At 35.0% G+C, this 72089-nt stretch overlaps 1 protein-coding gene and 1 pseudogene across 1 annotated transcript; one reads left to right on the forward strand and one right to left on the reverse strand.

Annotated features, from left to right (window-relative positions):
* Positions 1–18657: 18657 nt before the first annotated feature.
* LOC143533816 (fructose-bisphosphate aldolase 1, cytoplasmic) lies at positions 18658–22266 on the forward strand. The gene is made up of 3 exons (XM_077028474.1): positions 18658–18731; positions 20593–20820; positions 21339–22266. The coding sequence occupies exons 1-3, from the start codon at positions 18704–18706 to the stop codon at positions 22157–22159; spliced, it is 1077 nt and encodes a 358-aa protein (XP_076884589.1). The 5' UTR covers positions 18658–18703; the 3' UTR covers positions 22160–22266.
* A 664-nt stretch (positions 22267–22930) lies between these two features.
* On the reverse strand, positions 22931–23999 carry LOC143533789 (flavonol 4'-sulfotransferase pseudogene; annotated as a pseudogene).
* Positions 24000–72089: the final 48090 nt, after the last annotated feature.

Raw genomic sequence — 72089 nt, forward strand, 5'->3', positions numbered from 1 at the left:
ACCTTGATCGTATTTTACAAACATTCATTCACAATCAAGTTTTCGTGAACGTTACTTCATGATTAAGTAATGTTAAACAAAAGATATATTTTGACGGGCATGTAGTAACTGGAAGGGGGATATCATTAGTAGTAAGTTTCTTGCCTGAGGAAAAGTAATTCGTATAAATCCCAGTCAACCGAGGGACCCGTTTACTTACCTGGAGAAACTTACCAACATGATAGAACCTATTAGGCCAAAGCATGCTATATCAAATGTCACATAAAACTAAGTGTTTTCATTCACAATAAAAAATAAACGATTTCAAGGTTAAGCTTACAATCATAGCTTAACATCATTCAAAACATTCATACAAACCTATTTATGTATAGGTTAAGTATCATTCACAATCAATCAATCAGTCAAGGTTTTCAAGCACCGACGGTACAGGTGAATACGTTAACCTTTTCAATCAGTCAAAACATATTTATACTCAATGAGACGAACGGGTGTTTGTCTTAACGAGTCAATCAATGTCTACATGAGGTCATGTGTAACACCCCGACCAAAGGCGGATTATACATCGGGGCGCCACATATTGTTTCATTACTCGTGACACTATTTGGGTGTCAATATTTAATAAATACATTCATTCGCGCACGCGCAAAGTAAACACAAGATAACATAAAGCAACATAATTCAATATATTATAAGGCAAAATATTCGAACAACAATAACTTGTCTTGATACATTTTAATCTAGGTCCAAAAGTAAAAACGTCCTACGTGTCCACAAGCTCCAAATGTAGCTACAGCAAACCTGAACATGTGTTAAAATAAAACGTCAAACACTTGCGTGTTGGTGAGAAATCAAGTTTAATACAATACATAGATAACAATAAATCTGCGCGCAACACGTGTATGTCTGGTGTTTAACAAGGGTGCAATCAGATTGTGATCAAGCCTAAATAGATCATAGCTCATAGTTCAATCCATGCTCCCAATTGAGCACAAAAACGAGAAAACATCTGTGCAAGTGTAAAACAAAGAAAACCGTAAACGATAGGTCTCCCGTGTTCATCTAATGGATCCATGAAAACTTCGGAATAGGCCGAACAAAGCGGTTAATGATACACACATACAAATAAACAGCCAAGTAAACATCCTCAACACATGGGATACTGCGCGTCTAAAGTTCATAAACAAGTTTAAGACTCTAAGTTTGTATGAACACATGAACATCCCAAAACAGTAAAATAAAAAGGGATTAGGTACGAGATTACTCACTTGATAAACGGTGCGGTGTAAGATAAAGCAAGAACCAACTTTAAACAAGCACAAGTTAACCTATAATTAAAGATTATTGTTTTAATGATTTGATTTAAGTCTTGATTATAAGTTAGCATAATTAATAAGTAAATTATTATATATAATATATATTACCGGAAAAGCAGGGCAGAACAGGGAGGAAGACGGAGGCAGAGAGGGAGGCGGCAGAGAGATCAAGGAGGAGGTTAAAATAAGTGTTTGTGTGTGAAGTGTTAGGAAAATAACATTATTATTTATAGGGAAACCCTAGGGAACACAATCCCTAGAAAAGGGGAAAAGATCTCCAAGGCAAACAGAACAAGACAAACCAAAAGATAACAAAAGATATGACGGCTGCAGGAAAAGAGAAAAAGCAAAAAGGGAAGACTGACAGGGAACAGTAAACAGGCATGGGAGGTGTCAGAAAAGGTACTGGTCAAGCATGGAAAAGCAGATCTCCAAAGATAATGTCAGTCACTTTTTCTGTCAACCAATGGGGTTGGCGCGCATGCTACGCCGAAAGTAACTTTTCAGACATAAGACAGGTCAGGTCAACAGCACAGAAGAATAGACAACACAAAAGCAAACGGCTAGATTAAACAGAAGGAAACTCAAAGGGTTTAGCGCGAGAAGGCTCGAGCGCACGCGCGAGGGCGAAGGCAGACAGAGAACAGTCCACAGCGCGCCGTGGGAAGAACTAAAATCCTTAGCGCGTCGCGGGAAGAACTACCATTCTTAGCGCGCTGCGAGAAGAACCACAATTCTTAGCGCGTCGCGGGAAGAACTTCTGTTCTTAGCGCGCTGCGAGAAGAACTACAGTTCTTAGCGCGTCGCGGGAAGAACTACCGTTCTTAGCGCGCTGCGAGAAGAACTACAATTCTTAGCGCGCTGCGAGAACAGTTTGCCTCGCGTATCGTAGAACTGGTCTATGCGCAGGCTTCCTTGTAAGGAGTCTGGCGCGTGGAGCTGCTCAGACAACCTTAGGCGGGAAGAAACAAAGGACACAAAAATAAGAGAAGGGGTTCAAGGCTTAAGGGCGGGACGGCGACAAGAGAGAAAAGAAGGCGGAGAGAAGAAGAGGGACGGGACGGCGGGAAGGAAAAGAGAGGAAGAGGCGGGAAGGAAAATATATTATTATTATTAAAAATAAAGTATAAGTACAAATAAATATTAAATCATAAAAGAAAGAGATCGGATCAGAGAAACGGGTACCTGGGTCGGGTCGGATCTGGGCAGATATCACAGTCTCCCTTACTTTAAGAAATTTCGTCCTGAAATTTATCTCGAAGTAGGTTGCGCAGAGAACAGGTGCGGGTACTTGATCTTCATTTGATCTTCCCTTTCCCATGTAAACTCGGCTCCGCGCTTGGACTCCCAGCGAACTTTCACGATAGGGATGCGACTGCGCTTGGTTTGCTTAACCTCGCGATCCATAATCTCAACAGGCTTCTCAATGAAATGCATAGATTCATCAACTTGAACTTCATCAAGTGGAATGTGAAGGTCCTCGTCAGCTAAACACTTCTTGAGATTGGATACATGGAACGTTGGATGCACATTACTGAGCGCGGGCGGCAGGTCAAGTCTGTAGGCAACTTTCCCTACACGCGCGAGAATCTTAAATGGTCCAACATATCGAGGAGCAAGCTTACCTTTCTTCCCAAAGCGGACAACACCTTTCCAAGGCGATACTTTGAGGAGAACAAGATCACCAACTTGAAATTCGAGAGGCTTTCGCCTGCGATCTGCGTAACTCTTCTGTCGGCTTCTGGCAGTCAGCAGATGATCGCGGATCTTGGCGATTTTATCGGTTGTCTCTTGAACAAGTTCGGGTCCTGTGATTTGAGTTTCACCCACTTCGCTCCAACAAATCGGGGAGCGGCACTTACGACCGTAAAGTGCTTCAAATGGGGCCATACCAATACTGGAATGATAGCTGTTATTATAAGAGAACTCGATCAAGGGCAGGTGTGAATCCCAATTACCTCCAAAATCAAGAACACAAGATCGGAGCATATCCTCAAGAGTTTGAATAGTTCGCTCAGACTGACCGTCAGTCTGAGGATGATATGCCGTACTCATGTCCAAGCGAGTTCCTAGCGCAGATTGGAGAGATTTCCAAAAGCGAGATATAAAACGGCCATCGCGATCGGATATGATGCTCAAAGGAGTACCATGACGGCAGACAATTTCCTTGACATAAAGCTGCGCGAGTTGCTCAACACGGTAGTTTTCACGAATGGGCAGAAAGTGAGCAGACTTAGTCAAACGATCCACTATTACCCAAATGCTATCATGTTTGCTTGCTGTCAAAGGTAACTTGGTAATAAAGTCCATCGCTATACCTTCCCATTTCCACGTAGGAATTTCTGGTTGTTCGAGCAAACCAGATGGGCGTTGGTGTTCAGCTTTTACTTTAGAACAAGTCAGGCATCTAGCTACGAACACAGCAATATCCTTCTTCATACCGGGCCACCAATAAGTAATGCGCAAATCCTTGTACATCTTATCAGCGCCGGGATGAATAGAATACCGAGATTTATGCGCTTCACTCAGGATATCAGCGCGAAGATTCTCATCAAAGGGGATCCAGATGCGATTGAGATAGCAGAGAATTCCACTCAGATTAGGGACAAAGTAAGCTTCCGCGCCACACGCTAACTCGGCGCGAAGGTTACCATTACTGATGGATGCGCGCTGCGCGTCGCGAATGCGCGATTCAAGGTTGCTTTGGATCGGCGCAAAGTGAAGCTGCGTGCGCGGCAAGATACAGTTAAGCTGGCTGGGTTTACGGCTGAGCGCGTCAGCTACCACATTAGCCTTACCAGGATGATACCGGATCTCACAATCGTAATCGCTGACGAGTTCGTTCCATCGGCGTTGCCTCATGTTGAGTTCCTTTTGATCAAAGATATGCTGAAGGCTTTTATGGTCAGTGTAGAGGATGCACTTAGTACCATAAAGGTAGTGTCTCCAGATCTTCAAGGCAAAAACAACTGCGCCTAGTTCGAGGTCGTGAGTTGTATAATTCTTCTCGTGAACCTTGAGTTGCCTTGATGCGTAAGCGATAACCTTGCCTCGTTGCATAAGAACACAACCGAGACCTTGGTTGGATGCATCGCAATACACGACAAAATCATCATTACCCTCAGGTAGCGCAAGGACAGGAGCTTCACACAACAAACGCTTGAGTGTCAGAAAGGCTTCTTCTTGCTTCGAGCCCCAAATATACGGTTTACCTTTGTGCATTAGAGCTGTTAAAGGCAAAGCGATCTTCGAGAAGTTCGAAATGAAGCGCCGGTAATAACCAGCTAAGCCCAGAAAGGAACGGATTTCGGTAGGAGTGGATGGCGTAATCCAGTTCTTGATTGCTTCAATTTTGGATGGGTCGACATGGATACCCATCTTGTTAACAACATGGCCAAGAAACTGTACTTCATCCGACCAAAATTCACACTTGGAGAGCTTAGCATAAAGCTGCTCGGTTCGAAGCTTTTGCAACACCAACCGAAGATGTTGCTCATGCTCGGCCTTGGTCTTAGAATAAATCAGAACGTCATCGATAAACACAATCACGAATTTATCCAAGAAAGGCCTACACACCCGATTCATTAGATCCATGAAAAAGGCGGGTGCGTTGGTTAAACCGAAGGACATGACCAAGAATTCAAAATGGCCATAACGAGTTCGAAAAGCAGTCTTCGGAACATCTTCATCGCGGATGCGCAACTGGTGATAGCCAGAACGGGAATCGATCTTGGAGAAACAAGAGGCACCTTGGAGTTGATCAAAGAGGTCGTCAATACGCGGTAAGGGATACCGGTTCTTAATGGTGAGTTTGTTCAACTCGCGGTAATCAATACACATGCGAAACGAACCATCTTTCTTTTTAACGAACAACACCGGAGCACCCCAGGGCGAAGAGCTAGGGCGAATGAATCCTTTAGCGGTCAACTCTTGAAGTTGGCTTGCCAATTCTTGCATCTCAGCGGGCGCAAGACGGTAAGGAGATTTAGCTACGGGGGAAGCACTAGGGACAAGATCAATACGGAACTCGACTTCACGAGCGGGAGGGATACCAGGAAGATCATCAGGAAAAACTTCAGGGAAATCACGCACAACAGGGATATCGCGAAGCTTCTTTTTTCCTTCATCGGGTTTAACCACATGGGCTAAAAATGCAATACACTTCTTCCGCATGAGTCTTTGGGCTTCGGCGCAAGACATAAGCTTAAGACCACTGGAGGGTTTCTCGCCATAGATATGAAGATCACCATTTTCTCGAGGAATGCGAATCAACTTCTTGGCGCAAATAACTTCGGCGCGATTCTTCGAGAGCCAGTCCATAATCTACTTATAATAATTTACTTATTAATTATGCTAACTTATAATCAAGACTTAAATCAAATCATTAAAACAATAATCTTTAATTATAGGTTAACTTGTGCTTGTTTAAAGTTGGTTCTTGCTTTATCTTACACCGCACCGTTTATCAAGTGAGTAATCTCGTACCTAATCCCTTTTTATTTTACTGTTTTGGGATGTTCATGTGTTCATACAAACTTAGAGTCTTAAACTTGTTTATGAACTTTAGACGCGCAGTATCCCATGTGTTGAGGATGTTTACTTGGCTGTTTATTTGTATGTGTGTATCATTAACCGCTTTGTTCGGCCTATTCCGAAGTTTTCATGGATCCATTAGATGAACACGGGAGACCTATCGTTTACGGTTTTCTTTGTTTTACACTTGCACAGATGTTTTCTCGTTTTTGTGCTCAATTGGGAGCATGGATTGAACTATGAGCTATGATCTATTTAGGCTTGATCACAATCTGATTGCACCCTTGTTAAACACCAGACATACACGTGTTGCGCGCAGATTTATTGTTATCTATGTATTGTATTAAACTTGATTTCTCACCAACACGCAAGTGTTTGACGTTTTATTTTAACACATGTTCAGGTTTGCTGTAGCTACATTTGGAGCTTGTGGACACGTAGGACGTTTTTACTTTTGGACCTAGATTAAAATGTATCAAGACAAGTTATTGTTGTTCGAATATTTTGCCTTAAAATATATTGAATTATGTTGCTTTATGTTATCTTGTGTTTACTTTGCGCGTGCGCGAATGAATGTATTTATTAAATATTGACACCCAAATAGTGTCACGAGTAATGAAACAATATGTGGCGCCCCGATGTATAATCCGCCTTTGGTCGGGGTGTTACATCATGTGATCTCTAAAACATTATAATACAAATTAGAGAATAAAATCAACTCAGACCGAATACGCATGTGTATGGATCCAAACATAACTGTTAAAAACCCAATCAATCAATCAAAGGCAAGGAAGCCGCGGGCTGCAACGGTCATGACCAGTTCTCTGTTCAGGGTCGTTTGGCTCGGATAATACCGTTGTGTGTGTAGGGCAGTGGTACATATACCGGAAGTAGAAATGCTTCCGCTGAGCTTGTCAAGAAAACTATATTTGTATTGTAATCGTCATTCAAAATGTTTTATTGATTCATATGTGTTCACCAGCATATAGCTGACGTATTTTTCCAACCCATTGCAGGTAATTAAGCATAAGTAGCATTAGCAAGGATTTGAGTCTATATGAAGATAGAAGCGCGTACAAGATGGCTCCGTTTTTGATAAACTAATCCTTGTAATATGAAAACATATATTTTGTAAACTAATACTCGGGTATTTAATTCCCGAGTAAATTTTCAATGTAAATTAATATTATATTCAAACTTAAAAGTCTTCCGCTAAAAATTAACCCATAAACTCTGATACATTTACAAAACAGGTACCAACTGGTGGTCACACGCCTAGGCCCTAAGTCAGGGTGTGACACTTTTGGATAGTGGAACTATAAATCCTAGACCATTTGGCAACCCCTCATGGCAAGGTGTCGTTAACGTAATGCAATTGACGATAACTATAAAATCCTAGACTATTTGGCATCCCCTTATAGCTAGGTGTCGCTAACGTAAAACTATTAGCGATATCTATGTTATCCAAGTTGTTGCTTTTATCTATTGTTTTGTATACAAGTTTTGTGGTTTTTTATTACTATATACTTATACGCTCAAACTTATGAATTGCTCACCAACCTTTGTGTTGACAAACTTTATTTTATGAAATGTTACAGGTTTGACTTTTGTTGACTCGAGGACTTGATGAAAAACGTTACCAAGACTATTAGGATATTAGTAAAATGAACAATATAATTGTTACTTGTATTCAATTGGTTTGTGTGAATGAGATGTGTTGATTACTGATTTATGAAATAAAATGAGTTGAATAAATATTGTCACTTTAAGTAGTGTCTTGTGTTTTGGGCAATCGGTTGAACCCCGGCATGTTCCGCCTCCTTTGGTCGGGGTGTGACAAATAACAAAATAGATGTTACAAGAAACTGTAAAAGTAAAGCATTTAAAAACTAACTAACCAACATTCAAAACAATAAACTAAAAAATGTATCAATACAACTATTTAAACATGAAAATAAACCATACAAATAGTTCCCAAAGTCACCAAATCACAAATGTTTCAAAAGTCACCAAACACAACGCGCATTCTTGCACTAATAAACTTTTGAAACTAACAAAGTACCTTCATTGAAGTCATATTCAAATATGCACTTATCAGCAATCTGTAATTCATTTGCCTCCTTGAAATCATTCCATTTTGGTAAATAATATCTGAAGGTCAGATTCAACACTTCACCATGAAGTATCATTTTTTTACGACTTTCGGGATTTACCAAAGTGATTAGCATTCCATCATAGGCATCAATCTTGGTAGCAATGTGACACGGAAGACGCTATGAAAAGCAAATTTCAAATATATTATAAAGTTAAGATGATATTGTTAAAATTCAAACAAATTTACTTGTAAATAAAAAAAATAAAAAGCAATTTACCAATTTCTTGATGAGGTTCATGTGGAATAAGATTTTAGAGTCATCATTTTGCTCATCAAGTTGAATTGAATTTTGGGAACTACTTTGATTGCTTAATTGATAGTTGAGAAACAACTGACCAAAGAGTTGGTGACCTGTTTAAGATTAATTTCCTTGTGTTGTTCAACACCTATATAGGATTTATGACAAAATCAACAATAGTCAATCAACGATTCATCGCCGCAATTGATACAACCTCAGATATTCCAAATATGGACTGGTGCAGCTATGTTATTGAAAACTTGACAAAGGAAGACTGGAGAGATATCAACATTTAATACAACGGTTCGATCACCTTCCTTGTGATTCTTTACACGCATGAATACCAGATAAAATATGGTCCATTTGGGACTCCCGTCACAATGCCTGCAGTCAACTACATAACAACAACTACTCTTAATAAGATGGAAAAATACTTGTATAATAATGGTCCTCCCTTGGAAGAAGATGATGGAAATGATGAAGATGAGGTATATGCTACCGTTGGTGTTGCAGATGCTAATGAGGTTGCTGCTGTGACATTTAGTGTTGACGGGAAGGTGATTGATGAGGTTGCTGCTGCAATTGCTGCTGTGACAGTTAGTGCTGTCGGGAAGGGACTTGATGAGACTGCTGCTATGGCTGTTGCTGCTACTGCTCCTGTGACAATTAGTGATGCCGGGAAGGTGCTTGATGATACTGCATGTGATGGTACATTTGGTGATGTATCTGCCGGTATGCCTGGAGTTGAAGAAAACACTGCAGCTGCGGAGAAACAAGAACATGGTGAGATACTTGTTATTTTCTTCTAAAAAACTCTCATCTCTTATCTCTATATGTATTTCATCTAATGCAACGTTTATATAACAACGTTTATATAATGCAACATTATTCACGTAGTGCTCTAAAATCTGTAAGTTATTTTAACAACTTTTTAATTTCTAATACAGATCCATAAATTCTTCCTACACAACATCAAGTTCTTCCTACATCTCTGCAATTACTTTCTACTCATTTATAAATTGTTCCTACACGACTTCAAGTTTTTCCTGCACCTCTTCAAATTCTTCATACACATTTGTACATTTTTCCTATATACTGTAATTTATTCCCACACAACTTCTATTTCTTCATATACAGCTACAATATTAAGATACTATGATTTCATATAATAATAGAATATTCAGCGTGTGGATTGAATTGCAAGACAGCGATATTATGATACTATGATTTCACCTTAATGTAGGGATAATGGGATCTGTTATTTAAATTTCATATAATAATAGAATATAAATTATTTAAATAAACAAATATAAATTTCCAGCAACAAATAAAAAACTTTTCACATAAAAAACTTATTGGATTTTACCATCCTACCCCTCCATTTAAATAAAAAGAAAAAAGAATAGAAAATTTCTTATCGGCTGGATCCACTTCTCGTATTTCTCGCAATAAATCGATTTCTTTCCTGAAATTAAACCTACATATATATATGTATATATATATATGTGATTGATTTCTTTTGAGAACCACTTTGAGTTTTAAGAACTCAAAAGAACTCAACATAACAATTTTTTTTTCGAATTTTTTGTACACATGTGTAATACGTAAGTGTAACTGATGTACAAAAAATTACGGTATTTTTTTACACACCGAATCGACTTTTTACACATGTGTAACGTTTAAACTTGTGTAATTATCAAAAATACTTATTCTCTCTCCTACTTTATTTTTTAATTAAATTTAATCTCAGGCACATATTTCATATCATCTAATTAAATGTGTGATTCAAAATTGAGTTCTTAAAACTCACCATGGTTTTCAAAATAACCCTCCCTATATATATACACCCCCCAAAACGTAAACTCATACCAAGATGGCATAAACATAAACTTCCTTTTGTTTACTTATATAAAATTATAATTTATACTTGTCCAAAAACTTTACAAGTATTAAAGGGACATGCCTACAATAAAATAAACATGAACTCAAATCTCTAATTTATTGTCACTGTTCAATAACATTATTATATATACAAGTATTAAAGAAACATGACTTTATTTTTAGGAGAAGAAGTTGAATATTTTAGTTCTGAATATAGATTAGTATGATAGTGTTGGGTCTGGTTTCGATCCAACATTACACTCACCAGATTTTCTAAATGGTTTAAAATTGTCTGGTATGCCTAATCATAGATTGGTTCTAATAGTTAGTGTGCTAATAATGTCACTAAGGAATATTGATAAGAAGAACGGTTTATGCAACGGAACTAGATTACAAATTAATTAAATTGGGGAAGCGTTTTATCGAAGTAACTGTTATTTGAGGTACTAACATTGGTTATTGCACTTACATAACTCGTAGTGGTATAACCCCTTCAGATAAGAAACTGCCATTCAAATTGAAACGAAGACAATTTCCCGTTGCGGTTTGTTTTGTAATGACCATTAACAAAAGTCAAGGCCAATCACCAGCAAGAGTTGGCATATACCTGCGAGAACCGGTGTTTACACATGGTTGACTATGTAGCTTTATCACAAGTGAAGAGTAGAGACGGTGTTAAAATGCCTATATTAGATAAGGAAGGTAAAGTTACAAATAAAACTACAAACGTGGTTTATTAGGAATTATTTAGTAATTTATGAAATTCTCATATTGAAGTTTTAATTATCTATCTAAAAATTGTAAAATGGATGTTATTTTCGTTGAAACTTATGTGTAATAATCTTTTATTTTGTTGTCGGTATTATTAACAACTATATATCATGTTGCCGTCTCCCCAAGTATATATGACATTCTATTTTCCATTTTTATATTACGTGTGGTTGTTACATAATTTATATATTTCCACCCGTGTCGTATACAGGTTAATAGCCTAGTATATATACACGCCGAAACGTAAAATCATACCAAGAAGGCATAAACATAAACTTCCTTTTGTTTACTTATATAAAATTATAATTTCGACCTTTCCAAAAACTTTAGAAGTACTAAAGGGACGTGGCTTCGATAAAATAAACATGAACTCAAATCCTTAATTTATTGTCACCGTCCAATAACATAACATTACTCATGTTGAACGTTTGCTTCCTCAAATCCGATTGGGACCCATAGCTTTTAACAATATTAAGACTAACTAATGAATTTATTTAATTATGTTTGGGTCAATTAACCAATAAAAACTTAAAAGCCACTAAAACTTTTGCAGTAAAAATTGAGAAAAACTTTTGGCTCCAAGAACAGCCACTAAAAACTTAAAAGCATTTGCTTAAAACCAGTGGCGGAGCCACATGTTGACCACTGGGTTCGACTGAACCCGGGTTATTTTGGGTTTTATATATAACCTATAGTATCGAATTAACGAGCGAACCCATTATATTTCAGCGAGCGAACCCGATTTCATTTCAAAATAAAAGGTTCGAACCCATGGATTATGAAAAATTAAGTTAATTTTTTTGGAAATGAATAACTTCTTTATAAAATATAATAAGCTTAAAAAAACTATAAAAATTAATAACAAACATCATAAATGGACAAATAGTAACTCGTATATAGATTATAAAAATATGCTCAAAGTTATTCATAGAATCGGTCAGTAAGCCAAATCAATTAACATTCTTAAACATAATCGGATGAGTGATGATTTAAGTAATCGAATGGGTGACGATTGTATGGATGATGCTTGCATTTGTTATATTGAAAATGAATTCTTTTTTAAAGTCACAATTGAATATGTTATGAATCGTTTTCAAAACATGAAAACGCGTATGAAACATATAATATGTTATATCTTTTTTATTTAATATGACTTTGTATTTTATTAAATGTTGTCGATTTACTTTTGTTATATTAATAGTATTGCATTTTATTTATCTAGACCGAACAATCAACTTGACCCGACCCGATATATCTTGGTCCAAAAACTTTGACGTCTGAAAAAAAAATCGAGCACTCAAAAATCCCGAACTTGTAGGATAAAATTCCTGGCTCCGCCACTCCTTAAAACATAACTTATAATTTGTATATAAAACAAACTTCTGTGACAAAGAATAATATAATATTTGGTTTGTTTAACTTATATTAAAAAATATATATATAAAGAGACGTGTAAAAGAAAATACGATTTAAACAATGAAACATGGTTAAATCCCAATCCGCCAATTAAACCAGAAACTGCATACATGACCCCTCCCCTTTTACTAAAAACTAGCGGGGTGCCCGCACGATACAGCGGGGGCGCGCAACTCCACAGAGAACGCATAGTCCGTGTCGGTACATACATCACCTAGTGACAGTGCACACGTAGCCTAAAATTGGACCGTGTAACTCGTGCAAAGCCAATTGCGTGTTATCAAATATTGAACACGCGTAACCCGGCGGGAATGCACGTTACCGACATTGGAACATGCTTAACCAACACCACACGTGTAATTCATGGCGATTAACAGTGTAGGGTGCTACGTGGGACTGGACACGTATTTATCGGCCCCGGTATATTAACTTGTAACGAAAATCAAAAGGCATACATTAATTTGAAATACATCTTTTTTTAAACCAATCCTTTTTGGCCCCAAACCTGTTCTGACTCGATATCGTTCTGACCTGGCCCCTTTCTACTCGAACCCGAACCAAATTAAACATTTTTTTGTATTGACTCATTTCGACCCTATTGTACTTTTACAAATGACCTGAGTTCGCCCGACTCGACCTGTTACTCGGTTCTAAATCGTAAGCGCGTAACATGTTAACGTTTTAAAACTTAAAAAACTATAGCAATATCATACTCAAATTAAAGAGAATAAAATGCTAGTTTTTATGATGTATTTTTTTTATAAAACATTAACGTGTGAAAAAGTTATGATCGTTAAAAAGTCGTGGGGTAGTTGGTTTTGATTTAGGGGCATATGTGTAACTATTATTAAACTTTACAAAAAAGGTAATGAAGTTGAGGGACTAAAGTTGTAAGTATATGTTAAAAGAAAGTTGTAAAGACTTAATTACCCGTATTTTCTATTTTTATGCATTATGTGTTGTATATAAAGCATTGAGTTTGTTACCTCTTAAAATTTAAGAGTTCCCTAACTCATGCTTTATATATAGTATAGATAATAGCTTAAACTTAATTGCCCAAAATTCACAAAACACCATTTTATTTGTGTGTGCGTGGTAGCAGAGTTTGGTTGTTTACCTGATTAATAGTCTATCCTCGGCTATTTATACACGAACTGAAGTCGATACTTGAGGCGGTTACACAGTAGCATGGCTGCGTGGCTCCGGACGTGCGACTAATTGACTTGATTTATTTAAACATTGCCACCACTATGCAACGTAGTTCTAGAGGGATGGAGATGCAACAAGTTCAAAGGGTGATTGTAAGGCTAGAGGGATGGAGATGCAACAAGTTCAAAGGGTGATTGTAAGGCTAGATAGAGAAGCAGATTTGTGAACATATGAGATTTAGGAACGACTAATGTTGGTGACGGCAAAAAAAAATATAGAGTTTAGGGTGAGCACTTTCATGCTGATAACGTGTTGTAAAACTAGCCTAATAGCAAAACAATAAGAGATGAACATGTATGGAGAAATAAAGATTTCATTAATTAGGTGTGTATTACAAAGAGATACAATGAGATGTATATATAAGATAGAAAAACTTAGAAGAAAACTAATCAATATTAGGTGTTGATAACCATATCAATAATTATTCATAACAAATACACATTATATTGATTGATCTGTATTGTAAACCCAAAGATGTACATGCTTACATTTAACTTAAGAATTTGAGTTCAACTTTTGTAATTTGTATAGAAATAGCACAACCTATCCATGATTAAACCGTCCACCGATAGTGGTCTATGTTGCTTGGTTTTTCAAAATTTGATCCATCCATCGACAAAGGTATAGTTGATCCACACTTGAGTCGTGCATTGAACAAAATCCTTTTGTATCAATTTGTGTTGCCCTCTTTAATGTTTTTAAAATCTTGATGATGATTAAAGAATGAATAATATGATCATATATATATATAATCATATACTCGCAATCGTTATTATTAATTAATCTTATGTTGTGCTACATATTTGTGGATCATATGTACTAAAACTAGATGCCAATAACAACCAACAAGGCTCAAAAGTGCCAATTTATGTTGGTTTATTTGCAGGGCCGGCTCTATATCTTCGGAGGCCTAAAACTAACTAAAATGTTGAGGCCTTTTTATTTTCTTTTCTTTATGCGTATAGCGCTAGAGAATATACAAGAATTATAGAAAATAGATGACATGTTGTGATGATGGATATGAAACAATCATCCTTAGCATGTGACTCATCATTGAGTTATTAATTCTAAAAGAACTATACTTTCAAAGTATCATAATACATAACTCTTTTTTAAGATGGAGGCCCTATAAATCTTGAGGCATAAAGCCATTGCCTCATTTAACTTACCCACGAAACGGCGCTGTATATTTGTTTATAACATAAGGACTTACAAACAAGCTCACTAGTCTTAAAATTTAAGACATTCTTTATGCTTAACCTTAGCAAAAAGCACATAAAACCTCGTGATGCCGCTTAGAGACATTATAAATATACAAATACGTAATATCTTCTTTTCAAAAAAGAAAAAGAAAATAAAATCTATCTATTTATTTTAATAAAAGCTTACCATTTTTGCCACTTGTCAACACCATAGCCCTCCTTACCTTTTTTTCAACCAATTTTCATATATGGTTCTTATGTTTTAAGTTATTTCAATATATGACATTAAATTTATAGGTTTATTCTAACTAAATCCATTATTACATATAATAAGTATTCTCCATATGGATTGACAATAGACGATTAGTGAATTTTGAAGTGTTAATTAAAGTGCTTATTATGGTTTATATTCAAAATAATAAACAATAAACATTCTATTCATAATATGTGGAATGAAAACAATCGACTTGGACTAAATTTTGATAATGTCAGCGGCTATGGCTTAGCCTTTAATACATAAAAATACATATGATTTTAAAACTAAAAGTTTTCGGGTTGACCGAAACCTAGAATTCGGACCCAGAACCAACCCGAATTACTTCGTTTCAGGTTTGGGTTAGTATTTTCTTGTGTTCGAGTTTCTCGGGTCAAGTTAGTTTGGGTTCAGTTACGGGCTTTCTTGGGTTGGGTTTCATGTTACGGGTAAAAGTGGCAGCCCTACTTTCAACGATTATAAATAGAATCACTACTTTCATTTTATGCAACTTTAAATCTTCTAATATTCTTTTAACTCAGAATAATCACTATTATTTGATATTTTTTAACGTTAGTATGTATTTTTCATTTTCCTGGCAATTACATTCATATGAATAAACAAATCATTTTGTTATATTTAAATTTTCGGTTTTTATGTTGCTTGATTATACAATTTTTAATTAAAAATATAAAGTCAATTAAAAATTTATCATACACAGAATATTAATGACAACAAATTTATAATGATCAATCAATATCAAATTGTAAAGATTTTAAGGATAATTATATCATCAAAGTTAAGATATATGGTTTTTGGGATAAATATGTTTTTTCATGAGGAGATGTTCTCAAATGACATCATATTAATTGATTAAAAGTTATGATATTTTATGTGTATGAATATTTTTTTATTAGTATCATGAATATTTATTATCATTTATCTAGAGTTGGTATGTACTTGGAGAACTTTTTTTGTCACACGGACAACTATATATGGCTATATCAAGAGTTATAAGCAGGCATATATGTTATTTTATTAAGAGTTGCAAGCAGACATTGACTAAAACTTTTGATTTTTGATAAAAGGAAGTTTTTACATATTTGTGTAATCTTAGTTATGTAATTTCTGTAATTTTTAATTTAATTGTAATTGTATTAACTATATATAATCAATTTGTTGACTGTATTTCACTTAATGATCAAAGTTTAAAATTTCTAACAATTATTCGTGTAATACACGGGCCTCAAATTAGTTTATAGAATAAATACATAAAACCTGCAATATGTAACACTTGACCACAACATGATCATATGCCTTTTTCTTGAAGAAATAAAAAATAATAGTATAGTTAGCATACTCCTTTGAAGACAAAAAAAGTTAAAATCAAGCTGTATGATAATTAAATTTTAGTTCAACATTAATTTAGTTTCCGTTTTTACAAGATTACATTATTATCATCAAATAAATTATTTTTTAAAAAATATTTAGCCCTAAAAATAAGTAGCATATTCCTTCGAGGACATAAAAGCAACTTGTATGATAATTAGTTTTTAATTCATCATTGATTTACTTTCCATTTTTATCATACACATTATTATCATCTAATAATGCATTATTTTAAAAATATTTAGCCCAGGGGCAAAATGGTAACAAACACCGAAAACTGCCTCTTAACCTGTTTTGTACTTTTGTATGAGGCCCCAGATTTGACTATTTGTGGCAGTGATACCAATGTCTCCTCTCTTTCCCTTCAACTGGTCGATAAAAAATCAAGGTTAAGCCACAATAACTACACTAGAGATTGTGTACATAGCTTAGTTAAGCCAAAATAGGGAAAATTATGCACATACTCATTTTTAAGAGATAGAATTTGAAAATAGTCTAAAAAGTTTTGGATTCCTAAAATAGTCCTACGAAATCTATCTCCCACGTGAGATTGAGATTCGTGACGTGAGTTTTGGTTGACGAATCACAAAAGGACACGTGTAAAGTTGAAGATAAACTTTAAGCGAGATCTGTCCCGGCTGATAGTTTTGTAGTCAAAATAGTCTTCTGGAAAACCATAGGTTTGGAATGAAAGTTGTCCGTCACGTGAGGTTTCAAAAAAGATGATTTTCACGTTTTTTTGAAATGCATCTCCTCGGACGCATTTCAAATGCATTTCGTCTGTTTTTGCATAAAAAGACGTGTTGTCAGAAAAGATAGATTTTGTTACAAAGTATTTTAATTCGATGGTTTTTTGATGAAACTTATCTGTTTTTGCATAAAAAGAAAAGATATTATAAAAAGTAAATTTATCCACCCACTGCCATCATAACCACCACCACCCACTGTCATCATCCACCACCATCACCCATCACCCACCGCCATCATCAACCACCACCGCCATCATCCACCACCACCACCACCCACCACCATCATCAACCACCACTGCCCACCGCCATCATCCACCACCATCACCACCCACCGCCATCATCAACCACCACCACTCACCGCCATCATCAATCACCACTGCCCACCGCCATCATCCACCACCATCCACCATATTCTTAACACTTGCCATATTTTTAAAATTTTTTATAAAAATCTTCTAAGGAGATTAAATTCGTTGGAAAATTATCGTTTTTTAAAATATTTTTGAAAATCATCTAACAAAACTAAATTCACTGAAAAAGTATTGTATTTTTTCCATATTTTTTGAAATTTCACGCAGTAGACGAAATTCATTTGGAATGCGTCCGAAGAGATGAATTTAAAAAAAACGCGAAAATCATCTTTTTTGAAACCTCACGTAACGGACAAATTTCATTCTAAAACAATGGTTTTTCAGAAACTATTTTGACTTGAAAACTATCGGCCGAGACAAATTTTTCTGAAACATTATCTTTGAAGTGACATGTGTCAGTGTGTGATAGGACAACCAAAACTCACGTCACGAATCCCAATCTCACGTAGTAGATAGATTTCGGAGGACTATTTTGGGAATCCAAAACTTTTTGAACTATTTTCAAATTCTCTCTCTTAAAAAGGACTATGTACAAAATTTTCCCGAAAATAAATTTGTTAATTCCTAAATGCAAAGTAACATATTAAAAAAAGGAAAAAAACCTGTGGTGAAGCAAAAAAAAAAAAGTGTGCATTACGGTGGCAAACAACACCATTTCTATTGGTATATACGGTATAAGCGTTAAGTCATAAAAATAATTGTAAGATTAAAAACAAATAACATAGAAAAAAAGTAACCGTGCTAACTGAATTTATAGCGGCTCGTTGCAGTAATGCTTAGGTTTACTAACACCCTGATTTTACCATCTGCATAAGCATCATTTTAAATATATATTAATTTTTTTATATATTGATTTAACAAATTTATTTTTAAGTTAAATCTGGTACAATAACTAACATAATCGAACCCGACCGAATTTCCGTCAAATCGCAAAAAGATGAATTATTCACGTAAAGGAAATGAAAATCAGTAATTGTTAAGAAATATTTAGGTGAGGGGCAAAATGGTAAAAGGAGCCGAAAACCGGCTTAAACCTGTTTCCCGTGTGAGACGCCAGATTTAATCTGGGGGCGGTGAAACCAATGTCTCCTCTGTTTCTCTTTGTTTTTTTCCTTTAAATATTAAACCCTCGCTCACATTGTTTTTCACCAACCTTCAACTTCAACTTCAACTTCAACTCTCTTCGATTCAAGTTTTATCATCTCTCTAAATTCTTCTTAACCATGTCTGCCTACAGAGGAAAGTACGCTGGTATAATAATCATCTCCATCCTTCATATCTCTCTGTTTTTGATTCTCTATACGCATCAGTTTTTGCTTAGATCTACTTTTCTGATTGACTTTGATTAGTTTGTTGATTTAGACCTAATTTTTTATGTATAATCTTTATTTATTTAAGCTTACGCTATCGATTCTGTATATGCACCTGATTTTACGTTCATTTCTGTTTAGATCTACTGTTCCGGTTGACTTTGATTACGTTTTTATGTTTTATTATGGATCTGATATTGTGATGTGTGTTTTTAACTTGTTTTTATTTATAATCGCTAGGTCGAGTAATTTCTGTTACTAGTTTTATCGATCTGTTTTGTTATTTGTTTATATTTTTTATTTTACTGCTTTCGATTCTGCTTATGCATTTGTTTTTTCGTCAATAGTTGTTTAAATACACTGTTTTGATTGACTTCGATTAGGTTTATTAATTCTAAGCTTCTGTTATGGATTTGATTTGTCATTTGAAGTTGTTTGATTCAAATAGTCGATCTAGACCTTGTTTTTGCAATCTCTTTGTTGAATAATAGCTGTTACTGGTTTTATTGATATAGATTCTAACTATGCATCTGTTTGTTCGCTAATTTTTGGTTAGATGTCTTAGATATACTGTTTTTATTGATTTCGGTTTTGCTGTGTGATTATGGATCTGATTTGTAGTTTTAACTTGTTTATTTGTCGTTAGGTTCAAGAACTTATCTAGACCTAATTTTTATCTGTTTCTGTAATTGCTGTTTAGTAGCATATTTGTCAATAGCAGTTATAGCGTTAGCTACGTAGCGATGCTGCTATAGGCCGCTATATACTAAATATCGGCCAGCGCGATTATAGCGGTATTTAAGGGTTCTTTTATTACTTTTTTTAATATAATTTTTTTTAACGTACATTTTTAGGCTTGGGTACTGGCCAAACAGCTGCATCTTCGACAATTTTCACCGTAAAAGTTTATTTTGTGAATATAAACCCTAATTATTTGCTTAAAAGATTTCTACTCCTTTATCGCTAAATATGAAATAGCAGTTCTATTTACCGCTCGCTATTTACTGCTGTTCGCTTCGTAGCATATAGGTGACCCGTCACTATCTACTTTTCGCTATTGACAACGATGGTTAGTAGTATAATCTCAATCTGTTCAGTCTTCTGCTATCGATCTTGTATATGTTCATTCGTTTTTGTCATTTTCTGTATAAATCTACTGTTCTGATTGACTTTGTTTAGGTTTTTAGGTTTTGTTATGGATCTGATTCAGTGATTTGTGTTCTCAACTTGTTTTTGGTTCATTAGTTTTAAATAGTCGATTTAGACCTTGTTTTTACCAGTTTTTGATCCGTTTTTGTAATCTATTGTAGAGTATTTGCCGTTGTTAGTTTTTATTGATCTGTTTTTTAGTTACGAAGTGGAGATATGTTGATATTGAAGAACTGCCTATTTGGTTATCTGATAATTGTTGATATGATTTGTTGCTGTTGTATGAAAATTTCAGTTGATTTGACATTTATTTGTTTATTTTTTAATTTTTTAATTTTGATTTCGTGTATTAGAACTGCGGTGTTTTTAAGATTTAGAACCTGAGTTTTACCAGCTCAAATTTGCTTTTGCAATTGCTGTGTCGAATAGTTGCTGTTACTGGTTTCATAGATATTTGGTTTTTGAATTAATTTAGTAGATCTGTTTGGCTTTGTTTAGGTTTATAAGTTTTTCTCTGTTATTATGGATCTGATTTGTATTTTCAGCCTGTCTATTTGTTATCAGATTCTAATAGTTGATTTAAAATAAATGTTGATTTGTTTTTGTTAATGTTAGAAACATATAATGAACCCTTTCTCTCTTTTTTTAATCAGATGAGTTGATTGCCAATGCTACTTACATTGGTACACCTGGCAAGGGTATTCTTGCTGCTGATGAGTCAACTGGCACTATTGGAAAGCGTCTATCAAGCATCAATGTTGAGAATGTCGAATCAAACAGGAGAGCTCTTCGTGAACTTCTTTTCTGCACTCCCGGTGCCCTCCAGTACCTCAGTGGAGTTATTCTTTTTGAGGAAACTCTGTACCAGAAGACTGCTGCAGGTATTATTGCATATTAAATTTGTGGAAACCACAATTTCATAGTTACTTTTTATTAGTTTAAAATTGGTTTTAAAAGCTTTATTTATTTGAGATGTTGCTCTAGGTACAATCAAATAAGTTTTAGTTAAATAAAAAGCTGCTTTTGTCTCGGCTTTTTTACTCGTCTTTTGTTAATAATGACTTCTTCCCATTGATTGTTTACGTACCCTAATTTGACAATGTTTGACCCGGTCATGGGTTTGTTTTTACTTGAGTTTAGGAAACCGTTCGGTTTCTGTTTTTGGTTTGGTATGGTTTGGATTTTGTTTCTTTTGTTTTATTTTTTGGCTTGAAAATTTTGTAATAAAAAGAAATTTAAATCAGCTGTTATTACTAACAAAACTATGTAATTTGTAACAATATAAAACCACCATTTGAATGCTATTTATTTATTTATTGATTTGCATCTTAGTTGCTCTGAGTTAGTAAATTGTTTTCTGTTATTTGTTTTGAGATCTAATATAAACAAATGTTTGCAGGTAAGCCATTTGTTGATGTCATGAAGGAAGCTGGAGTCCTCCCTGGTATTAAGGTTGACAAGGGTACCGTTGAGCTAGCTGGAACAAACGGTGAGACCACAACCCAAGGTCTAGACGGTCTAGGCCAAAGGTGTGCCCAGTACTATGCTGCTGGCGCACGGTTTGCCAAGTGGCGTGCAGTTCTGAAGATCGGCCCAAATGAGCCATCACAGCTAGCCATCAACGAGAACGCCAACGGGCTAGCTAGGTATGCCATTATCTGCCAAGAGAATGGTTTGGTCCCGATTGTCGAGCCTGAGATTCTCGTGGACGGACCCCATGACATCAACAAGTGTGCTGATGTAACCGAGCGTGTTCTAGCTGCCTGCTACAAAGCTCTTAATGACCACCATGTTCTTCTTGAGGGTACCCTTTTGAAACCCAACATGGTCACCCCTGGGTCTGATGCCAAGAAGGTTGCACCTGAGGTTGTTGCTGAGTACACCGTTCGTGCGCTGCAACGAACCATGCCTGCTGCAGTCCCAGCCGTTGTGTTCTTGTCAGGTGGTCAGAGTGAGGAAGAGGCTACTGTCAACCTTAATGCCATGAACCAGTACGCGGGTAAGAAGCCATGGTCATTGTCCTTTTCGTTCGGGCGGGCCCTACAGCAAAGCACACTCAAGGCGTGGGCCGGGAAAGAAGAGAATGTGCAGAAAGCTCAGGCTGCGTTTCTTGCACGGTGCAAGGCTAACTCAGAGGCAACCCTTGGAAAGTATCAGGGTGGTTCGGGTTTGAGTGAAGGTGCGTCTGAGAGCCTCCATGTTAAGGACTACAAGTACTAAGCTTCGGTTTGGTAATTCTTCAGTACTATGTTTGTTTTGGGTCAATTTTGTCGGATGAGGCGGATTTGATGTTCTGGAACTATTTTTATGTTTGATTTTGGTATTAATTCTAGTGTGGTGAGTATGGTTTAGTTAATAAGCATTGAAACATTTGCTTCTCTTGAAGTTTAATATATGCAGTGTTTCACTTTTTTTTGTTAACTATTTGGGTCCAAACGTTAAAGCTTGAATGCAGATGAATGACGTAGAACTAGAACATGACCTCATGTTATCTATGCTATGCAAACTAATTTTCATGATATAAGAAAGCGGTATGTTTAACCTGAAAGTCAAGCTAGTTTTGTGGTTTAACAAGTTTTGGTTAAAAGAAAGCTGTTCGACTTTTTGCCTTTTCGATTATGTCTCAATTTGCCTATGTACTTTATTAAGACTTGAATGGTAGTACTTTTAGTCAGTTTTTGGGTGCTTTACTAGGACTCGACTGGTAATACTTTAGTCGGTTTTTGGGTCCGGGTATGCTGGAGATATTAATCGGTTCTCGGGACTGACCAGGTCTAAATACGTCTGAAGAAGAAAACCCGTTTGCACACCAATATTTGCTCTATAAAAAACATAGAAATTGCAACATTTTATTATGAGTTTATTATGAGCAACGTAGTAGCACATACTTCAACATGACAACACATACTTTTACATGATGCGAGAAGGAAAAAACTTTACTCACACAGAAATTGAACGAATTCATTACACACAGTATGTGTCAATGCTAAATCACAAATGGGGATCGAAATTCTTACTCTTTACCCAATTAACCATACTAGGAAAATTAAACTTTTCTTTAGTAATTTCATCCAAAGTACGACTCATCTCATCGGTTAGATGGTTGATCCAATCTCCGACTTTACCTTCCCTGAAGAATGCTGCATTAGGTGTATTCTTGCAAAAATTCCCATGCTTATTAACCTCACTTAAATTTTCAAAACTACACAAGTTAATAATTTCTTGCACCAAACCTTCGGTTTCTTCTTCCTTAGTGAAGGGGAAATCCAGGAACTTTGCAAGTCGCTTCACATTATTCGTGGTATCTATTATCATGTCCTCGTACATTAAGAATAAAATATTTTCCGGGTGTTCTAAGCTAACCTTATGGTATCCTTTCACATGATCCCAATAAGGTCCACTTGGCATGATGCCTTTACTAAATAACTCAAAAGCCTCTACGAATGTCATTGGACCACATCCTTATCTTATTTGCAAAATGAAACATAGAGACCAAAACATCTTTGGGGTTTCTACATAAGTAAACTATGCGACACCTACAATCAAGAATGGATTGAGGCAATGAAGTGTAGGATATATGGGTAGCAAAGAGACGTGGCGAATGCTCATCCTCATAAGTTGGAGTGTTTCTATATACTTCGACATCGAGGAAGGGTAAACAAACATGGGGGTTGGAGACAAGTAGAGGGTGAGTTTAACGACCGTTAATTTTATGTTTGTTTCTATTTACCAAAGCAAACACAAGTGCCTTGAGCCATGTTGTGCCAGTTTTAGGCAGTGTGGCCAGATATATATCGGTTGGATGAGCTTTGAAAGTGTCTTGTAAGGCCATGGCGAGTTCAACCGACAAGAATCTAAGCTTCGATTGATGCCAAAAACCTTGATACATGTAAAGGTTTTCGGAAATCCAACCTTTCTCCTTTGGTAGTGTTGCTAGCTTGTCTTTATATCTATCTAAGAGAAGGTCCATATTTGCCTTTTCTTCCACCTCTTCTTCTTCATTACTACATTTAGCTATAGAAGGAAGAGCGGAATTACGAGAAGCTATAGGCATCGACATTTAAAGTTTTTTTTTTGTATGAAACTAAACGATATTTTCTTATTTATATACCAAATGATTTTCTTCTAGTTTACTGGTGAGAAATACGTCTAAATCGACTATTTGAATGTAACAACACATAAGCAAGTTAAATGTACAAATTACTGAATCATATCCGTAAAACATATAGGCCTAAAAAAAGTCAACATACACAAATTATCGTTAACACGATTAATATACAAAATTATAAGCAAAATATATTGATTAAACTAGTATCATTATTATTCAATACAATCTGGTAAGAATTAGGTCTAAATAAACTATTTAAATCTAATAGCAAAGTGATCAAACATGAGAAAACGTGCATTGACAACCAACATGTGTTTATTAACGAGTTATGCATAATAATGCTATGACTCCAAGATAATCAATGCAATTTATAAAAGACTTGGTTTTGCAATTCAAAAGGGCTAGCGCCGCAACCTGTTTTCTGCTTGCCTCTATTTTGATGTAGATTTATAATCGAACAAAATTATAACCAGTTTTGAATAAGATCACAAACTACATAGCATATAAAGAAGTTTATAAATACAGATCAAATCCATAACAGCAGCTTAAAACCCATAAACCAACTCGAACTCAAAACAGAACAATGGATTCAACAAAAATTTGACGAAAATATAGATGCATGTATATAATCCCAAGCAGATAAAGATTAAGATGGAGATTATACCAGCATTCTTTCCATTGTTGCATGACATGGTTGCGAAATCGGAGACTTGAAAGAAAATTTGGAGAGAGTTGCTGAAAGAGAAGGTGAAAGTTGGCATGCCAAAGAAATTGAGTGAGGGTTTATATTTAAAGGAAAAAGAGGGAGGCATCAGTATCACCTGGATACAAATAAATTTATATTAATAGATAAACTAATTTATTACTCCCTCCGTTCCTCTATAAGTGTCATGACTTGAAAAACACAAAGTTTAAGAAAATTTAATGATTACACTTTTTTCTTAACAAATAACTATAATGCCCTTGACATATATAAAAAGACAAAATTTTAAAAAGTTTTAATGCTTGCATTTTTAAGGGTAAATTTGGAAATTAATTAATAAAGTTTGAAAATGGACATTTGTAATGGGACAAACTAAAAATGAAATGTGGACACTTTCAAAGGGACGGAGAGAGTATAAAATAACATGTTAAATTTCCAAAGAGAGAGCAAAAAGCCACTAACGAGCCATCAGCTATTAAATCATTTAAAAAAAAACTAATTATAGATCATTAATTAGCTAATAATATACATATTGCTCGAGTCGAGTCCGCCCCCTATGAGTTTTCTTTTCAAGTTTCGTCACTGAACTTAGACACTTAGGCCGAGTGTACTGGGCGACACTTTGGGCGAAAATGGGGCGATAAGTTGGAGGAATACCGCCCCCCCAGGCGATATTGGGGCGCAAAGGGGCGGGGGCGGGATCTATTTCTCGCCCAGCATGTCTGTTGTTTTGTTTGTTTATATTATTATTATATATATGTGTGTGTAAGAGATATATATATATATATGTATATATATATATTATTATTATTATATTACTATTGTAGCCCCTACACCATTACACCCCAAAAACAAATTCTCACCCCTTGCTGACTGGGCGCCACACGACGCAAAACGCCCCAATTTGTAGCCCCTCCACTACGCATAGCCTTAGTGAACCTAAATGATATCTAAATACAGAAAACATGTTATGTATCAACTATCACCAAAAAAACAAATATATGTCAAATTACAATGGAAGTATTCGATACAACAAATTCAAACAATATCAACACCTATAATCAAAAAATCGAATAGGCAGTTCTTTTATAGCAACAAACATATCTACAAAAAAAAAAAATAAAATAAAATTCAAAATCCAAATTTTGACTTTGTAGAATTACAAAATTTATCGATAAAACTAGTAACAATGTATGCTTGTGGGATCTTACTAGTTTTTATGTCTTCAAAGGAATATACTCGCGGTTAAGTGGTATAATATGCAGGTTGTTGTGTATTTATTCTAGAAAATTTAAGAATTTTATAAACAAATGACTACTTATTTCAGTTATTTGTATATTTATAATGTCTCTAAGCGGCTTAAATCATGAGCTTTTAATTTATGGACTTTTTGCTAAAGTTTGCTAGAGCTTATGCTAAAAAAATGGACATGGAATATGTTACAAGTGAACTTGTTTTTAAGTCTTTTTGTTATAAACAAATAAACAGACTTGAATCGTCTCATCTAGGGATGAGCAAAATCGGGACTGGTACCGATTGGTACCGCTACCGAAATCGGTACCGATTTGGTACCGTCGAATCGGTACCAAAGTTTTAAGTTTCGGGATCGGTACGGTACGGTACCGGTATTTCCCGATTTTTTACCTCCGGTACCGGTATAATCCCGGTACCGTCCCGGTACCGGTACCGTACCGGTACCGAACCGAATATTTCGGTACCGGGACCGGTATCAAGAATTAGAGATTTTCGAGATCGGGACCGGTCGATACTGGTCCGGTACATGCTCATCCCTAGTCTCATCTAGTGCCTTATCGGGTTGTTATAGGCATGTATATTATGACTGTTCCCCAGACATGTATATGTTTTTTTTAAACGGTCAAATTTCATTAATAAAAAAAGTGTAGCAAGCAACTATCTTTTCAGAATACAATATAATTAACCCAGAATATAGAGTTTTTTTTACCAAAATAGGTGATGGGGAAAAATTATTTACTAAAATGGGGAATTCTAAAACTATTTACCAAAATAGGTTTTCCTTTATTTTCTTTATTTTGATTAATATTTTATAATTCATTTCTCTTTGTTTTTCATTCAACACCTATTATTTAAAGTGTACAGTTTAATTAAAATAAATAACCCATTATCTTTATTTTATATATATCGAAATAAATATTCAATTTACTAGTATAAATATGTTATTCATATCCTTATAAGCTTCAATTTCTTTTTCAGTTCAAAAGTGACGATTTCATTTATTTAAGTTAACAAAACAAATTACGTTTTTTTATTATTATGTCGCTTTGTTAACAAAATATTTTCCTTCTCTCAACTCAGCATAGTTTTTTTTATTAACTTACTATACTTTTTTTTTATCAAACTATATTATATAAGTAAAAAAAACATTTAAATAAACTTTAAAATTGAGATAAGAAGCATAGAGCAAAGGCAAACAAAATTAAAATTGATGGCCTCAATATCATGTACAAACAAAAATAAAAAAGAGTCGGTTCGTTAGATCTCGATATGAAATACAATTTTTTTCTAAGTCAAAATATCTCGACTCGTTTAACAATTCATTCTTCTACCACATTATCTATGGCATCTTCATCTCCAGTCACGTCTTGTTCTAACATGTTTTGTTTCATTTTAAAGTTTGTTTTTAGATGGTTTCTTTAGTTCTATTTAATATGGTTTAGTAAAAACTAAAAAATAAAAGAATTATTATAAGCTAGTAAAATAAACTATATATGATGAGTTGGTTGAAAAATAAATAAATAATAAGTGGTTGGAATGAAAAATTAAGAGAACTGAGTTATTAAATATTGTTTAAAGTAAAGAAAATTATAAAAAACCTATTTTGTTAAATAGTTTTAAAATTCTTTATTTTAATAAATAATTTTTCTCCCTCCTCTATTTTGATAAAAAAACTCCAGATATATGATTATATACCGTAAGATATACTCTTTCTTTTGATGATGTTAATAAATAATAAATAATAATAATAGAATATTAACATGTGATACACAGCGATAAGTATAAATATTAATATGCTCATATCATTCTATATTCAATAATCATCATACCCCATCTAATGGTTTGGTATGATATTCATCGTTTCATCATCATAGGGATGAGTTAAATGAACTTATTGTTCAAAAGAATAATAAACAAATAAAAAATATCATCACGACTTTTAGAAACATTAAACGCCAATGCAATTACGAAAGGTTTAACAGTTAAATGGTGACATCGTGGCAATGGTTCTGCTATTGGTGGTGGGGGAGCCATTTTTTATTGCTTCGGGACTTTTGATGCTCGAAACTTCTTCTACGTTAAAGTTTTCGCGTCCGGGTAGGTGGGGTCATATCAAATAATAAACTGCAATATTATTATCATAACAAAAAGTACATCGTCTACATTCGATAAACTACTAAGTTATTATAAATTAAAAAATATTACATATTATAATTGTTCCTTAAGCGTTTTATGTTTTGAAATGATTCAAACATCTTCAATCGCGATTTTCAAAAAAGAACTATTTTTAAATATAACAAATGCAAGCATCATTATTATAATCGCCACTCATTTGTCGCTATGGGTTGATTGTTGAAGTCCTATCATGTAATTGATCGATTTCTTTGTTTTCTTTTATTTATTATTTAGATTTTCATTTAGGTATTTTGTGTAAATTTTACCTAAATTTACCTAAATTTTACCTAAATTTTACCTAAATTTTCATTTATAATTGTTCCGGAAGCATGCCTTAAATTTTATCATGTAATGAAAATTTTACCTAAATTTTCATTTATAATTGTTCCGGAAGCAGCCTCTCTATCCCTATGGAATAGAGGTAAGGCTGTCTACATCTTACCCTCCTCAGACCCTACCATAGCATTGCTATTGGTGGGATATACTGAGTACGATGATGATGATGATATTTTGTGTAAATTTTTAATTGGGTTAGGCTTATTGGGTCGTTCTATAAATAACTTTGGACTTCTTTTATATATGGGTTCTTGTTTTATTGGCCAATTTATAATGTTTGTTTAGTATTTTTTTAGCTTTTTATGTCATAAATAATAAGTTTGAATATTTTTTTATAATGAAGAGGGACTTGTTCGTCAAAAAAATGAGTTCGCTCAATAATTTGATACTATAGACTGTATATAAACCAAAAAATTTTCAGGTTTAGACAAACCCTGTGCATATACCATACCTCTTCCACTCATGCTAGCAAGTTAGCTATAGCAAATTATATTAAAACTAGTTTTTATCTCCCGTATTATGGGGGTTGTTTTATATTATTTGTTTATAATATTTATTTATTTTTTGAATTTTTATTTTTTTATTGTATGAAAGTTAATTATATACTTATGGTTTGATAATAAATTGTTTTACAAATAAATGAGATGTTATCACCCGGTTTAAAAGCTATACGGGTTTGATGAGACCCAAGACCCGTTTATTTTTTTTACAATAAAATTGGTTTTTTAATTATAAATAATATATATCTTTTATTAAATAAATCAGATATTAATTTTTAGTATAACCCTACTTTATAGGATTATGGTTTTTTCATATATATAATTGATGAAATTATATTATAAGGAGGAGACCCAAAATTTATCTCGCACGAGGCCTAAATTTTTTTTATCATTCTCAGGGACGAGCTTGCATAAAAATTATACACTACACATTAAACAAGTGTAGGAATACTTTTTTGTGTTTGGAAAATATGTTTTTATATGTGAAAACATAAGTGTGTAGGCCATGTGAAAACACAAGTGTAATTTATATGTAATTTGTGTAGCTTAATGTACATATGTGTAGGTTGTATGTTTTGTGTATGTTAATGTACACGTGTAGAATGTGAAGGTTATATGTACATGTGCAGAAAATATGCTTTTATATGTGAAAATATGCTTTTATATGTCTATGCATATTTGACAATTCTATCCTTTTTATCTTAAAACTTGTTATAACAATGTCATAGTAATTACAAATATGCCATTTATGATCTCCACTATTGATTACACATAATCAATGGTTAAAATTGACTTCTCGCACTTCGCGCTGTAAAATCACTTCTCGCATGAACCGTGCCATATATATATATATATATATATATATAGGATGTGGTTAAAATAAGAAGTGGAGTGTGTTGATCTGGGGGTAGAAATATGTGTATTAAGTGTGTAAAGTCGTGTGTTTTGATTAGTTATATATTGGGAATACGATTACTTTGAGTGCGTTTGTGGTTACATGTGTGCGGAGCTTAACGGAGCTTAAAGAAGCTAATTTAGAGCATTCATGATGGAGTGGAAATGAAAGTGATGATCCATGAGAAGATAGAGAATTGAAATATGAAGACGTGGCCGCAAACGGGGAGGAAAACGGAGTTGAAACGAAGATTCTATGAAGGAAACAGTGTTTTGGCCTAGCAGACCGTAAAGCAGATTGACCAGACTGTAGCTTAAGGTCTGACCGTATCTTACGGTCTGACCGTATCTTACGGTCTGGTCTGACGGAAATTGTGATTTTGGTGATTTTTCTTCCATATTTAAGCCCCAAAAACCCTAATATCGAAATTATTCAACAACCATCAGTTTGTGGACTTCTTGGAGGCGATATTCTACCATCATAACACACTTTAATCATCCAATTGATCCATGAAATCATTCCTCCACACAACCATCAAGAGCATAAAGATCAAGATGCAAGGCTAAAGGCTTCATAACCATCTCCGGGTGTAGGGTTGAGTTGCATGATTAGGTTTTGATATTCTAAACTTTAACTTTGGATTTGGATTTGGTTAATCATTCGGTTGATCAATTCTTTGTGTTTGCTTTTGTGCTTAAACGGTTTTTATATATTGATTGCTTAAGCATTTGTCAGTTATTGATTTGTGGTAATCAACAATTAGGATTAAGTTCTTTTGTCATTGACCCGTTTATCATTAACCATATTATTGATTTTGTGTTTCAATAAGTAAAATCGATTATCAATTAGATTTTCATTAAGCTGTGTCAATTGTTTGGATTCAGTTCTGACGATCAACATAGTCAATCGTTAAGTCTTTTGATTTACATATTTAACAAGAAACCGTCCAAAGAAGTTTATCAATTCCTTAACTTGTTGCAAAACCCGAACCCTGGAGTTTGGTTATTTTCATATTATTGTTTACAAACTACTCTTTTAAACCGCTTGACATCGTTTGTCCACTTAGTTAATCAAATATTAAGTATTGAACTTGATTAGCACTTTCCACTGATTCCCTGTGGATTCGACACCTTACTTGCCCTTGCTAGTAAAGGTATTTTACAAATGTTTTTGATTGACCTTTCGACATCGATCAAAATGGCGCCGTTGCCGGGGAATCAATGCGCAAAGTGCTAGTTTAGTGTTTTGTTTTCTTTTAGTTGTACTTTATTTTTGTCAGTTTTATGCTTGGTATATGTGTGTCTTATGTGTGTAGGTGACTCAGGTTGACGTGGAGTTGGGTCTATGACCCACGTGAAGGGTATAAGGCCGTGGGGATGATGACCCGTACCATATACATTCATATCGTGGCCCACCTTCAGCAAACTCTCAAGGCTTCTATGAGTCAGATAACAAAAGGAGCTTCAACCAGCAGCTTCGCAACATGCAGTACCAAGATTATTCATCACGTCAATCTGATTATATTAGTTATTTTGGGTCAATAGCAGGTAACGAAGAAAAGTCGTATCAAAGCAGTTATCAATCTGACAAGAGAATTAATGGTTACCAGTTTGAGGATGATTCGGAGTATGGTAGTGAAGGGTCCGATACACCAAGTTTTGTAAGTTATCAAGATGATGAGGACTACTACTACCATGAACATCGTCAACCACTATACGAGGAAGTACCTCGATATTATGATCATGGTGGTACATATCAAAGAAATTATCAGCAAGATCAAGAAGATTCCTCGGGTAACAAAGAAGAGTCGATTAAGGATGTGATGGAGTTATTGAAGCAAATAAATCAGAGGTTAGAACTCCAGGAACCGTCTAATGCGGCCCAAGATGAACTGATGAGTCAACTATTTGAAGATGTGGCCCAAAGTAAATGTCACACCCTTAAAATCCACTAACGGAGTTTTACCGTCAGAGGGTGTGAACTAACAGGATCGGAATCATTAGTTATAATCAAACCATAAAAACGTTTAAATGAAAATAAGTGCAGGAAGCGTAAAAACCAAAAGACGAAAGTTGCGTCACGCAGGACGACTTAAAAACCCAAGTAATAGTAGTTAAAAACATGTTTGCATATCAGAATGTTCAAAAACCATGCATGATCCTATACCGCGCGCCCGCCTCGGCTACCTGAGAATAACATACTAAAAGTGTCAACACAAGGTTGGTGAGTTCACAAGTTTATATATAATAAAGCGTTTAGCGTTCAGCGTTTTGCGTTACCAGATAGTGTTAAATCAATTATATATCTATAGGTAGCTAGCCTATAAAACAAGTATTACTAAGTGTTCGACACCAAAGCTGACTGTTTATCATTTGCCTTGCCACCAGGTCTATCCCGACCATGGTATATGTTTAGCCAAGATTACACCCACTCGACCTCCAGTCGAGTTTAGCGTTGGGTGGGGTTTGTCAAACCTAGTAGTACTACTCAACAATGACTCGCTATTATCCAATACTAAACGGTTCGATGTGAATGAAGGACTTTAGTTATTGCGTTTGCCACTTAGTCTTTACAAGTGATATATAATTTATACTAACAAAATCTTAAATGCGTTTTCGGAGTATGTTATCTCCCCAAGTGAAAAGCGTTTGAAAACAGTTTAGAAGGGTAAGTGAACTCACTGTTTGCGAAGAATTCCCAAAATAAATCACCAAGTGATGCGCGTCACAGAAAACTCTCTCTAGCGTTCTAAAACAACAAGGAGATTTTCTAAGTATCGGAACTAATATCGAGTCTCTAGACCCGGCACATAATTCCTAAGCACAAGATACGTTTCGTGTTTGTTTGTGAATCGTGTGTCTTAACAAGCACATTTGTGATACGCTACGTGTGTGAACAATCGTTTACGTGTCATATATTAATAATGTACATCACTAGCAACTATTTCCCGCAGGGGCAATTTGGTCAAAACACCACAATTATTTAGCAAGTATTCCCCGCAGGGGCAATTTGGTCAAAACATAGCAATTAACTAGCAATTATCATGTTTCATGCATTTTCCCAAAATTCAGCATCTAGTTTCACCGAGACAGAAATTTTACTTGAAAGATTATACTATACCACCAATCATAGCATCTCAATTAATTCATAAAAAATCATCACAAAAGCATACATGTCTTAGGTTTCCAGAACATATTTTATTATATTTTTATTCCACATAGGTTTCTAACAATAATCAAATCATTACAGCAAACTCATAACAGTCAAATTCATGCGCAACAGAATTTTATTTGAAATTTCTGTTAAATGAAAAATCCAATAAATGCAAGACCACTTGGGTTAGGTTTCTAACTCAACAAGTCAACTTCCAGAAGTGGAACCAACCCAATTGGTATCGTAGTTCATGAGATATAACATTTACAAAACAACCTAACAGCAGGTCTAACAACTCAGCTTTGCACAACGTTTTTGTAAAATCATAAAGGTTAACTTTTACACGTCCAAAAATTGAAAATTTATATTCTTTAGAAACTAGACTCAACCTAGTTTACTGTAGTATCAATATTCTCAACCAATTTTCACATTTACCCCCCGATACAGTCAATTGAACATCAACAACACAATCTGTCCAGAAACTGTTTGCAACAAAATTCAACATATTAATCATCTATAGACCATAATCCGTTCATATGACACTCTAGACACCATAACCACTATCCGTGCACATAAATTACACCATACATACATGGTTAGGGTTTTATTTGGTCTCAAAATCAAAGACACAACAATTAACATGTAACAATATCAATCCTAGTTATCAAATCATCATCAATACATCATCAACTCAAACAAAAATCATATGAACACAATATATGAAATTTCGGAATCTAGGGTTTGTAATTAACCCATTAAAAATAGAAATTAAGTATAAAGGATGCATAGGATAGTCGTTTATACCTTCCTAGCACCTTAATCTTCAATCAAACTTGAACAATCTTGATTGTATGTGTGTGTATGAGGGCCGATAGCAAGGGAGACAGGGGGGGGCTGGCCATTGATTATGAGGGAGAGAAAGAGAGGATTAGGGTTTATAATAATATTATTTAATAACAATATATTACACTCAAGTCCCTCAACTTTCAAATGTTACCTTTCTAGCTTAAATAATTTAGTTCTTGTTTCTTGTTTAGCATCACACATAATACAATCAAGTAACACATAAGTCTAACACATAATTATCACATAATTATTGTTTTGACGGTTTTCGTTTATTCACTAATCGTTTGCGTCAACTCGTTTGCGTTTCGGTGCAATTCCCGAAAGACTACACATGTAGTAAATGTCAAGCGTCATTTAAACCCTAGTTTAAATGTAATGAGGTGTGCGTTATAGATTCAGTAATCTTTAAGTTTGAATTGACGGAGTTGAGTTAACGGAGTTAACCTGAAATTGACGATTGTCACATCATTCCCATGTTAAAGAATTTTCGTCCCGAAAATTTGAGTCAAGTCGTGATGAGTGTCTGAAAAAGTAAGAAAAATTTTTAGTTTGTCATATCATCCCCTAGTAGAAAGAAATTTCGTCCCGAAATTTAATTCATACCTCCGGTGATTTCGGACGGTTTGTCGGGTTTCGCGGTTTTCTGTGTTTGGTCAGCCCTTCAAAAAGGTGAGGATACTTTTTCATCATTTGATCATCGCGTTCCCATGTGAACTCCGGTCCACGTCTCGAGTTCCAACGAACCTTAACGATTGGAATTTTGCTGTGCTTGAGCGTTTTGGTTTCCCAATCTAAAACTTCGACTGGTTCTTCAATGAAGCGTAATTGTTCATCAATTTGCAGTTCATCCAAAGGGACTACTTGGGTTTCATCAGATAGGTATTTCTTCAAATTGGATACGTGGAATACATTGTGTACGCCACTGAGTTCCGTTGGTAGGTCCAGTCGGTACGCCACCGGACCAATGCGCTCAGTTATTCGATAAGGGCCAACGTATCGTGGGTTGAGTTTGTTTCACTTCCCAAAGCGAACCACACCTTTCCAAGGTGAGACTTTGAGTAACACTTGGTCATTCACTTGAAATTCGAGAGGTTTTCGGCGCTTGTCGGCGTAGCTCTTTTGACGATCTCGTGCTGCTGCCATGCGGTTTCGGATTTGAACAATCTTTTTCGAAGTTTCGAGTACTAGTTCTGGACCAGTGATTTGGCTGTCACCCACCTCTGCCCAGCAGAGGGGTGATCGACACTTCCGTCCGTACAGTGATTCAAACGGCGCTGCTTTAATACTTGCGTGGTAGCTGTTATTATACGAAAACTCTACCAAAGGTAGGTGAGGTTCCCAACTTTTTCCGAAATCCAACACACATGCACGCAGCATGTCCTCCAAGGTCTGAATAGTTCGTTCACTTTGCCCATCCGTCTGAGGATGGTATGCTGTGCTCATATCAAGACGGGTGCCTAGTGCGCTTTGCAGTGACTTCCAAAAGTGCGAAGTGAAATGGGAATCTCGATCAGAAATGATTGAGACAGGCACTCCGTGTCTAGACACCACCTCTTTCATGTAGACGCGAGTCAGTCTTTCCATTTTGTCCGATTCCTTAATCGCTAAAAAGTGTGTTTACTTAGTCAACCGGTCAACGATCACCCAGATGGTATCGCATCCCGTCGGTGTTTTAGGTAATCCCGTGATGAAGTCCATTGAAATGTGTTCCCATTTCCACATTGGAAGTTCCGGTTGTTGTAGCAGGCCAGATGGCTTCTGATATTCTATTTTGACTCTTGCACAAGTCAAACATTTGCTCACATAGGTGGCAATGTCGGCTTTCATGTTCGGCCACCAGTAAAGTGTCTTTAAGTCATGATACGTTTTATCTGAGCCATGGTGGATAGAATATCGGGACTTGTGTGCTTCGTCCATCACTAGAGTTCTCAACTCTCCGTATCGTGGAACCCAAATCCGGTTCTCAAAATATCGGACCCCGTCCGATTTGGTTTCAAGTTGCTTGTTCATGCCCCACATGAGTTCTGATGGAAGATTTTCATCCTTCAAAGCTTCGAGTTGCGCATCGCGAATCTGATCGGGTAAGCTGGCATGAATCGTGAGTTGCAATGCTCGCACTCGCCTGGGTTTATCGGTTTCTTTTCTACTGAGGGCGTCGGCCACTACATTGGCCTTGCCAGGGTGGTACTTGATGGCACAATCATAATCCTTAAGCAGATCGACCCAACGACGCTGTCGCATGTTCAGCTCCTTTTGATCGTAGATATGTTGGAGACTCTTGTGGTCGGTGTAAATGGTAAACTTGGTACCGTACAAGTAATGCCTCCATATCTTAAGGGCAAACACCACAGCTCCGAGTTCCAAATCATGAGTCGTGTAGTTCTTCTCGCATCATGTTCTTGAACTCCCCCCAGTTCATCGCGTTAGCCAGTTCCAATCCAAGAATCTGTACGTTCGAATTCCACCAAGTGAGAGCAGAATCTTCAAGTGTTCCAGCAACAAACTTGACCCTACTGGAGGGTGGACAATTACACATCTCAAACGCCGATTCGGCCTTCTCATCCCAACGCAGGAAGCCTATAGCTCCCTCGGTGCCCTTAAACGAACTGGGCTTGCAGTCAAGGTAATTCTTGAAGGTACACGTTCCTATTGGACCTCCAGCTTGGTTCTGTACATGTGCGGCTAGAGCGGCCGCCGCGTGGTCGTTCAGCAGAGTTTGGAGTTCTGCTGCAGTCAAGTTGATGTTACCACGTCCGTGTCCAGCATTTCTTCCAGCCATTTCCTAGAATCACAGCATAAAATGTTAAACATGAATTTTTCTTTCATATGCAACACGCCATACATGTAATAAAAAGATAGGTAAGAAAGAAATAAGGAACAAACATCACATCACAAACACATATTAATCCAAATAATAATTCATGATTAAAACCATTGTATTCGCTACAAAGTATTTAAAACCAATCCTTAAAATCATAGAAAATAGTAGTTTGGATGGAGACAACTCCTCCATCTAGGTGTTATCATCCTTAGATGTCATCGTCTGAGGACACCTCTGAGTGTGCCTCCTCCTCAGCCGGTTCTTCCTCCGGTTCCTCTTCGGGTTCCTCCTCGGGATCTTCCTCGGGATCCTCCTCAGGCTCCTCTTCGGGATCTTCTTCGGGTTCCTCTTCAGGCTCTGCCTCAGGCTCTGCCTCAGGTTCGGCTGCGTTCTGAGCAATTTGCATTTGTAAGACATCGCAACGCTCTAAAGCTATCTCGGTTCGAGTCCTTGCTACTTGGAGTTGCTCTTGCAAGTCTATCATCTCGGCTTGCATCTTTCTCATAATCTTCATCTGTTGATCACTAGCCTCTTGCATTTCCTTCATGGCCGCTGTCATGCGGGCAATTTCCTCCTTAGTCTCGGTTCCATCTTTTAACAGTCCGAAAACGTTCGCTCTCGTATAGCGCATGTAACCAACGTCACGCTCCAAGCAAGAAACAACAGCTGCAAGCACACGCTCTACAGGTTCGGTTATGGGTGGTAGGGTGTTGGGGGTAAGCATGATTGTTCGGGTGGGGTAGTGGGGGAACTTGTTCACGATAGACCATACGCCTGATCATATTAGGGTACCAATCCCAGCTAACTTCGTTTTCATACATGCCTCCGGATAAGTGATACCTCTTCGGAGCAGGAGCTTCGAGTTCCGGGACTACACGGGGTGACGATGAGGTAGGTAGCTGCGGCTCCTTCCAAAGAGCATGAGTCATCTGATCGGATGACGATGATGATGGCTTCGACATCCCTACAGGTAAGCCGTGTATGCGCGCGCGTATGAGTGAAAGAGGTAAAGAAATAAGATAATAAAGACTACACAAATATATGCAGTGCGTATCATTATAACTAATGGGTCGTCACGGTTATAGTCTAGTATGCATGCAATTTCTAGTTCGCTATAACCAATGGCTCTGATACCAATCTGTCACACCCTCAAAATCCACTAACGGAGTTTTACCGTCAGAGGGTGTGAACTAACAGGATCGGAATCATTAGTTATAATCAAACCATAAAAACGTTTAAATGAAAATAAGTACGGAAGCGTAAAAAACAAAAGACGAAAGTTGCGTCACGCAGGACGAATTAAAAACCCAAGTAATAGTAGTTAAAAACATGTTTGCATATCAGAATGTTCAAAAACCATGCATGATCCTATACCGCGCGCCTGCCTCGGCTACCTGAGAATAACATACTAAAAGTGTCAACACAAGGTTGGTGAGTTCACAAGTTTATATAAAATAAAGCGTTTAGCGTTTTGCGTTCAGCGTTTTGCGTTACCAGATAGTGTTAAATCAATTATATATCTATAGGTAGCTAGCCTATAAAACAAGTATTACTAAGTGTTCGACACCGAAGCTGACTGTTTATCATTTGCCTTGCCACCAGGTCTATCCCGACCATGGTATGTGTTTAGCCAAGATTACACCCACTCGACCTCCAGTCGAGTTTAGCGTTGGGTGGGGTTTGTCAAACCCAGTAGTACTACTCAACAATGACTCGCTATTATCCAATACTAAACGGTTCGATGTGAATGAAGGACTTTAGTTATTGCGTTTTCCACTTAGTCTTTACAAGTGATATATAATTTATACTAACAAAATCTTAAATGCGTTTTCGGAGTATGTTATCTCCCCAAGTGAAAAGCATTTGAAAACAGTTTAGAGGGTTAAGTGAACTCACTGTTTGCGAAGAATTCCCAAAATAAATCACCAAGTGATGCGCGTCACAGAAAACTCTCTCTAGTGTTCTAAAACAACAAGGAGATTTTCTAAGTATCGGAACTAATATCGAGTCTCTAGACCCGGCACATAATTCCTAAGCACAAGATACGTTTCGTGTTTGTTTGTAAATCGTGTGTGTCTTAACAAGCACATTTGTGATACGCTACGTGTGTGAACAATCGTTTACGTGTCATATATTAATAATGTACATCACTAGCAACTATTTCCCGCAGGGGCAATTTGGTCAAAACACCACAATTATTTAGCAAGTATTCCCCGCAAGGGCAATTTGGTCAAAACATAGCAATTAACTAGCAATTATCATGTTTCATGCATTTTCACAAAATTCAGCAGCTAGTTTCACCGAGACAGAAATTCTACTTGAAAGATTATACTATACCACCGATCATAGCATCTCAATTAATTCATAAAAAATCATCACAAAAGCATAAATGTCTTAGGTTTCCAGAATATATTTTATTATATTTTTATTCCACATAGGTTTCTCACAATAATCAAATCATTACAGCAAACTCATAACAGTCAAATTCATGCGCAACAGAATGTTATTTGAAATTTCCATTAAATGAAAAATCCAATAAATGCAAGACCACTTGGGTTAGGTTCCTAACTAAACAAGTCAACTTCCAGAAGTGGAACCAACCCAATTGGTCTCGTATTTCATGAGATATAACATTTACAAAACAACCTAACAGCAGGTCTAACAACTCAGCTTTGCACAACGTTTTTGTAAAATCATAAAGGTTAACTTTTACACGTCCAAAAATTGCAAATTTATATTCTTTAGAAACTAGACTCAACCTAATTTACTGTAGTATCAATATTCTCAACCAATTTTCACATTTACCCCCCGATACAGTCAATTGAACATCAACAACACAATCTGTCCAGAAACTGTTTGCAACAAAATTCAACATATTAATCATCTATAGACCATAATCCGTTCATATGACACTCTAGACACCATAACCACTATCCGTGCACATAAATTACACCATACATACATGGTTAGGGTTTTATTTGATCTCAAAATCAAAGACACAACAATTAACATGTAACAATATCAATCCTAGTTATCAAATCATCATCAATACATCATCAACTCAAACAAAAATCATATGAACACAATATATGAAATTTCGGAATCTAGGGTTTGTAATTAACCCATTAAAAATAGAAATTAAGTATAAAGGATGCATAGGATAGTCGTTTATACCTTCCTAGCACCTTAATCTTCAATCAAACTTGAACAATCTTGATTGTATGTGTGTGTATGAGGGCCGATCGCAAGGGAGACAGGGGGGGGGGGGGCTGGCCGTTGATTATGAGGGAGAGAAAGAGAGGATTAGGGTTTATAATAATATTATTTAATAACAATATATTACACTCAAGTCCCTCAACTTTCAAATGTTACCTTTCTAGCTTAAATAATTTAGTTCTTGTTTCTTGTTTAGCATCACACATAATACAATCAAGTAACACATAAGTCTAACACATAATTATCACATAATTATTGTTTTGACGGTTTTCGTTTATTCACTAATCGTTTGCGTCAACTCGTTTGCGTTTCGGTGCAATTCCCGAAAGACTACACATGTAGTAAATGTCAAGCGTCATTTAAACCCTAGTTTAAATGTAATGAGGTGTGCGTTATAGATTCAGTAATCTTTAAGTTTGAATTGACGGAGTTGAGTTAACGGAGTTAACCTGAAATTGACGATTGTCACATTAAACGAGATCAGGAACAGTTGTTTAGTTATGTCGTGGTGAATGATGAGGTAATAAATGGGGCTATTGATCTTTCGGAGAATGAATTTGTGGAGGTGGCCGTGGAGAATAATACCACACCAATTCCTCTAGTTACTGAAAAGCCAATGAATGCATTAGTTGCGGTTGCCGATGAGGATGTTGAGGGAGAGGGTCTAGACCTTTTGGAGTATATAGTTGAATGTGTGGACCGAGTTGGAGACAAAGTACCTTTCAAGAAGAGGAAAGTGGAGGTGAAGGATAGTGGGCAAAGTATTAAGAAATGGGCCCATATTTGTTCTGGTTCTTCTGATGAGTCCACCACAAGAAAAAAATTATGGACACAACACCTCAACTACTGAGCATACATGAGAAACTCGATTGGAAAATGCTCGGTTCGGCCCCGATCAGTATTTGATATTTTGAAGATAAGAAATGGTGTGTGGGCTCGATGTGTGAACTACCGGGCATATGTTGGAAATTCTGAAGGTAAATATGCATTCGCACCGGCCCGCTTTGGTTTATCGGACATGCCGAACATGAAGTAAGAAGTAGAACCCTAGCGTGTCAACTACCGTGCTTTTATAGGAAACTCAGCAGGTAAATGTTCCATGCGACCACCATAACCGCCAAATCAGGTAACGGTTTGGCTGAAGACCTTATCAAAAACTTAGCGCTGATCGGGAGGCAACCCGACCTTTTGTATTGTTTTCTTTATTTTTGGTTTTCTTTTTGCGTGTTACTTTTTGTTTGTGTTTTGTGGTCATAGTGAGCCATAAGTGTGGGGAAGCTCTTGGTTGTTTTGTCAAGATTCGGTGAGGTAGATATTGTTATATCATATTCAAGAAGTGTGGGTCAAGGTTGCAAAAGTACTCATCAGCAGGACCCGTTTGACATAAGAGATTTGAATCTGGTCCATGTGTCTCTCCCTATCTTTTATTTGCTGTTGACTGTTTAATAATTGTGTTATGGGTGGTCAGGTGGCGTGATGAACTTTTGGGTCGTGTGGTTGATGCTAGTGTCTGTGCTTATGTTTGAACACTTTGTGTGTTTCGTTTAATGGTATGCAACTTTATTTAAATATGGAGATGGGTAATTGGTTGTCCCTTGAATTGCAATTGGTATGAATATCCCGGGTTTGCATATGTTTTTGAAAATCTGAGTTACATTGAGGGCAATGTAAATCTCAAGTGTGGGGATGGAGAAATTAAAATTTTTAGCCTTAAGAGTAGCTTGATTGTGCGCAAAAGTCGGAATTGTAAATTGTTAATTGTTAGTATTAATGCCAAGTAGAGGTCTTTGGTCATGGTCAATTTTTAAGCTTCTCGAAAGTCTTCCCATGCAAATGTTTTTCAAAAATAGAAAATTAAAATGAACCGTTTAGATGGGGATAACGAGTCATGGGGACAGGTACACATGTTTATATCGTCAACCCTATTCCTCCGGTACGTGTGTGAGTTGACCCAGATATATATTATACACATATAATATATTATACACACATGTCATTTGAGTGCTTTCATTGATGTTCATGGATCACATGATCGTAGTTGGCAAAATGCAAAAGTGATAGAGACAATTAGGTTATGCCTCGTCTGGATGAGCGTGAGTGTGGGTACTGGGGGGTTGGGGTCTCATACGTTATATATATGAGGATGGTTAATGTGAGGGGTGGGGTCCCTTAGAAAACCTTTCTTGGACTTATTTTTCATTTGGTTAACCCCGACATTATGTTACGAGACGATCCGGCTTACTAGGTTTATTTGTAATTGTATTTGTTTTTGATTTTGTATTTGTATTTGTTCCAGTATTAAGCATTATGTTATTATGCTTAAAAAAAGAGGAAAAAGCCAAAAATATGTCTGTGCATATTCAGTTATGTATTAAGTAGTTCGTTTATGTAAAAAAAAACCGTCAAAGAAAAGCTCAAAAAGAGTCAATGTTCTAGTCAGTATTGGTTGTAAATGAAAGTCAGTGAGTTTGTTTAGTTGTTTAGTCGTTGGAATAAATTAAGACATTGTTTATTTAGTTGTTTTAGAATAAGCATGATCAGATCGTCTGAGCTACTTCAAAAATTCCCTTCCATACCCTTACACTTGGCCCCGTTACAACCCTTTTAAGACCTCTTGATTTGAATTTGTGTCAAAGCATCTTTATGGATGAATATTTGCATATGAGTGATATTGAGAGAAGAGTGATACTAGCACATCTTTTGCTAGTCCAGATATTAAACCGAGAGGAGAGATATTATATTATGAGGGGTATGACCATGTGTGCCTTAACCGGAAACAAAGTACACTCGTTTGGGCGGTTTCAAAAGTTTTAAAATGTATCATTAAAATTTGATGGGTTATCAACCTTGACAGTGTCAGTTCTTGGGAATCCGGTATGACCTTATACCTCACTAGTATTAATACTGATAACTGATGAACCGTCGATCGAGGTGTATGTGTTGCATGAGAGTTTGCTTGAGGGAAAGCAAATTATAAGTGTGGGGATATGATGTGGGGGTATAAATATGTGTATTAAGTGTGTAAAGTCGTGTGTTTTGATTAGTTATATATTGGGAACATGATTACTTTGAGTGCATTTGTGGTTACATGTGTGCGGAGCTTAACGAAGTTTAAAGAAGCTAATTTAGAGCATTCATGATGGAGTGGAAATGAAAGTGATGATCCATGAGAAGATAGAGAATCGAAATACGAAGACGTGACCGCAAACGGGGAGGAAAACGGAGTTGAAACGAAGATTCTATGAAGGAAACAGTGTTTTGGCCTAGCAGACCGTAAAACAGATTGACCAAACCGTAGCTTACGGTCTGATTGTAGCTTACGGTCTGGTCTGACGGAAATTGTGATTTTGGTGATTTTTCTTCCATATTTAAGCCCCAAAAACCCTAATATCGAAATTATTCAATAACCATCAGTTTCTGGACTTCTTGGAGGCGATATTCTACCATCATAACACACTTTAATCATCCAATTGATCCATGAAATCATTCCTCCACACAACTATCAAGAGCATAAACATCAAGATGCAAGGCTAAAGGCTTCATAACCATCTCCGGGTGTAGGGTTGAGTTTCATGATTAGGTTTTGATATTCTAAACTTTAACTTTGGATTTGGATTTGGTTAATCATTCGGTTGATCAATTCTTTGTGTTTGCTTTTGTGCTTAAACGGTTTTTATATACTGATTGCTTAAGCATTTGTCAGTTATTGATTTGTGGTCATCAACAATTAGGATTAAGTTCTTTCGTCATTGACCCGTTTATCATTAACCATATTATTGATTTTGTGTTTCAATAAGTAAAATCGATTATCAATTAGATTTTCATTAAGCTGTGTCAATTGTTTGGATTCAGCTTTGACGATCAACATAGTCAATCGTTAAGTCTTTTGATTTAAATATTTAACAAGAAACAGTCCAAAGAAGTTTATCAACTCCTTAACTTGTTGCAAAACCCGAACCCTGGAGTTTGGTTATTTTCATATTATTGTTTACAAACTACTCTTTTAAACCGCTTGACATCGTTTGTCCACTTAGTTAATCAAATATTAAGTATTGAACTTGATTAGCACTTTCCACTGATTCCTTGTGGATTCGACACCTTACTTGCCCTTGCTAGTAAAGATATTTTATAAACGTTTTTGATTGACCTTTCGACATCGATCACGTGTCTAAAAAGTGTAAGAAGTAATCTGGTGCGTTAGATATGTTGATCTAATGGTGGATATGGAAAGTGTGTTTATTGTGTGGTGTGTTTTATTTTAGTTGGGGTGTGTTTATTGTATGGTGTGTTTTATTAGATCTAATGGTGAAAACACACTTTCTACACTTCTTAGGAAAAATCTAATTCTTATTATAACCTTGCTCTCTCTCTCTCTCTATATATATATATATAGGGGTGGGTTATTGTAAAATAATGGTTTATCGTACATTACGTACGCGACCTTTCAGAGCGTTAGATTACAAAACACGAGGTGGCAGTTTCTTAAATAACCCAAAACTAGTTCATGATCAAATTCATTTACAAAACGATTATGATCCAAATTCTATACTTCTCTCATCAAATTTCTAAATTCTAATAAAAGCTTAATGTATGAAATCTCAAACCTCAAACACTAAAATAAAAAAGAATGATGTCGAAGTTCAGAAAAATCTTCAAATTTATCAAAAATTGATGATTTAATCAATCGATTTGAGGTGTAGAAGGATTTAGATTTATCAAACGATTTGCAGAAATAATACACTCAATTGACGCTGATTAGGATTCAAAATATCACGTTAGAACGTTCTGAACAAAACTGAAGACACTATGTAATTTTTAACGTTCTGGCCAAAACGAACACCTTTAAACGTTCAAGTTTAGAAACTCAGAAAAAATATCCAAGAACTTCATAACATATAGTTATAAAGTTCTGAACAAAAAGTTATAAAGTTCAATCAAAAAGTTTAGAAGTTCAGGTGAAAAGTTTAGAAGTTCTATTCAAAAAAGTTTAGAAGTACAGGGAAAAAGTTTAGAAGTTCAGGAAAAAAGTTTAGAAGTTCTATTCAAAAAGTATAGAAGTTCAGGCAAAAAAATTAGGGGTTGTTTGTTTTTCCTCAAAAGCTCTTCCTGACCACTTTTGTCTGCGCCGCACAGACCACGCGCAGACGTTGTGGTCTGCAGTGTGTTTGTTTTTCCGAAGACATTTCATTAAAAAACGTCTGCGCGTCCTCTTCTCCTAGAAGTGTTGTTCATATTATTTCTAACCTCTTCTCCCCCTCTTCTTCTTCTCTTCTTCTTTTTCCCTTCATTTCCTTCATCAGAGACACTCCAAAGTCCACCCAATTCCTTCATGTTCCGAAAACGACGTCGCAATTTGCCTTCCACAAACTCATGCGGCGGAATCCGGTCACCAACGCCGTCGTCAAACTCATCGGAATCGTCGTACCTCCTCCGATTCTTAGCGTAATCTTCCTTCAGTATCTTTGACCAGTCCGGTACGTTGATCGGCAACGACGACGCCATTCGATTAATTGCCTCCGGTGATGGTTTGTTAGAGATTCGGTGAGTCGGAACGGGTTTTCGGAGTTCCGGCGACGGCGTGGTGACGTTCTAGATGTCGGATTCGTCTACCTCGAACATGGAGTCTGGTGGTACAAGTGGAGATTGTATATCGCCGGAAAGGTACCGATAGTTTGATCTCTGGAAGTAGGGTTTTGGTGCCGCCATTGAAGCTGAGCTCAGGTGGAATTTGTGATGTGTGTTTTGGGGTTTTTTTGTGATCAGTTTTGGTATACTTTTATAAGCTTTTGTTAATGCTTTATGTGGATAAGGTTCTATTAGTGTTGTTGACTATTTTACATATTTGGATGTTGAAGACTTGTTTAATTTAAATTTCTGTTTATTAATTTCTGTTTAATTTAGCAGTCTACAGATGTTAAAAAATAAACAGTATTTTTGTTGCAGACTGCAGAGGTTTGGTCCACCTCTTATGCTACAGATGTCTGCAGATATGGTCCGCAGACTGCAGACATTTTACCTCTAAAAAAACAAACAGCACCTTAAACGTTCAGGCAAAAAAGCTCAAACGTTCAAGCCTTTAAACGTCTTGTAACATAAAACTTGAACAAACCTTTAAACGTTCAGAAGCTCAAATATGAAATTAAACATTTTTAACATGAAGTTGAACACTGAAATCACTTCATATATTCTCGTAATCATCAAACAATCATCAATCGATCGTTAATTTGATCTTCGATTCCATCATATGAACAAATATGGAACGTCTGCAACTGGATTTCTGCAAATGGCGTATTTCAATTTAATTTAATTGAAGCGTGTGTCTGCAAATGGCGTCGGTGACGATGGTTGAATCTATGTAACGGTTAATTAGGATGGAAACGATTTGAAGTAATTTAAAAATTTGCCACCACGTGTTTTTTGAAATCTAGGGTTGAGGGTGTCGCGTACGTAATGTCCGATAAGAGATTATTATATTGGATAATATATATATATATATATATATATGTATATATATATATATATATATATATATATATATATATATATATATATAGAAAATGGTTCAAATAAGAATAAGGAGTTTCCTAGGAATGATAAGAACCAACAAATTTTTCACATTTGGCACTACAAATGATGGTGAAAGAACAATTCTAATAAATTATGTCGGTTATAATGATTAAAGAGTAATTCTAGGAAACTATGTCGGTTATTGGTAATTTTAATTCTCAACCATTGATTAACATGATCTAATGGCTAGGATTTATTCCTAGTCTTTCTAGGAAACTATTTGTTTTTAGGATAACCCTTTCCTATATATATATATATATATATTGAAAACCATATGGTGGTTAACTCACAAAAATTACTATTCATGAAATAAGCGAATCAATTTGTTAAAAATCACATTGAGGTAGTTTTTTTGAAGTTTGTTTTTTAATATTATTTTATGATTTTCTTATTAAATGCATTCGTAAAGTTAGACTTTTATAATTAACGTCTGACATATTTTTATTTTTGAAAATATTATGTTTCTCAAATTCTGTATACACAATTGAGACGTGACTATTTATATTTACGTTTAAGTATAATTTTCATTTGAAATCAATTTGGGTCAAAGATAATATTTTTTTAATTTTTTTTCTCTTAATAGTGTTACTCTAAATTTTGAATACAAACGTCAATGTTTCTACGTACACCTCAATAAAAATTTTATTCAATTCCGAGCACACGCAATGTGCACCAAAACAAATATTATATATATTTTTATGCTTTCTTCACGACAACTTAATTTTGTATAAATATTTTCTTTTTTCTATCTACGCTTAGATAAAAATTTATTAAAATTAGACCTGTCATTGCGCGCATACAAATTTTAGTAACTTTATGTCTTAACATGTATCAACGCACTCGCTGCAATGTGCGGGCCGTCTACTAGTTAATATAAAAGAAGAGGGGCACAAACTATTGATGGAAAAACGTATAAGAAGGGGATTGAACTTGGGTTATTTATCGGGGTGTTTTTGATTTCTTATAGAAACTTCTTATAACATTTCTATAATTTAATAAGTTATAAAAGTGTAACTTATTAACTTTTTCCTCTAACATAAGAAACAATCCCAAACATCTTGATACTTTTCAAAAATTTAACAAGTTATAAGTTGGTGAAAATAAACAATCCCTAACACCCTTAGCTTGCATACATAGCAGAATTTTATGTGTGTATAATTTATTATGTATATTAGGAAGTTGAATTTTATTCTTAGGCCCCTGAAGTTATTGGGCCTTGTGCGATGGCTAACCCGCACATGCTCTCGGCCGATCCTTTTCGCATATGGTTACCAACCATTTGATTCGTAAAGTTTTATGTCAACATGATATGTCAATACACAACTTGTTTTCATTAATTAACGAGTTGGCATTTTCGCATGTTGCGGAACGATAGTGCGTAAAAGGTCATTTTTCTATAAATTTTAAGAGTAAAAAGGTGTAAAAATAAAATTAGTGGCGGATATAGACCAAAATCTTTAGGGTAACATTTAAAAAGTTTTTTTACCGTATTTTATAAAACATAAACAAAAAAAATAGAAACACATCAATAAATAAATTTAAACATATGGGGTGTAGATTTCTCCTCTTCGTTGTTTGAAAGCTTGAAATTAAGCCATTACATCTTCTTTTACTTTATCAAAACTTTCTGTTTCGACTACACAAATTAAAATTTTTGTTCAAATACTCATCAACCATTCAATTGTGCAAATCCGTTTTGATAAGCTTCATTTTAGAAAAAAAACATCTTTCAACGGTTGTGGTTGCAACCGGTTAAACCAACACTAGCTTCAATATTCAATAAACCAAAGGAAAAGTAGTGTGCTTTCGGGTTTCCACGATTACACGAGCAATGTTACACATTTCACCAAATGTTGCAAATTTATCTTCTTCCTTTGAAGCGTGATAAAAGGTTGTAAGATCACCCGAAATTAGGGGTGACAAAGCAAACCCAAATGGGTTGTTTTGGGTCAACATAGAAAACTTTTAAAATTGAAATGGGTCAGTATGGATCAAAAGAATTTTGCAAGAAGGTCAAGATGAGCTAGGAAAACACTAGTGACTTTGGTTATAGGTTAGAATGAGTTTATTTATGGGTTATAATGGACTAGAACAATATCTATCTAATTTTTTCAAACAAAACCCATGAAACCGAGAAATCGAAATTGATTATAAACCAAAACCGACCGAAATGAAAAAATTGAACATGAAGCGAGAAAAACCGTTTTTTATTTATGAACAAAGACGACGGAGGAAACATTTTAGTTATTTTTCATTTAGCGTTTTTTGATTTACACTTTGAGTTATTATTTTTCTTAATAGTTTTTTGTATTTTTTATGGGTTTTTGAAACCCTTTGTGTAACAACCAACTTTTGATAATAATAAATAAAGGAATTGTGTCTATTTAATGGTGTGTTATTATTTAGATTAAGTTAAATCATCATTATCATCGTACTCAGTATATACCACCAATAGCAAATCTATGGTAGAGTCTGAGGAGGGTAAGATGTAGACAGCCTTAGCTTTACGCTTTAGGAATATAGAGGTTGCTTCCGTTGAGACCCCCGACTCGATAGTAGTTTTGCATAAAGCCTTGGACATAAGGCACATAAAAATTAACCATCGAGACACCGCCGGTTGGTGCATGTACCCTTGTCTTTCGGTTATCAATGCCACCACATGATGCCTGATTAACCTTCCGCCACTTTTAACGTTATTTTCACGAGATTAGTAAAATAACCTCAAAATTAATGTAATTTCACTTTTGCCCACCCAACGGTTCACACATATATACATTATATGCGCGCACCGCAAGCAGGGCGATATTTAGATTAAGTTAAATAATAATACTAATAATAATAATAAATAATAATATTATTAAATAATAATAATAATAAAGTGTGTGATTGGACAATAAAAGATGGATAATAGATGGTAATGGGCCTTAGGTCCTTGGGTTAGGGGGTATTTAAAGACCCTAAATCCTCCCTAAAACCCTCATCCAATCACCATCCTACCTACACACACACACACACACACACACACACTCTCTCTCTCTCTCTCTCAAAACACACACAAACACTCTCATCTCATTCAAACCTAGATCCGAGCTGAAGGAAAGATTAGAGTTCGCATTCTAGCATCCACGTCGAACAAGAAACACGCCTAGATTCGCCTGTTGATCCAGATTTGAACCAAACCAGATCTAAAAAGGTACGCTTAGATATAAAGATTAAATTTTTTAGGTCGGTTTGCCCTAGGATTTAACATTAGGGAAAATCGGGCCTTATTATGTGAGAACAACATAAACTTGATATAAAACGATGTTTGGATTGAAACGGGTCAACCCCTTGGACCCTGCTAGGGGCTGCTGCCCCTAGAAACTTGCTGCTGCCATTTCCTTGTTATGTTTTCAGGGCTGTGTCTATGCTCGATGTGATTAGTTAATACACTTACCTTAAGTGGTAAGTGTATGATATGTGAATGATATAGAAAAGGTCAATAGTATGTATGAAAGTATATATAAATATACATATAAAGAAATGTGTGTATGGTTGTACGGTATGAGGGTGACAAACCCTAATAATAGCTGTGAAAGCAGGGTGATAGACCCTAATAATATCTGTGAAAGGTGGGTGGCAGACCCTAATAATATCTGTGAAAGGAGGGTGGAAGACCCTAATAATATATGTGAAAGGAAGGTGGCAGACCCTAATAATATCTGTGAGGTTATAGAGTGAAAGACTCTTTAAAACGTATAAGTATGTATGTAAAAGTAAGATAAAATATGAAAGTATGAAAGTAAGAAAAAACAAAAGTATGAAAGTGAGAATGAAGGTATGTACTTATGTATGTACAAAAGAAAGTAAAGCAGGTTAAGTATGTGGTATGTGAACGTAATGTATGTTTCATGATTAACTAGAACTCACTCAGCGTAAATTACTTTTAGTGTGCACACAGGTAAATAGGTTAAAGTAGCTGGCTTGAGGATAACACGTGATATGGACAGAGTGGCTATCATCTAGAGAATGAAGATGATGTTTTACTTATGATGTTTTAAGTTAAGACAAACTGAGAGTTTTAAACAAGAATGTTATGTTTTGTAACTCATGGTTGAAGTTTTAATATTTATGCGAAAGCTTTAATTCACTCTGATATTTAGAACTGTGTTTATGAGTGAATCCGTGACATTTGTCATTTTCGGTTCGATTTATATTTGTTTCCGTAATGTAAACCGACCCGTTCTGGCTTTTGGATCTTTGAATATTAATAAAACAAAGAATTTTATGTTATAATCATGTTTCATATTTGTCGTTTCGTTTCAAAGTCTTTTACGGTGTTTAAAACGTTTATTTTATGCTTAAAACGACCTAAAACGAACTATAGTGACTAAAATTGCTAAAAATCAAAGTTTGGCCGAGAACCCCATCTCATGTGGCGCGTAGGGCTGGCCTCAGCCCGCAATTCAGCAAAACTAGAAATTCAATTTTAACGTTTTTTTTGTTCGTTTTAGCTAATTTAACGCCCGAACTCATGCTTTAACTATCCAAACTGACCAAGACTCAACGCATAATTATTCAAGAACCCACCAAACTTGATAATCTCTTGATATGATTTATTTAACTTAAAACACATTTTAACTTATTTTTAAATAAAAAATCAAAGTGTACCGGTTACCCATTGGATAAAGGTTTTATCCAACTCGTCAAACCCTAATCCTCCCCAATAAATACCCACTCATCTCATCCATTTTTCCCTGAACATTTTCTCCCTTCTCTCCCAAATTGTTTGAACTTGCAAGTTGTTCTAGCTAGTTTTGCTTAAGTTCGACTTTAAAAGTCGACGGAACCAAATCTTGCATTTCAATCCGTTTCAGGTATATGTTTTTGTTACTGTCAGTTGCTATAAGTTAATTTATGTTAAGAATACCATTTCCATCTTTGTTTAAGGTTTATGGACATTCAAACACTTATTTTTAAATTTTAGGCCCGTATGGGTCTTTTTCAGGAAGTTACTCCTTTAACTTTCTTGTTTGTGTTTAGATATGAAAATTTTACTTCTTAGTTCTATGGTTTTGGACATGTGGTAACCATACTCAGTCTCATACCGAGTCAAGGGCCGAACCAAAACTAAACACTTATTTAAACACTTTACTTAACTTTTGAACAACCATGTTGCATGAAAACATTCTAGATCTGAGTTTTCATTTATATTATAGTTCTATGGTGTTGGTCATATGGTAACCATCCTTGGTTTCATACCGAGTCAAGGACCGAACCAAACCGAACACTCGTTTAAGCACTTTATTTAACTTCTAAACAAAGATATTGTAAGAAACACTTTAGATATGAGTTTTTCGTTATATTTTAGCTATTATATGATTGATATGGAAGTGTAGAACAAATCTTGGCTTGAACCCAAGTTTCTGGTAAAAACCGAGTAAAACCAAACACTTGTTTTAACAAGTTAGTCAATATTCAAACCACCAAAGTTTAATGTAACAACTTGGACTTTTCAAAATTTATAAACCTTAGCCATTTCGATGTTCGGGAAATTTTGCCGCAACTATTGAGTAAATTAAATATTATTATATTATTATTTAATTAATTATATATATTATACATATATAATTTTCACATTTTGGCAATTTTAAGCCAAACTTAAACTGTTACCTTATTATGTTTCCAACCTCAAACTTTAGGAACCAAACTTCAAGATTATTATTATTATTATTATTATTATTAATATTATTATTATTATTATTATTATTATTATTATTATCATTATTATTATTATTATTATTATTATTATTATTATTATTATAACCCTCTAACCCAATTACCCATACGCATTAACCTATATCCATGATCCAATAACCCTACCCGTGACCCGTTTACGTATCTTGCACCTTAATCTTTGATGTACACTTGGAAGTAAATCGTGTTTATGATGATTCATTCTATATTCGGCCTACAGATGTATTAAATTAGGAAACGAAGATCGTTCTGTTACGTATTAACTTAGTATTCAAACCGCCATGTAACCCGTTTTTTGATATTCAGTATAACAACAATAATTCGATTAAACTTTCAGAAACCATCTGTATACTATCGTCAATAACACCCCCATAACTAATTTGATTTGTATAGCCTCTGGATAGCCGTACTTGATCGCGTTTGGCCGTTAGTTCCTTCACGACGTTCTTAATCAATCCTCACTCGTTTAAGGTAATTGATATCCTCTTTCTGGTCGTCGGTGATTCTAGATCAAAAACCCTAACATGATTTAAGAAAACATAAACTGGATTAAAAGATTTAGATTTCTAGGGTTTTGTTCAAAATGGTTATTCTTTCGGTCTGCTTATATATTTTTGTTTCTGGATCATAACCATCAGGCACACCAACCCAGTTGGCTGGTGTGTGTGGGTGTGCTTCATATCAGCGGCCACTGGCGCTAGTTCAAGTCCCGGCCATGACAGATTGTTTTTATTTATTTTTTTAATTACTTTATGATCTAAAAGGTTTTTATTAATTTAATATAGTTAATATTGAATATTAAATAAACGTTATTCTATTAAAAACGACATATTAACTGCTCATTTTTCCGAACCTTGGTTAAACCATATATGTGTGTGTGTGTGTGTGTATATGTATATATAAATAGTTATTACTTTTGCTAAAGGTTTTTAATGTTTAAAAAGGGTTTTAATCTAAACTATGTATTTAAAACTTATTGTTAATTCACATATTAAAAATATGGTTTAAGTTTTTATAAAAGATCATATTTTATATAAACATTGTTATTTATTATCAATTACTTATTTATTTACTATATTAACTTAAAAAGATTCTTTGTTGATAATAAAAATCTATACTATATTATTAAGGAAGAGTGAATGATAACCATCGTAATTTCACAATTAGAGGACAGGGACAAAAGAGACAATTCACAATTGGGCAGAAAAAGTAATTTGCCAGTACATCATTTCGTTTTTAAAGCATTTGGTGCAAGTTGATGAAGCTTCATGTTTTATGATATTACTCTTTTATCCTTTGGAGATGCAAAAAGTTTAGACATTAAATTAATTGATTGCCTAATAAACTACTTCATTCTTTAGGGATGTAAAAGGTTTAGACCTTAATTTAGTTTATTGTAGAGTTTAATGCACGGTTTAATATCCAATGCAATGTGTGGAGAGCAAAAACATAAAAAATAAATAAATAAATATACTATAGGCTTCCATTGATTCTCTTCATACGTGTGTAGTTCAATTGTCATTCTTATTTCTTCACCATGCTATAAGCTTCCATTGATTATCATGTTATGTTAGTTTTGTTTCTATTTATATGCACATGATCATTATCATGGTTTGTTTATTATACATGATGTTTCATTTGTGGTTAATGAATTTTGTTTTATTGTATTACAAAGAAAGATTTGGCTTGTCTTTAATATCATGAATTTTGTTTCATTTGTGCTTAATATGTTGGAATCTTTTCTCTTGGTTCAGGTGCCACAATTGTTTATGGGCAGGACCCAGCTCCGAGAATTTATATACCTCGGCTGAGTCGAAATAAAAAGGTCCGTATAACTTAAACAAACTATGAATAAAAAAAAGTTGAGAACCAAATATATTTAAAACTAGATTCATACCTAAAGTGATGGATCTTGAACATTTTAATTGAGGGGCCAAAAATATTACAAAAGGCAAACAAAGAACATAAATCAAAAAAAAAAAAAAAAAACAAATCCTGCTCTTACATGGTTAATAATTTGGTTTAGGCTATGAAAGAATATATAATTAATTTGGATGTTCACTCTTACAATTTTGAGAGCATAACTGACCAACTAAATACACATAATATTACTTAATGTAAATGGGCTAAAACAGTGACAGAACTAAAACATTTTAACTAGAGGGTCACAAATTGTTCTTTTTTGCATCCACATACATGTAAATATCAAGGCCATATGATTAAGTAATACTTCCTTACTTTCCCTCTTTTATTAGATAAATAATCATTAACCGGCTTACACCAAGATAGGATCACCAATAATTTAATTTTACAAAAAAGTTTAACCTCTCTCTCTCTCTCTCTCTCTCTCTGTAACATCTCGAAATTTCTAAGAATAAATAATTAATATATTATTTATTTAAGATGGAAAAGTTTACTTAAGTTAGTAGAGAAATAAAATAATAAAGATGGAAGGATAAGTAGGCTAATTAGATGTAATTAATTATGGACCAAAAAGGAAAGATGGGCCTAAGTTCCATGGGCTTAAGGGAGTATAAATACCCCTTAAAACCCTAATCCTTTCCATTTTCATACATTTCTACACCATAGCCTACACCATCAAAACACACACTTAACCCAATTCCCGTTTTTGAGAAAACCACCCACAAAGACACAATGATTCCCGGAGATCTAGTCGTCGGATCGGTCTCAAATTTTAACCGAATGTTCATGGTATATAAATGAAGATTTTCACCTATTATATCTTCGATCAGAGGTCGGGAAGTCCGATTTTTAACAGCAAAACCATAGCAGCTCAAAAGGGAAGATTCCGGCAACTGTTCAACTGTTCCGGCGACTGTAGCGGCGATTTCCGGCAAAGGTGAGCTGATGAGTTTGTAGATCGGGACGAGAAGGTTCCGGGCCGCTTGAATCACTCAAATCGAAGTTCGTTTGATATGGTTTTAAGCATCTCGAGTGATTTCATACAAAAACCTCAAAGGTTCGTTTTTGTTGAAAAGGCTTACTTTTCATGAACGGATTTACATGAAAATTGGTAGGATGATAGATTGGGTCATGATTATTGATAAAGTAATGAACTTGATAGTAAATGGGTTAGTTGGTTCGTTTCGGGTAAAACGAGTAGTGTTTGGTTTATGAAAAGGACGTGTAAACGAAGCCGGTTTTGCATGAAACTTGGTAGGATAGTAAATCGGACCCTATTATGTGAGAAAGATGTAAACTTTAGCCTAAATAAGTTGCTTTGAATGAAAAACGGGTAAATGGGGTAAGATCCCGGTTTTCCAGCGATGACGGCGCGCGAAAGACGGCGTCGGAAAAGCGTATACAAGGATGAAAAGAATATTAAAACCCTAACCCTAATTCGTTATGTGAAACTAACGAATTAATGGTAATTCGTTAACGGAATAGCCTTAATTCATGAACTGATTCGTTAATGAAGGAATGACGAACTAGCTCCGATTCGTTAAATAATTCGTTATGATGATTCGTTAAGGAAGAACAACTAACTAGCTTCAATTCGTTAAAGCCAGTTCGTTATAAAAGATCAGTTCATTATAAAGAGTCCAGTTCGCTATAAGGGTTAATTCGTTATAAAGGCCAATTCGTTATGTGGCCATTCGTTAAAGAATAGGATAACGAATCAGATAATGTAAGATAACGAATCAGTTGATTCGTTACTCACCCAGTTCGCTATATTATGAATAACGAATTAGAAGTTTGAAAGAATGACAGAAAGGTCACTGGACTTAGAATAAATGGTTTAATTACATATTAGCCCCTGGACTTTATTAATTTATGAAAGATACCTTTAAAGGTTAACATGTAACGATTAACTAGCCGGGTAATGACTCAATGGAGTAACATCGGCTTAGACGCTTAAGATTAGTTAAGCAAGCAGTAAGAAGGGCTAGAACAATATTTAATATTGTATCTATCAAACAGTTAGTCGCGCACAGCAAAGGAAGGAATAACCTTAAACGGTGGACGCAACCGAGATCAGGTGAGTTTCTAGCCCCACTTCCTTGTTATGTTTTCGGGGCTGTGTGCATACTCGATGTGTTATTTAATACACTTACCTTAAATGGTAAGTGTATGCCATGTATGATTTATATGTTATTTATGTATGTATATTTTGAATGTGATGAAAGCTTGTCGGTACGTGAACGATCTTCGAATATTGCACGTATTGACAAGGGAGGTGTGTATAAGATAGCTGAATGTGTATGTTAGATATATGTATAACATATGAGTATGTATGAATGATAAAAGAAAGTATATGTATATTATGGGTAGGTAAAGACAGTATGTACGAAGATGAAGAAGTAAGGGATCAGACCCTAATAATATTTGAGATAGAGAAGTAAAAAGAGATCATAACCTAATAATATCTGAGATAGACAAGAAAGGGATCAGACCCTAAAATATCTGAGATAGACAAAGGAAAGAGGGATCAGACCCTAATAATATCTGAGATAGACAAGAAAGGGATCAGACCCTAAAATATCTGAGATAGACAAAGGAAAGATGGATCAGACCCTAATAATATCTGAGATAGACAGGAAAGGGATCAGACCCTAATAATATCTGAGATAGACAAAGGAAAAAGGGATCGGACCCTAATAATATCTGAGATAGAATGAACAGTAATTATATAGTATGAAAGTAATAAAGTATGAACATATGTATGAAATTATGTAATGAAAGTAAGTTAGTAAAGTAATCATTATGTTTCTTTGGATGCATGATTGAAGGTAAGAGTATGTATTATATGATATATGATTAACTAGAACTCACTCAGCGTAGCTGACTTTTAGTATGCACGAAGGTGAGTATAATGAGACAGCTTGCTTGAGCGGGGGCACATGGCAGAAGAATAAGAGTGGCATCTGAAGACTGATGATGTTTTATACTTATTGTTTAAATTTGAAAGACAAGAATGTTTTAAGACAAGTTATGGTTTATTATTGTTATGTTATTGAAAGTTTTATATTCCGCGCAAAGTTTTAATTAACTCTGATATTTATAACAGTATTTATGAGTAAACCCAACGTCTAAATGTGAGGCACCGGTAACATGGCCTTACACACACACACACACACACTCTCTCTCAGTATTGCTTATGATTTTTATTACAAATATATTCTTCTAGAGAAATATTTTAAAAGAAGTAATTTGTTTTGTTCATTAGAAAATAAAATAAGTCACATAAATTTATAACTGTAAAGTTAGTAGACTGATATAAAGTTAATAGACTGATATTAAAAATAAAATAATTAGAAGAAAAAAAGCCATTAGTCATATTAAATCAATTAGTAATAAATAAACTAAAAGTAAATTTAAACCTTTAGTAATATAAACAAACTAAAAATAAATTTACACCTTCAAAAAAGGTATGTGCAAAAAGTGACTATTCAGGTTGTGTGTAGTGGGCGTGAGATTGGGGCGACGATGGGCGATTTCCGGCGAGAACAACCCCTCCCCGACGAATTGTGGGGTGATAGGGATATATTTGTCGCCTGCTTCTCTTCTCTTATTATTATTATTATATTTGTTTGTTATATATATATATATGTATATATATATATTGGGCCACAACATCATTACACTCCAAAAACAAAAACTCACTCTTTGTTGTTTGGGCGCCACATGGCGCAAAACGCCACATTTTGTAGCCCCTCCACTACACATAGCCTAACAAGTTGTGTTAGAGACAAAAAGTTTCAATTAATAATAAAATATTAATTTTCTTTCCAAACAACCATCTTTTTCTTTATTTCATTGTCTCTCTACAACTCACCTCATCAAACTTCTACCATTGTAAAAAAAATGTTTTAAAATATATAAAAAATTTTAGACCCTTAAAGTTACGTGCCTCGGCCGGTTGTCCGGCTCGCCCTACCATATAGCCGACTCTGTTTATGGGATCAAAATATTTTGGATTTCACATGTAAGTTGTCTATTTTATTATTGAAGAAACCACTTAAGACACATTTAAGAAGGTGTATTAAGAGGGTGTTTGGGATTGCTTCTTTAAAATGCTTATTGCTTTTTGGAGAGTCAAAATGTTCAAAATGCCCTTCCAAAAGCACCTAAAAGCACCAAATTGGAGCTTTTAGGTGCTTTTGGAGGGGCATTTTGAGCATTTTGCCTCTCCAAAAAGCAATAAGCATTTTAAAGAAGTAATTCCAAACATGCCCTAAATTGTTATAGATGTTACCCAATTTATAAAATTATTAAGACATGTTGTCAAATTTGAGTGGTATAACTAATTGGCAGGTTGTTGTAGTGTTTACCAACATCAGTGATAAGATTCTGTTGTAACTTATAGAAAACTAAAAATATATAATTGAATTTTGCAAGCATGATCTAAAGAGAAAGGTATATGCTTAGATACCAAATATAGTAAAAGGGTACCGATATATGAGAGGTAATCTTGTTTGACTAGATTGGATTGTTATGTTTTATGCAAATTAACACAAGAGAGCCCATTTTGTGGTCTTTATACTAACTACAGTAAAATGTGACTGAAATATAGCCAAACACATCAAAATCTCGTTAACTTTTTACATTTTTTATATCTTGCACATGCATTTTGGCCAAAATTGGGATAGTAAACGCACCGAGCAAGGGTGGCTCATGCTCGGTATCTCTACAAACGAGCCAATCCGGCTTGTATATCTTAAGAAGCTGAAGTGCTGAGTTCGACCTCGTTTCATCGAAAACCTCTAGTGTGAGGCCCCGTAACCGGTAGCCCTACTTTGGTGTTGGATTTACTCATAAACGCAGTTTTAATTATCAGAGTTAATTAAAACATTCGCGGAACATTAAAACTTCAACCATAATACGTTACATAACCTTCAAATCTTGTCTTATAAAACATTCATAGTCAATTAAATAAAACAAGGTCTTTAAAACATCACAACATTTCTTCGAGATGCCAGTATCTTTGATTCCATGCCATGTGTCTTCAATCATGCTAGCTGCCTCAACCTATTTGCCTGCGTGCATACTAAAAGTCAGCTATGCTGAGTGAGTTCTAGTTAATCACATAACTTACTTTACATACACATACACGTGCCCGTAGGTACGCATTATATACTTAACCTGTCCATCAATCTTTCATACACATACATATCTAACCTTACGTTATAAAGAGCATTCGCCCTACATACCTCGGATATTATTAGGTCCGGTACCCTCCATCCTCAGATATTATTAGGGTCCGGTGCCCTCCATCCTCGGATATTATTAGGGTCTGGTACCCTTCATCCTCAGATATTATTAGGGTCCGGTACCCTTCATCCTCGGATATTATTAGGGTCCGGTACCCTTCATCCTCGGATATTATTAGGGTCCGGTACCCTTTCTTCCATACCTTTTTAACATACTTTTCTATATACATAATCGTAAGTTTCATACATACATCATTCATTCTTCATCTTACAACATTCATATAACATCAACCATTTCCTGGCAATACATGCAATTCAGAAGATCGTTCATGTATCGACAAGAAACCATTCATACATTTCACATAATACATATATGGCATACACTTATCACTTAGGATAAGTGTATTAACTAATCACATCGAGTATGCACACAGCCCCGAAAACATAACAAGGAATGGGGCTAGAAACTCACATGAAGTCGGTTACGTTCACTGTTAATGGTAATTCCTTTCTTGATCTGTGCACGGCTAACTGTATAATATTTACATGTATCAATTAACCATTCTATCTCATATCGTATTTCTATCTTTATACAACCCACAACGAACTGAGGTCCGGGGGCAGCGCCCCTGGCAGCGGGGTCTAGGGGCGGCAGCCCCTAGTAGGGTCCAAGGGGTAGAGCCCCTGGCTAGGGTCGAGCTGTCGTAACACATTTTCCATTAGGATTTTAACCCATAATTTAATTCGCTAACTTGAAAGTCCAAGGGTTTCTTTGTAATTAATTCAATCTTTTTCTAAGTCCAGGGACTGTTCTTGTCATTTATCAAACTTCTAATTCGTTATTGGCTCTTAACGAACTGGCTTATCCTAGCGAACTGGTTCTTATAGCGAATTGAACCCTTTAATGAACTGGACTCCTTAAGGAATCAGTCCATAGCGAACCAGTCCATATAACGAATTAGCCCATCTAATTCGTTATCTCTTCTAACGAACTGGCTATAACGAATCCAGGGTGATTCGTCATCCTTTCCCCTTAACGAATTGAACACGAACTGTAGCTAGTTCGTTAAGTTCCCATAGACGAATCAGCTAGCGAATCACCTTTAATTCGTTAAATTTCCGTTAGCGAACTAGGGTTAGGTCAGGGAATGTCAGAACATTCTCTGACATTCCTTAACCTCGTACCACTTTTCCATTGCCGGAAAGTCGGGATTTCGCCGGAAAAACGAGTTTTAACTCGTTTTTCACCGTTTTTCGCCCCGTTCGATCCAGATCTGAGCTAGGGTGATCCCTTAGCCCATCTTAGGTTCGGTTTATACCCGATTCCATCCGGATCTCGTGACTTAAACGGTTTAACGGTGTCGGCTCGTCGTTTCGTGACTATATCTAACGGGTTAAGCTCATACAATATTAAACTATCATTACCTCGGGTCGGTGCTCGGATTCTTTCTTGGTTTCGGCTAGAGAAAAAGGAGAGAACTAGAGAGAAGGCTTAAGTGTGTGTTTTGGGTGGTGTATGGAATATGTGTGAAATGAAATTAAATGGTGATTAAGGGTTTATATATTTATGGATCATGGGCATAAGCCCATGGTCTTTCCTTCTTTCTTTCCTAACCCAAGTCCATAACCCATATTCATTTACCCAACACTAGCCCAACTCATATTCTATTTTTATTTAAACCGATAACGACCCACTATAAAATAGACGAAATTTATTTTATTATTATAACCAAAAGTAGGATGTTACATCTAGGCAACTCATCACACACTGAGTCAGGTCGTCTATGTTTAAAAGTTTTAAAGCATTGTATTTTTTTATATGTATATGCGGGTATCTAGATGTAGACAGAAAGAACTCCATATTATACCTTTTAAATGGTGTTGTAAATGTGTATAAGGGAGGTTAGTAATGTCAATTATACCCTTAGTTCTCTTTTTAATTAAGCTATACAAAGGGGTACATTTGTCTTTTTGGTGCTACGCGTTGACAGGTTTAAGTTTGTGCGGGTGTCTTGGGTTATGTTGTTCATCTATTTTTACCACATGTTTACGCTTACACATTCTTATTAGCTAAATTTTATATGTGACAATTCAGATCATTTAATTATGAGTGAGTTGAGTTGGTCATATGGGTTATAACTGGTTTAAAACGTAAATTTGATGCATAAAACTTTCTAAATTTGGTGTGTAAACGAGTTGAACCGAGCCAAGCCCAAGCTCATCTAGGCTTGAGGTCAGCTCCTTTTACTTACGAGAGCTTGAGATCATGTTCGAATTTGGCTCATTTATTATTTTTTAATGAATTTATACATTTCTAGTTAATTATTATACATATTTATAATTATCTTTAATATATTTTTTATAGTTATATATTGATAGTATAAACATATATAAAATATACAATATTAAAGTTATGTACATAATAAGTTAAAGTGATCAGGTTACGAGCTTGAAGATGAATTTTTTAATACATTTTAATGATTTATGACCTCTAGATTTGTTAGCGTAGGTCTAATTTGCATGATGAGCAGGCTCACCACCTAGAAACCCAAAAGCCCGCATTTAGGTGGTTCGGGATGAAAGTCAAACATATGGTCAACCTAGACCATACACTGTTGTAGTTCATCAAGAATCCATAAAACAGGCATTTGGGACACAGCTTAGAAGCATTGGTTTTAAAAAGAAACAAGTAATATGACCATGAAATCAAACTGTTTAACCTTCAAGATCAACGCCGGCCTATCAAACCCAACCCTAATGGGTGTAACTTAAAGAGGGGTCCTAACCCGTTTGGTCAACTAAGCTCTATGAGTCAATTCAACTTCATATAACTTATATAGGTAAGTTAGATGAAAATAGGAGCAAGATGAGTTACTTACATTTTTATTGGACCTAAAAAGTCAACATTTTGACCAAATAATTGTATTGGTAACAGTGTGAGACTATTGCTGAAACAATGGTGTATGATCTTGCCATGAGGCTGCTAGGAAAGAGCAAAACTTTCGACAAACAAATTTTATATTTCATGACCCGTGGAATGGTTACTAATTTGCATCATATTATGGTGTTTCTGATGCGTGCACAAAACTAAGGACTTGGATGTTCTTTGGCCCAACTTAAGCCGACATAAAGTCTATTGTTTACTTTTGTGCATCACCCCAACACTCTTCCAAACACCTGCTACTTCTTATCATACTTTGTAAGTAACATGCAACTCATAATATAACCACATCGTACACATATCAGGTTAAATGATGTTTCACACTGCTTTTTAAAAACTATTTTTTGTCTAAATGATTCATGTATAAAAACACCGTTTTTCAAACACACATTGTGATGTAGATACAAATCTCCGTGAAAAGCATGCCTAAAAGTGCAAAACATGTACCAAAGCTACGTACGGACCCGTATGACTTTGATTCAAGCTGTCCATATGGATATACTTTTGTCTGACATATTAGTAAGGCTCTAGCCTAAGTGTGTAGGCCGGTGTAAAACCGTATGCAAACAATAGCTCTCATTACTTTCTATAAAAAAAAATTACACAACGCATTGTTGCTACTTTCAAAGAATTTCCAACTAAAAAATCATAGTGCTCAGACCATGGCACACCATAGTCTATCCGCTTACTTCAGCATACCTAGATCCTATGTCAAATACTATCTTTCCATGACCATGCGAGGCAAAACCACATGAAATAAACATTCTTACAACTATTAATGGTCTCATATGTCATCGCACTGCTTGCGATGCACACATACAATATATATATGTATGAACCCTCGGGTGGACAAAAGTGAAATTGCACTAATTTTGACATTATTTTACTAATCTCGTGAAAATAACGTTAATAGTGGCGGAAGGTAATCAAGCATCATGTGGTGGCATTGATAGCCGAAAGACAAGGGTACATGCACCAATCGGCGGTGTCCGGATGGTTGAGTGTTATGCGTCTTATGTCCAAGGCTTGATGCAAAACTGCTATCGAGCCGGGGGTCTCACCGAAAGCAGCCTCTTTATACCTAAAGGGTAAAGGTAAGGTTGTCTACATATTATTCTCCTCAGACCCTACCATAGCTTTTCTATTGGTGGGATATACTGAGTTCGATGATGATGATGATGATGATGATGATGATGATGATGATGTGTTTATGTTGTCACAATACTGGAAACTTGGTCATCTGGAACCCCTAGCAAGCACATATACAACGCTACCTACCACAAACACTAGAGGCATTTTCAACACACGATCTGAAGATGTTGTATTGCATTTACAACATTCAAATGAATATACTCTCCTGCATGTAAAACTTCACCTTGAGAAAACAAAATTATACAAGTACTCACTAGAACAAGGGGTCTGGAAAATAGTTTTTACCCAACGAATAACAACCGTGAACAAATGACCATCAATGGAAAAGCGGAACGTTCAATAACGGATGTCTGTACTTTGTTGTGAAATCCACATATTTAAGGCAACATGCTCTATTTTTGGCTTTTGATACTCACACGGAGAAATTCATTAACACAACCTTCCAAAACTTCCAACAAAACCCTGAGATGGACATTTGGTTGTCATTCACAATGACCACCACATATTTGTAATTCACAGTTTCCCGTATTAGATCGTAGATTTATGGAGGATGACATGTCACACATGGAAAAAGTATGGGTAACCCCCCCCCCCCCCCCCAATAAGGCCTAAATTGTTAGTGTTGACTATAACATACATCAGCACAACCGGCAAGTTTATGGTCGTATCCATGATGGATTTACGAATGAGATAGACACAACTAAGAATGACGACAATCGTACTATCCTTTGTTATACTATCAAAGACAACAAACCATTGTTTATACCAAGATTCTAGCAACCCCATAATTAAGATCTTATTTCCGTACAAACTTTAACTTTCTAGCTTTATTATCCCCTTTATTTTAATCATGCAAATTTAGAACTTTGTGTTCTCAAATTATCTTTCTTTTTTCCTTTTATTTTATTTTATATGATGCAATGGATTTTTTTATGTTTATAGTCGATTTGAACCAATAAATATACCTAACACGTCATTTACCATTACTTCTATGATTCCAAGGCATTCATATATTTAATTATATATGACCTACAATGAACTCAAAAAATATAATCATCACATGATCATTTACTAAAAAAAGTTCCTGATTCTCACTAACACATCTGCTTCATGTATAAAAATAAACAATTGAATAGAAATACAGTATAAATCCCATTATAAATCTATGTACACAACACTTAAAGCATACATCATGTAAGGTCACTCATTGTTTAGGAATTAAACACACATTCAATATTCCAACATTGATATTGTCTCTCCAGCTATTTAAGTCTGTCAAAATCGTATCGTTTTCTTAATTCCCAGCACATTCCTCCTACTTGTGAGTTTCTAATGCCCTAAATAAAAACTTTTTTGCATTTTCAAGTTAAGTACCAGTTATGCCACCACGCATATGCAAAATCAATTCATGTGTGCCCACCCCTTTACCATTTTTAAATTTCATTGACTTACTGGCTTTGGGTTGAGCATTTATTTTATCTCCTTATTATATTTCACCTCTAACTACTCACTTATTAACACACATTTTGATTAAAATTTCCAAACCCATAAACCTACTTTATTAACAAATATGTCACAAAACACGATGCATCCAATATATATATTTAGCGGCAGTTCACTCACACTAATAACCCATTACACAACAAACACTATAAACCAATACAAGACGATAACTTGCGTGAACCCGTAAACCCATAAACCTACTTTATTAACAAATATGTCACAAAACACGATGCATCCAATATATATATTTAACTTTCGCAAGAATATTCATGATCATCAATTTCCGAGTCTCTATCTAGTTTTTAGATTCGTATTTATTTCCTTAATTATTGTTACTTAGGATTCTCATCGGTAATTTCCGAAGAGCGTGATTCATCGCTTTCTTATTTAATCTTTATAGCTTTGCTTAATTGCTAAGATGAGTATCTCACTCCCCTCTTTTTACTCATTTTTACTGTTTTGCAGGCATATGCATTCGTAGATATTTTATTACTATATATTACTCAACTTGAAACTGTTAGTCATGTGTGTTTAACAATTTATGCCTAACGTGTTATATGCTTATACACTTTACTTGAATACATTTCGGAGATGTCCAACATATTCTCAGACTAGTATGATCATACGCCCGTCGTGCTAGCCATCATTCAGTTTATCAGGCATCGAGCTTACCGAAAACATATTTACTTGCTCATTTGGTTAAATTACTTATCTCACTTGACACAATTTGCTCTTTTATTTATTATTATATATTCACAAAATCTGGTGTTTTACTCACTCAAACTAGTGTTGACAAAACCTATTTGTATTTTTAACGCATATGCAGGTCATCGTGTGATGTAATTCTCAAGCTTGTTTTGAAGGAAACTTAGGGTTGCATGCTAGAGAAGAAGATACAAGATTTAAATTTAGATTTCATTTGACTTGTTTTATTTATGGAAATTTTGTACTTTGTCTATTTGAAATTTGTTGGATTATTTGAAATTGATTAATAGATAATATCATTATAAGTATTGCATGATAGTACCTTGAGAGCTATGAGCAATCAGCTCACGCCCCGGCATTTCCGCCGTAGGTTGTGATGCGACATTTAACCTATCTTTTTAGTTATGTTTTACTTTATATTTCTCATATTACTTAAGATTTTGGAAGTGTTGGAACAAATCTTGGCTTGAACCAAGTTTCAGATAAACCACCATTCTTGTCGAACTACTTGTCTTAACGAACTAGACAACTAGTCACCATTCAAACCAACAAAAATCTTCCCTGACCTTTTTAACTCATTTTGCACTTTATATTATTTTATATTATTTATACTTCTAAGATTATGGTATGTCGGAACCAAACTTGGTTTTATACCGAGATCGGGCCGACTTACACGCTTAAACCCGAGTTTGGGACTTTAATAAAAAAATTCTTAAACTCGTAGTTTAAGCTACTGGTTTTATTGAAGTCATTCATATATTTAAATGTTTTGGGAAGTTGGGTGGGGATTTATTGCTTTATCAAGTCCCGAACCGACTAGTCCGAACAAATCTTTAAAAGTCAGAATTTAATGCTTACATTAGCGGGATCGTGCACACTAGCACTAAACCAACTCCCCTATGTAAAAGTTAACAAAGGTTGAGTAAAAGTTAACATCAAAGGCACCTAGTTTCATGTAAGACCCGTTTTCACCTATTAGAAAGGAGCCTCATTTATTTATGATTTATATACCGCAATTGTTGTTATTATTTATGGTTTCACATAAGAATTATGGATTTTGCCTCATATTATACATACAAAAATCATGAAATTGCTCACCAACATTCGTGTTGACAAAATATATTTATGCAATGTTACAGATTTGATTATTGGTTGAATGAAGATTTGAAGACGTTATTTTTGTTTTGGACCGTTAGGTTATTAGTTAAATGAAACTATTTTTTTATCTTGTACTTTGTTTTATTTTGTAATGATCAAGTTGTTTTGTGTTATGATGATAAATGAAATGAATTTTTTGTTTAAATATTGACACTTTAATAGTGTATTGACACTTTAATAGTGTCGTGGGCATTGAAACAATCACGTCGCGCCCCGGCATGTTCCGCTGAGAATTCTGGATCTCTCTCAATATCTCTCTCAATTCTAAAATTCAGGACTTGAATTCATGTCCTGTCATTAAATTCCTCCTGATTTATTAGAACTAAAAGAATTCCATTTAAGCATCACATTGCTTGAGTTGAAAGATTCCATTTGAATTAGAATCTGGTCATTCACTATGACCCGCTAAGCATCCATGGCTGAATGGTTAAAGCACCAAACTCATAATTGGCGAATTTGTAGGTTCAATTCCTACTGGATGCACACTAATGGGACCCTCCATTAAGTCTATTGAAATTAGCTCTATATCAATGAAATCTCATCATCCATACATAACGAATTGATGTGATATATTCATATCATACTATAGTGAGAAATTATAGAAGATCCCCTTTAAGATCAAACAATTCCATCGATTTGAGTATTATTGTATATGTGATTGCATCTACTATACCAGGAATATCAATGAATCCGATTATCGGGCTGGGGTGTGACAATATCCATCGCTAAAATAGGGCACCGGGACCACGGCCTTACACTTTATATTTTAACCTTTACTTGGATCAAGATGGGTCAACTTTACCCATTCGACCCATACCCATTCTAACCCTCTAATTAAAATCCATCCTGACCCATACCTATTATAACCTATCACCTAAGTCCAACCCAACCCATTCATATTACAACATCTTTCTTCATAATTGAAATAATTTAGATACATCTTAAAAAATTCCACTATCTTAAATATGTCAAACTTAGAAAACGAATCACAAAATTTAAGCCAGACATATTTAACATGTTAATATCTTTTTTTGTTTTTTAACAAAAAGATGTCATTCTAATTGGCAACATCTTGTCAAACCCATTGTGTCTTAGATTTTTCAATGCTTGATTTGTCCTGTTTATCAACTTAGACGTTTTTAACATGTCTTGACTCTTTTTTTGAAGATGTTTTGATAGAGCATTTGCGAGGCCTAAAACAAGTGTATATAAAACACAAATTCAAGACTCTTAAAATATGGTGCAGTACCTTTCGTATTAGATCGTTATTGCATGTTCTCTCCATATTTTCTTTTTAATAAAATCAGGTACCTTAACAATTTTTTAACCATCATTTGATTTATTTAATTTAGTATTAAAAAACAGAAGGATATGCAGGACACACACACACACTTAACTTTAGGCTTGTAAACGAAGAGAACACAAACAAGGCATGTTCGTGTTTGTTCATTTAACTCTAACCGAACAAAAACATGAACGATAAAACGAATGGGTTGTTCATTTGTGTTTATGTTTTTTTGTTGGTAATACTTGGTAACATAAAAGAACGGGTTCATGAACATGACCGGACATAAACTAACGTGTGAACATGAATTAAAAGTAAACGTGAATGCTAATATATCAGGCTTAGAAATATATAGATAACATATATCTAAATTGTGATATTAATGCACTAATAGTTTTCCTAATAAGTTTATATATAACAGGTTATAGTTTGACTCATAGGTTGGTTTGGTAATTAGCTGTTTAGGGAAGAAGCACATGTAATGGTAAGCTTCATGAGTTCTAACCACAAAGCAAACCCACCCACACCTATGTGGGTAGATTGCTAAATTGCAAATGAAGGCAAACATCTACCATGAAGAATATATGAATTTGGAAAACATAAATGTGTAAATAATAATTATTATTACTACATATAAATACCACTAACTCATTCATCATTTTATTTATTCACTCAAATCTTCCATCATTTTTATTCATTCAAACATCCACCATTTTTATTCACTCAAACCCTCAATGACTAATTTCTCAAACGATGATCTTGAGATATTCATACCGTCAAATGATTCTAATATCGACATTTTTTCAAATGATAGTAGCATACAATTTTTCGAAAATCTCATCGAGCAAGCCAAAGAGGAAGACACGACAACATCATCGAGCATTCCTAAATGGAAGACACGTCAACATCATCATCGAGCATTCCTAAAAGGAAGACACGTCAACATCATTATCAAGCAATATAATTGGCCTTAGGGTTCACTTAGTTTAAAATTTCGTATTTTAATATTTTTGGTTTGAATTATCATATTTTATTTTTCAGGTTTTAGTTATGTTATATTTTTAATATTAAAGAAATTGTATTTTTAATTACATTAATTTTTATTTATTTATTTTAGATTATAAAAAACAAAAAAAAATACAAAATGTTTTAGGGTAGTTGTGGGTAGGTGTCGCAGGTGATTTTGTGATTTGTGGGTACATGAGGGTAGAAATGAGATGACAGTGCGGGATTGACCGGTGTATGGGTTATATCAATGAGTGCCCTTCCCCTCTGACTAAATGATATTTTATTGGTTGATATTTTTATATAAAATTTGAATATTATGTGATATGATTAGCTTTATGGCTAAGTGCTGTTTTGTTGGTAAACATTTTTTATTTAAAGTTTGATAGGATGTAAAATACATGATAAAGTTGTGAGTATGCAAAATTCAAAACATAACAGAATCAGTGTGGTGTTGTTAGTAATTGTTGTTTGTAACTCGACAAATGGTTAACAATTAAATGTGTCATGGGTGTGATTTTAAATTAATAGAGTGTTAAAAAATGCATATAATTTTTCATTTGATTATGTCAACAACATATAATATATTACTTGAGTGTTACTATGTAGATTGAACGATAAATATGCAGGTGACATATCTCAACTTGATGGAACTGTTACTTTGGAGACACTTGAAGATGGAGTTGACATTGAGATTTCTGATGTGTATTTCTCAGTGAACTTAGATGAAGGAAGTGGCTACAAATAGGGCTGTCAAAACTCTTTATGCTGTTTGTTTGCGGGAAAAAAGCTACATGTTTCTGGGACATGATTTGAATCACGAAGCGTAAAGACGATGCTTTATGGTTCTAGTGTACGTTTCAAACTTACATTCCAAATTAATGTACAAAGTTTTTTGTGTCATCAACTATACAAAATATAAATTTTGCTATAGCAAATGCCCGTACCATAATGAATTAAACCACCTTGCGTCCCTGTCACAACACGCAAGCTTTCCCACTAGTGTGTGTTTCACAGAACATATGTCGCAACACGCAAGCATACCCACTAGTGTGCGTTTTACACAACCTATGATGAAGGCGACAAAAAGAAATAAAAAAGACATATAAGTCAACTGGATCTTAACTATATCATTTAATTTGGTTACAATATATTTCGTGTTTCATGTGGTCAAATCACACACAATCTTTCTCCTTGATTCTACAAGATTTTTGATTTCTTAAATGTCTTGTTATCTATGAACAGTTTAAAACTCCGAAGAGTAAGCTAGAAGAAAATTATTTGGTCTCCCAATAAAAAACTGATTAATTTCATTCGTATCGTGAGTTTGTGGTGATGTATAAGCGAATAATTTAGGCCACAGGAATGGGTACTAACAATTAATTTAAGTTTGATAATGATATAACTATGTCATGAGTCTCTGACGATTGACGTTTCCCTAAAGTAACAAGATTGAGTACTAAGGTTTAAAGGTAAAAAGTACGGGTACTAAGATTTTTTTATTTTGTAACAATGTTAGATATTAACTCCGTTAAATTTTAACATAAAATGGATGGCAATTTAGTTATTATTACCATGATTTCTGTAATTGACTATGATTTATTGTTTAAAGTTGAAATGCTTGCGTAAGAATATAGATGAAACTGAATATATTCGAAATATGTATGTTAGTGTTCTTTTTTTTTTCTTTACCAATACTCATGTATTCTTTCCATTTTAAACATCTCTAAACATAGCAACTTGCTAGTGTAAACGTTTTATATCAATATTTTAGCTAACTGGATTAGGTTCACTACAACGATAACATCACTTTAAATACTTAGTCATACAAATTTAAAAATCAACTAGGATTCAGACCCGCTGCAACGCGACAGGAGTATTTAAGATGCGTAACACTCGGTTTCAACAACTTTTATATTAGTATAAAGTCCACAAAAAAAACATACACTTTTGAATTGATATGGAAATATGACCTGTGCGTTACGCCGGGTAGTGATGAGCTCAGTGGCGACTTAGAACTCGATTGTGACAAAGGAAAGAAACTCTTAAGCTTTTTAACCCGCGCATGGTATTGACTTGGTATTGACAAATTGCATCATAAGTCATAGCATTAATGTTAGTTACAAAATGATGTAGAGTTGGTTTTGAGTACCAGTTACATAATATTCTAGCCCTACGCTGCTTTATATCAAAAGGTTGATCAGGTTTGCCTGCATCTATATACAAAATGTGGCTTTAGTTTAGTAGCTTTTTGCTACAGCCTTTGTCTAAGAAGCTACAGCCTTTGTCTAAGAACAGAATCGCTATTGCCTTGTGTTCGATAATCAAAAGAATTGTTGACTTCTGCTAATCAGTTGTTGTTTACGACATTCTCTTATTGCCTTTCGCTAACCTGTTTAAGAAGTGGTTCGGTTAGTATGTGCTGGTAGTGGTTATTATTTTGGTTTGGTGTAGTGTATACCTGCTGTAGTTGGAAATTGTCTCTTTTAACCTAATGTTTTGGGATCAAGTGTTGCTTTAGGCATCACATGACGCATTTCTGTTTCAATGTATGATATGCACTCTTGATTCTCATCCATGTTTGTAACCTTGGTGACGGTATGACTTCTAAAACGAATGGGTCACGACATGCTCAAGATCAATTCATTTGTGATTCAATTAATACAACTATGAATCTAAAAAGATATCAACAGTGGATGTGAGTTAAAACCTCACATCTTGAACCAAAATTTAACACAATGCGGGCTTTTTGTATAAGTGACAACTAATGGCAATCCTAACTAAAGAAAGGTTGTAAAAAAAAGAAGCATACCACATAGGCACATACACATACACATACCTGATACTGAATGAAGAAGATGTTGGAATTATGGACCGGTTCGGGTAAGTCAACGTGGCCGACCGGGTTGTGACCCGTGA

This window comes from Bidens hawaiensis, unplaced genomic scaffold, assembly GCF_021521415.1.
Source record: "Bidens hawaiensis isolate Kalapana, Puna unplaced genomic scaffold, B.hawaiensis_p1.1 tig00009917_1, whole genome shotgun sequence".
NCBI lineage: Eukaryota > Viridiplantae > Streptophyta > Magnoliopsida > Asterales > Asteraceae > Bidens > Bidens hawaiensis.

Excerpts from the sequence above, each read along its gene's own strand:
- LOC143533816 (XM_077028474.1), top strand. The coding sequence starts at position 18,704 with ATGTCTGCCTACAGAGGAAAGTACGCTG. Across the intron at positions 18,732-20,592 it reads CTACAGAGGAAAGTACGCTG|ATGAGTTGATTGCCAATGCT; the intron begins GTATAATAATCA and ends TTTTTTAATCAG. Across the intron at positions 20,821-21,338 it reads GTACCAGAAGACTGCTGCAG|GTAAGCCATTTGTTGATGTC; the intron begins GTATTATTGCAT and ends AAATGTTTGCAG.